Below are 72,089 nucleotides of genomic sequence, written 5' to 3' on the forward strand. Positions count from 1 at the left end.
AGCGCGTGCTCCAGCATGCCGGCGAGGAGGAACTAGCGTGTCATTGTTGTCTCCGCCCGCGCGGAGGAGGCGCGTATGGTGGCTGTCGCGGCGGAAGCCGGTCGCGCGTGCGTCGAGCCCGCAAACCGGGTGCGGACGCGGAATCTACCTTCGAGACCTTGAATGCCACGTGGATCCTGCAATCTGAAGGAGCAATTTGGGTCAGTCGACTCATGTGAGCCGTTTGATGCAACATGGATGGCTAGAAGGGCTTCTTCCACCTCTTCTGCCGTCTTCTTTCTTCGCGCCGTCGAACTTCTTTCACAAATCGACTGGCCCAAATTATACTACTAGTACGAACGTATTAAGTACAGTAGGAACACGAAGATACGAGCAGTAGTACCAACTACAAGAAGAACAGTAGTAAGACATAGTACTAGTAATACTGTATGTACTAAAGAGTTCAAATAACGAGAAAGAACATAAACATAGTTCTGTTGGGCCCTCAGCACAACACACCCTTGAAAATAAACTAAGCAACTAGTCCGCTTGACACTGCAGTAGAACCAGCATGAGCGACGGCACTGCCACCTACTCGGAGTCGGAGTCCACGTCCTCGACTTCGTCCTCGTCCCTCTTCCTCTTCCTCTTCGCCGACGCTTCTTTGCTTGAACCGGACACTGGGCTCTGCTTCTTCATCCAACCCTTGTAGATATTTAAACAAAGGTAGGCATCCATTGCTGCGTACAGGATGTGATCTTCATCTAATGTCTTCGACTCCCATGCATGATGAAACTCGTGATGAGGTTTCTTCAGTTTAGCGTACGAAGGATCAATCATGGCTGCTGCCAGGGTCAGCATTGAAGGTTGAGAGGAGGACACCAGGCTTGCCTTCTGGAGATCGAAGGGCTGGCCTACAACGAGACCTATCCGACGCAGGACATCCCTGTCGTTCTTAAAGCCTACAGTAACGAATTTCACTCTTTTGTCCTTGAGGAAGTTCTTAAAATCCTGGCACTCAACGTCGGCATGGCATATGTGGTAGACCAAGCAAACGTTATGTACGCAAACCTGGATCACGGCGGGCTTCTTCCTCTCTTCGTCCTTTAGATCCTTCTCTCGTCCCAGGACTGTGGTGTACTCAACATCTAGCCCAGCGACCCACTCATCCGTTGAACTGTTGAACATGCGTAGGAAGCGAGCAAGCCATGCTTTCACCGTCTCGGATCCACGTGTGTAGATGATGATGAACTGATCGCCGGTGATGGCTCTAACCTGGTACTCAGCGGCGACCATGGAGATTTGGGAGGCCATGGATTTTGGAGGAGGGTTAGGAGAAGTTGAACTGTTGTACCCCGCAAAAAAACTGGGAGCGAACTAATGTGAAAGGATGGGACGACTGGGAGCGAACTGTTGTAAGGTAAAAGACGGGGAAGAGTAGGGCATGCGAACGGCGTGGGGTTGCTGGCTTGCTCGGTGGATAAACGGCTGCAAGCCCCCAAAGAGTTATCGAGAACTATGCGGGACCCACTAGATGTCATGTCTACTAGACCCATGTCGTAGGCCTAACGGTATAGCTTCTGCCTGTTCGCACGCCATGCCAGCGCGTGGATGTAACTTCACTTAATTCCGTCAAACGTCGTGCCTCCCACGACCTTCACCTCCCTCGCGCGGTCGCGCCCTTTGACACTTCGACCGGCTATAAATGAGCAATTTTTTGCCTTTTTTTAGACAAGCAATTTTTTTTGCCTACTCCGCATGCATGATACTCCCTCTGGTCCTTTTTACTCCCGTCAACCGTTTGCAAAGTGTTTGACCAAATTTATACTTTTTTTGAACACCACCTTATATTAATTAACCAGCCACACCAGTACACTCATTCGATACAATATTCACCACACAGGGCGGTACGTTATTTACAAGAATACCATCTAATCTATTGTCAAAGCTATACTTAGCGATTAAGTGTGCCACCTTATTGGCCGAACGGCTAATCTTTGACAATTGAAGATTGTTGATCAACTTCGAGATGCTCAACGCTTTCATCTTCAGGTCACGCATAGCAGACCTGTCATAGTCCCCCGATGCAAGAGACGCTACCACAAAAGTGCAATCAGTCTCTAAAATTACAGGATTATGAAGAGAAATACCTATGTAGAGACCGGCAATGCAAGCCCTAAGCTCCGCTTCCTCCACGCTTTGACAGGCATCAATGAAATCCCACGACCAAATTTATACTAAAAATATCAATATCTACAATACTGATTATAATGAGTATAAGAGAGAGATGATTATAGTAACATAGGTAGATACCGTAACATAATAAATGTGATGCTACTATGTGTCATGCATGGCAATAAATGAGACCACATATGATACTAATCTATGATACTATGCACTATAGAGGTAGTAACATAGACTAGTAACATATGCATGTTACTAGTCTAAGTTACTCCCCACTATGACCAGCCTTAGAGTACCACTACCTCCCTTCTAGTTTAAAGGGCTCGATTCAAAAAATTTAGCTACTCTTAGCAAGATAGTAGAGGCGGTGGAACAGTTTTTGAAGTCCGCAAAAGTACTCAACTAGTGCTGTTGTTCTTCACAAAAAAACGTGTTTACCAATGCATGCATGAACACTAGTTACTCTAACCCCCCTCTCTTCTTTAATTCTTTGCCACATCAGCATGTTTGCTATTCCCGTGTGCATGATACCAGCTAAGATACAACCATTATGGCCAGCCTTAATCATCGCATGCAATAATTTAGTGCACCTTCAAATATGAACATGTGTGGGGCGTGTATGTTTTTAATGACTTGAGACTATACCTAGCCCGGCATGCAAGATGACTTATTATGCACCGTTCCCCATACCTGCAGGAAGCCCGTTCGTCTCCAAATCTTTTCCTCTCCATGTGTGGAAACAATATGCCTGCCAAACTCTCCTTCTCGCTCCGGCGGTCCCACCACTCCACCCCGTGTGAAAAAATCTGCATGCATGACTCTCCTCCCCCCACGCTCGTCCAATCCGTTGTGACCAGCAATATTTCCACCCCTTCGCTCCCCCGTAATTTACTCCAACAAATATGCCCACGTAGTTGTTACTTAACTGCAGGTGCATTGGGTCACTGACATATGGGCCCAACAGGGGTCTGGCCCACATGTCAGAGACGCAACTGGACCTGCAGTTAAGTCAGTGCAGCTCAGTCCATATCTTACGTAGGTGTGCCATTGCTCGCTATAAATACTGCGCCTCCCACGACATCGCTATCTCCTCCCCCTCACGTTCACGTTCATCGCTATCTCCTCCCCCTCCCTCTCACGTCGACCACCATGGCATCGCCCCTCCCAAGCCCTAGGAGCCCCTCGCTGCACCGTGCGGACGGTCACGCATCGCCGTTCCGTTCCTCGCGGCCACTAGTCGAGGAGGACGCGTTGGTGTTCCGCTCCTCGCCGCTACGCGACGCGTCGCCGTTCCGTTCCTCGCCGCCACTAGTCGAGGAGGACGCGTCGGCGTTCCGCTCCTCGCCGCGACGCGATGCGTCGCCGTTCCGTTCCTCGCCGCCACTAGTCGAGGAGGACGCGTCGGCGTTCCGCTCCTCGCCGTGACGCGTCGAGGTGGACGCGTCGGCGTTCCCCATCTCGCCAGCACGCGCGCCGGAGGACGTGTCGGCTCCCCGCTACGAGGAGAACGCGGCGCCGCCCGCCGAGCCCCCCAGCCTTGAGGAGCTTTGGAAAGAAATGGATGTCGCCTTGTGGGAGGCTTTGCCTCCAGCAGAGCGCGCCAAAATAGAGGCGGAGAAGAAGGCCGAGGAAGAGAAGCGCACCGCGGAACAAACTGCCTGGGAGGCCTATGTCGCGTCCGAGAGAGCCACACAATTGGCTCTTTGGCAGAAGACTCGTGCGAGGGCCGTGAGGGTGGCGGAGGACGCCCGTGCTGACGCCCTGAGTGCAGTCGGGCCCAAGCGCCTCATCTACGCTTGGCGGTACGTGGACCGGGTGCACAATTCCAGCGAGGAGGAGTACCTGTTGGCGCCGGATCACCACACCGGTGAGATCGCGCTCGCCCGCCGGCAAGCCGCCAATCAGCACCTCGCGAGTTGCGAGGCTGAGGAAGAGGCGTTGTGTCGGCGCGCTGGGAAACGGCCGCGCACCAGGGCACTCGTGGCGCGCCGCAAGCGCTCCTGCGAGCGCCGTGGCTTTTAGGAGGAGTATAATTTTTTTTGTAAGGCGATCTCATTAGTTTTGGGACGCAAATGATAAATCCCGAACGTTCAGGAATTTTTAGCGTCCTTAATTAAGTATGTAAAAGGGAAAGTTTGGAAACCTTGTGTATTCGTATGCATTTTGCAAGTACGTGCATATAGCACAAACTTTACTATATACTATCGCACTACACGTCTCTCTCGATATATGCTTGCAGACTGTGCTACTCCCTCCGTCCAGGTCAATAAGTCATCTTTGGTTGTTCACCGTGACCAAGAAGGAGGGAAGACTTATACACCTAGACGGAGGGAGTACTACTATTACTTATGTACGTGCAAATGCACGTCTTAACATTACGATGCGGTTTTTGTAAAAGTAGAAAAACAACACTAGTCAAGCTTGTGAAACGATTCAATGCAAAACAAATGCAAAAATGCTCGTTTGATTTTTTACTTTTAGCTTCCTTCTCTGTGGTTATTTCTCTGTCGTACTTTGTACGGAGTATCTCACTGGTTGGAAAGGCATGCAAATTCCCAAACCGCTTCCTACACCCTGTATCGAATTTTTTGCCTAACAAGTTGTGCCGTGCAATTGGAATTCCAACTTGAGTACTACTACTAGTAGGAGTACCAGCGGCCAGTACTTTTAGGCTTCTAGATTAGTAATCCCATAAGAGCAAGTACAATAGAGCTGAGTCAGCGGGCTATAAGAAATAAACTAGTATATTTCTGCTTAGTTGGAGGAAAGAGAAGAGGAGAGAGAAGGTAAGCGGGCTCTTCGTGAAGAGCCAGCTCTAGCACGTGCTCCTGGGCACTTTGTGAGAATGAGAAGTGGGCCACATAATAAAAAAGTAGTACACTCTTTTGATCTATTATTGTACATGTTGGCTATAAGATGGGCTGTAGATGACATGGCACTGGCTTATAGCCAGCAGCTGGCTATACTATTAACCATGCTCTAACTACTACCTCTGTCCTGGTTTATTGGTCCCCATTGTAATCTGTGTCAAATTTTGATCATAAATTTAACTAATGAAATGTTAGTGCATGTCACATGCACTACTCCATCTGTCTAGGTGAGTAAGTCATCTTAGGCTGTGCACCGTGACCAAGGAGGAGGAGAAAAGGAGAAACGTTAATGTTTATTTGCTAATTAATAGTATTGCATGCAATGAACTAACCACTGCATGTCGTGTTTGATATCTCAAGTCATTAAAAGCATGCACACTCTTTATCTCTTATTGGTTGATATGTCAAGAAACAAGAAACGAGGTAGAAGTTAATGCACCACGCCTAAGTGTTTTGGGATTATTTGATTTTCGTAAGATGACTTACACACCTAGACGGAGGGATTACAATGGTGAGGAATAAACCAGTTAAATCTTTGGTCAAAATTTAGCACAAATTACAATGGTGAGGAATAAACCAGGACGGAGTAGTGTTTAGAAGCCCAAATAAATGAGTGAGGCGCCTTATTGTTACTCTCCACTGTGACTAGTCTTGTGGGAAAAGCTGGGGAAGCCGCCAAAAGAACTGGCCCTAGGAGTAGTAGCTAGGGATCGAGTGTGCGAGATGAACCAGAGAAAGTAAATGCAGAGAGATGAAATGCAAAAAAGACGGAGGGATGTGATGGTTGCTTGTCCGTTTATTTTACCAGGCCACTTATTACTGGGAGTGGTTGGGTTTTGTGATATGACGGCTTTACTGCCGCGCCACGAGTGGGGTGAGAGGTGAGACTCCCGTGCAGCGCCGCCCTCTACACTTGTACTACATCGGTCGTGGTTTATTAGTCCCCCATTGAATTTGACTGAAGATTTAACTGACAAAATGTTAGTGCATGTCAACAAAAACTATATCGTTGGATTCGTATTTGAACATAGTTTTGAATGATATAATTTTAGGTGACATGCATCAGCATTTATCGTACTATATATAATGTTAGTTCAATTTTTGGTCGTACTAATCTATAGTAGTAAGGTGCCCGTGCGTTGCACCGAAGAGTGAAATGCATTGATCGGGGAGTTGTTTATTTTGACAAAGGATGTGGGGGTCATCTCATGTGTAACGGGTATCGATAGGTTTCTTCAGATATTATTTCATCTCTAGAGCTCACAAACATCCGGGTGAAATAGATAAAAAGGTATCTTTTGCAAACAAAAGCGTTCAACTGTTCAACCTGCATCCAAAACTTGTGAAGAAATAACACTTATTGTGCTTTGCAAGAAATGATCTTTAAGAATTAGTTTTTGAGTATCGATTGTTATACATGTTGGCTACCGATGACATGGCACTTTCTTATAGTCAATAGTTGGCTATACTATTAAGTAATATTAACCATGCCCTTATACACCTAGACGGAGGGATTAAATCAGGATGACTTGCAAGCGGGCAGAGGAGATGTAAGAAATGGTTCATCGTAAGTCTTTCACCAGTACTGTAGTAAAAATTCATACATGAAAGATTCTAGACTAAACCATAAACGGATACACTTTTATTCATGCGCGATACTCCAATAGAGCAAGATCCTGCATGGAAGTCTCCACATGCTTAGACAGCGGATTACATTGAGCGAAGACTAATGATCAACATTTAACTTGATAATGCGTACTTCCAGGTGAACCTCCTTGGAGTCCCCGTGCACCGCGTCGGCGGGTCAAGGAGGCCATGGGTTTTCCAAGTCCACATTGGCGGGATAGTCCCAGCTCCCCAGAGTCCACGCGACCCGGAGGGGTAGTAACACTGACCACGCACCCGTACATCGGCCTCGTGTCAGTGTTAGCGTCAGCGGCGTCGCCCCTGACGCACATTACAGAGACAGGGCGGCTACCTGCGCGGGCCTCGCCGGTGCCCACGATCAAGAGGAAGACGCTACCGTCCTCCTCCGAGACTAGCAGGCGGCGGTGATCCTCCAGCGACTCCGGCATGGTGAACGGGTAGCACGTCTCGTACTTGATGTTTTCCGCCAAGGGCCAGCAGTGACCGCTGCACGCATCCGTGAGGTGATACACCATGTCCGCCGGCGAGCCACAAAACGGCATCGGGCACTCATAGCAGTGGACGAAGGGCTCCTTGGAGGCATCGACCAGGCCGTCCATGAAACGGGAGTGGCTGTAGGGGACGTTGCGCCGGTTGAATATATGAGCAAGTTACTACAAGATTTAATCCGAATAAGCACAAAATAAATCATGACGGCTATAACAGAGATGAAACTAATCATGTGGACTAGCATAGTAGTAGGATACAGAGTAGAAACATGAATTCTACCACGATTTCGAATAGGAAGGACAGAAACACATACGGTGCAATGGGAGCAGCACCGTTGGCGTTGAGGTTGTCGCCCATGTCCAAAGACCACGTAGACACGGTCTTTGAGCACGGTTCGTAGTCGTTCCACGCTCGGGCATTGAAGTTTGTAACTATTTTAGATTAGAATATACTACTCCTCCGGTGCTAGTAGTAGAGCAGAGTCCTACTCTACTACTCTACTCAAGCAAGTTAGGGCATAGCACTATAGGGAGTACCAGTACTGTGATCACTCAAGCAAGTTGTCTGGCATCGACATGACCCTAGGCTGCTGGTATGTGTCTCGTAAGTCAAGCGGCATGTTGTAGTCATCATCACCTGTCCACTTCCCGCAGCACATATTCGCTTCTCCATCTTTGTCCGCACATAATCTCGTCCAATCTTCCATCCCCGCTAACAATGGCAGAACCGAGCAGCGTCCGCCGAAAGAGTGGTTGGAATTCGCTCCCCACAGAGGTAATCAAGCTCATTGTTTCGCGTGTGGACAATCTCAGTACCATGCCGCTCGCCGCGTGCTCGTCGGGGCTGTACCGTTTACTCAAAGCCCTCAGGCCGGAGCTTTTTAAGCCAGCTCCTTGCTTGCTGATGCCGCCTGATCTTCAGAAACGGCGTGTCACGCAGCATAACGATCGTAGGGTGGCGAGCATCAACCCCCTTAACTGCGATTCGATCCCCGTCAGCCTCAACTACATTAACGGTATGTACTGGGTCGGCATGAACACGTCTTGGATGGTGCTCGTCGACAGGCGCGGCAGTTGGATGCTCTTGGAGGTCTACACCCGGCGATTGATCCCCCTTCCTTCGATTAACACTGCACTGCTTTGGCACCGCGGCCCAGAATACTCGGAATCTTACAGTAGCCAACATGATACCAAGTTTGATTTGCTCAAGGTTGTAATCTGCCAAGTGCCCACAAGATCTGCGAATTATAAAGACTTCAAGCTAATTGCGTTCTTCAACCGCGGTCTCGCCTACCTGACAGGTCACTGCGGTAAGTGGATAAATCTGCACGTCCATCGCAGGATCATACATCCTCCATGGTTCTCTGATGCCATTGAACACAAGGGCTTCATTTACGCTGTCGACTCCTTCTATGGCTGGACGTATTACTGGCCTACTCCAGTCATCACTACAAACGGCTGTTGCAGCAGTATGTTACTTTCCTATGATATCATGATGGCTTGCTTATATTACTGTCAACATTTGCTGAAAAAATATTCATGCTCATAACATGCTGTTCTTAAGATTGACTAAATCAAGAGCCCTTCCAACTTGATATGATGTTGTAGGCCGCCTGGTGTCCCTACCCTTCCTAATCCCAGAACCTTTCAAAAAAAAGCGGCATGGTAGTTGCAGGTGGTTCCTGGCTCGATCAGACGACGGCGAAAGATTGATGATCGTTCGCACGTACCGAACGTGTTGTTTTGTGGAATACAATCACAGTCACTGCAAGGTCATTGAGCAGGATCCCAGCTTCTCTGGGCCTTCAGGAATTTTTGACTGGAGGCTGGTAAGTAGCCTTGGTACACGCTCTCTGTTTTTTGTACTGAATTATCCAATTAACCAGGAGATAACCGACGGCAAGGATCATGATGGCAGCGCGGTTTCGTTCATCAAGCAAAACTGTGTGTACACAGCGTACCATGCGTCTCTGCATGCACCATACCCTGATATGTGCCGCCACGCTCTGCAGCCCAAAGTAGGAGAGAGGGTCGCAAGTATCAGACTTCGACCTGCTGGCTGGAGTTTCCCCCGTCAGGCACCCATCTGGTTCAAGCCGTCAGCCAATCTCCACAGCTTAATAAATAGTAACGTCTAACTGAGCCAGTTAGTTAGATGCGTACACTTGGTGTAGTAGGATCTTTATTTAGTTTGATGCATACACTCGTTCTTTTTTGGTAGCCCTTTTGTAATGATGGCTGATGTTTGGTTTGGAACAGAGAGCTGCGTCTTCACTCTTCTGGCCTGCTTAGTGCTTCTGTTGCACCCCCAGCCCTGGTTGCTGCTGCTGCTGTTTTCAATGTACAATCAGTAGTATATTTCGTCTGTTCGTTGAATAAATGTGTTATTAGAACGACAAACACAATGTTTTGGAAGTCGTTGCACATTCGATCCTTTAGTTCCCCGTACCGTACGTAGCGCATACTATTTTTCGTACGGAACACATTTTCCACTTGTTGATAACATGCAGCCCACTGATGAAGGCCCAATAGAGAAGCCCATAATTAACTGGAAGGGAGGCTCTCACATGAAACCGGCCTAGGTACATGCTCATGGTCCCCTAAACATAAATAAGTAAATAAATAAATAAAGCTAAATGCTCATGCACCAGTTCTTTGGGAAAATAGGTAGCCCAGTATTTCTTTTTGAAGAATACCCAAGCTAGGCCTATTTGTTTTCTCCGAATTACTAGGCTGCAAATCTTTCAAGACGAGGAGGGATGCATTCCGGCCTGGCTTAAGAGTATGGTCAATGTCTGTTAAAAGTAATATCAAAAGGGGTTGAAAATTCCAAAAAATTTATAGCAAATGGGATATAAGTTTCTTTTTTTGTTTTTGTTCTTCACTAATATCTTATACGTATTTCATTGGATTTAACATGACAAGTACTAATTTGTTTTTAAATTTTTTTTAGTATGGCTATTAATTTTTGGATTAAGAATATTTCATTCCCCAGCAAAAATTTGTGAATTTTCAAAATTTTCCACATATTTAGTTAATTTTTTGACCCTGGTACTGACCAGAAAATGGCCAGCAATTCTAAAAATGGAAAACGGGCTGCAATAAATTCCATATGAATTAGAAATGGATTAAAACGTATAAAAATAATAGCAAATGGGCTATACACGCCACAGATTTCGAGGCTGACTTGTTTACGCAAGGCTTTGTCAGTGAACACACGATTCTAGCAGCAGTGACTGTTGGATGTCCATCCAACGGCCGACGTGCTTCTTCAATCTCTGATCTTCCTGCTCCAGCCACCTAAACTAGCGCCGGCGGGACTGTCTGCTCCCTCCTCTTGTGGCCCGCTGTGATGCCGCGCAGGCTGCCCCGGCCCACCCTACTCCCTCCGCTGGCCTGGCCGCACGCAATCAACTGCCTCCTTATTACGCGAAAAAATGATTCCTCCCACTTACATCTGGGGCGCACCGGTTGGGAGGCTGACCTGTGGGCCTACTAAGTTGAAGCGTACGCAGGGCTTGTCAACTTAGTCAACAAATGATTCTAGCAGCAGTAGCCGTTGGATTTGAATCGAACGGTCCTGCTGCTTCTTCAATCGCTGCTCTTCTTGCACCAGCCGCCCAAACCAGCGCCGGGGAGACCGCCTGCTCCTGCCTCCAGTGGACGGCTGTGCTGCCGTTGAGGCCTCATCGCCCCCTACTACTCCCACCGCTAGCCAGGCCCTGCGGCGACGGCAGCCTCACACCGCAGCCGAACGAGTGAACCCTCGTACTCCTCTCCGCGTGGGCATCCACTGCCGCGTCTTCCCCGGCTCCGCGTCGTCCCCTTCCTAGGCCTCGCCGTCGTCCACCGCCTTGGTGCTCTCGGCGCGGCGTGGTCAACGAGGTCAACGACATTCCATCGGAAGAGTAATGTACGTGGAGAGGCTGACAGCTGGGTCCACGGCCACAGCCCAGTTTTTTTGTGATTTGCCAAGTAAGTCGCCTTGTCAGGCCTGTTGGGCTGCAAATCTTTCAAGACGAGGAGAGCTTTCATTCGGCTGGCCGAGAAAATGGCCTATCAGTAATGAGAAATGGGCTGTACATTTTTAAAACACATCAAACCGGCAATTAGTTTCAAATATCATCTTTTTCATTTCGAGATTTTAAATTACATTAATTTTTATGCGTGGAGAATTTGTTGGATTTTATATTGATATAAATTTATTTTTAAAATAAGTTTGAATGTGAGTCGAAATTTCGGGATTAAAAACAGTTCGGACCGCACCAAAATATGCAAAATTTCGTATAATTTTTTAACTGTGGCCACAATATGGCCTGTAATGCTAACAAAAAGAATATGGGCTCCAAAAAACCTTAATAATTAGCAAATGGGCTGTAAATTATTAGAAATAATGGCAGATGAGCTGTATGCTGTTTTCTACAGATTTGAGGCTTTCCTAAAAAAAAGGTTGGCGCACAAGCACTGACTGTTGGATGTCCATCCAACGGCCGTCGTGCTTCTTCAATCTCTGCTCTTCCTGCTCCAGCCGCTCAAACAAGCGCCGGCGGGACTGCCTGCTCCCTCCTCCCCGCAGCCGGCTCTGCTGGCCAGGCCCTGCGGCGACGGCAGCCTCACACCGCAGCCGAACCAGTGAACCCTCGTACTCCTCTCCGCGCGGGCTTCCACTGCCGCGTCTTCCCTGGCTACCCGTCGTCCCCTTCCTAGGCCTCGCCGTCGTCCACCGCCCTGGTGCTCTCGGCGCGGCGTGGTCAACGTGGTCAAGGAACGACTTCCATCGGACGTGGACTGTACGTGGACAGGCTGACAGCTGGCTCCTGTTCAACCACCCCTCCACGGGCTACTGTTCATCCAGCCCTCCACCGCTACTGTTCATTCTGCCCTCCACGGGGTGGTCCTGTTCATCCTGCCCTCCACGAGGTCCTACTCATCCAGCCCTAACCGGCTCGATCGATCGGGGTCCTGTTCATCCAGAGGCAACACCACGGGGTCCTGTTCATCCACCCCCACCGGGAACTGTTCATCCAAACCCCCCCAGCAACGCTCACTGTTCATCCAGAGGCAGCATCGATCGGCTTCAGTTAGCAGCAGTAGCGAAGGAATCGCTCGATCGGGTTTAGTTAACAGCCATCAATCTATCGCTCGGGTTCAGTAACGCGTAGCCTGCAGTGCAATCGCTTGGGTTCAGTTAGAGCCCAACGCCTCGCACACACGCGCGTACGTGTACGAGAGGAACGCGCATCGCTCGGCCCCCGACCTCCCACCATAACCGGGAACTCCCCGAAATTTTCCTCGCCCTCGCTTCTACCACGGTTTTTTCCGTCATGGACGGCCCAAAGAACGTCATGCAGCTGCGTCTCCAGCCCGCCCAGGACGAAAAGCCCATTTTCTGTCATGATTTTTTGTCATAGAAGTAGGAGCCCACCACATCTATGATGATACCGGGTTTTGTCACAATTATCGTCATGTAAGTGTCATATGTATGACAGAAAAAAATTTCGTTCGGCCCAAAATGTCACGGATGTGTCTTTTTTTTGTAGTGAAGTGCACGGATGCCGTCCTCTTCTTTCTTCCCCCCCCCCCCCCCGCAGGGGATTCATCTTCCTCCTCCTCCTCCTCGTCCTCTTTAGAGGCGGAACGAGCATCAGAGCCTTCGGATATGGTGTCTGAAGTGCCGCGGCGACGAAGGCCGCCCCGGGTCTTTTTGGCCTCCTTCTCGGCCGTCTTCTTCGGCACCTTGTAAGGCGTCGGGACCAGCATCTTCGTCAGAAGTGGGACGGCCGGTTCTTCGGGCAGCGGGGCCGGACAATGGATCCAGCCTGGGAGATCTGTATAAAACATGTTGAGCGCTTCCTTTGGGTTGCGCGGATAAAAAGTTTGATGACTTACCGAACTTGCAGGACGGGACAGTTGGTACCCGCGGTCCTCGGCGGAGTCCAGCCATGATTTGCTGGACTTGAAAAGCACCTTCCAGATATCCTTGTGCGAGGAGCCGAAAAGCTCTCGCAAGGTTTGGTGCTTGGCCGGATCGAATTCCCATAGGTTGCAAGCCCGGTGTTGACAAGGCAGGATCCGGCGAACTAACATCACCTGGACCACATTGACAAGTTCAATGTTCTTGTCTCCCATATCTTTAACGCGCATCTGGAGCACCGACAATTCGTCGGACGAGGACCAGTTCAGGCCCTTCTTGACCCAGGATGTAAGCCGCAGGGGGGCACCGGATCGAAACTCGGGAGTAGCGGCCCATTCCGTGCCGCGCGGCTCGGTGATGTAAAACCACTGCTGTTGCCACTCCTTGATCGAATCGTTAAAGATGCTTGTTGGCCATATGACGTTGGGCATCTTGCTCACCATAGCACCCCCGCACTCGGCGTGCTCGCCGCCCACTACCTTGGGCTTCACATTAAAAATCTTCAGCCATAAGCCGAAATGTGGCGAGATGCGGAGAAAAGCCTCGCACACGACGATGAATGTCGAGATGTTGAGGAAGGAATTGGGGGACAGATCGTGAAGATCGATCCCATAATATGATGCCGCGAACAAATGGGTGGAGGGGAAACCCTAGCCCGCGGACAAAGTGAGGGAGGAATACAACCCTCTCGTGGGGTTCCGGAGTGGGGACGATCTGTCCTGCCGTCGGAAGACGATGGCTGATTCTCTTGGCCAGATACCCGGCTTCCTGAAGCTTTTTGATATCCTTATCCCGGACGGTAGAAACCATCCATTTGCCTCCTGCTCCAGATCCGGACATTTTTGGAAGGCTTTTGTGGGCAGAGAAGATGAACGCTCGGGCGCTGGAGCTTGGGCGGAGGGGAATAGATCGGGAAAGAAGAAAGCGTGGGTACGAAAGGGAGCCCTTACCCCCTTATAAAGGCAGCAGGGATTCTACACCTCCCCACTTGCCTGGTAGAACCGCTTATTCCACAAGCGCCGTAATTGGTGGCGCGGTTGGATTACCCACACCCGTATTGATAAGAATCCCGTGATAAGGGGACACGATCTCTGCTTCGACAAGACGTGCCAAGAAAACCGCCTCGCAATATGTGCAGTAGCTGGTTGAGAAAAACGGTTCGAATAATGACCGGGCCGTAGTGTGATATCATGTTGTAGAATGTGTCAGCAGATTAGATTTGTGGAAATATTATTCTCTCTACGATGGTATGTGGAATTTGTTTTGAAGAGCCGGACACTATCCTTGTCTTCAAAATCTTCTATGGAGTAGTCAGAGGAAGAACCCGCCTTGCAATGCCGAAAACAATCTACGCGCCGGACTCATCATCATTGAAGCCTGGTTCAGGGGCTACTGAGGGAGTCCTGGATTAGGGGGTCCTCGGATAGCCGGACTATATACCTTAGCCGGACTGTGGGACTATGAAGATACAAGATTGAAGACTTCATCCCGTGTCCGGATGGGACTCTCCTTGGCGTGGAAGGCAAGCTTGGCAATACGGATATGTAGATCTCCTCCCTTGTAACCGACTCTGTGTAACCCTAGCCCCCTCCGGTGTCTATATAAACCGGAGGGTTTAGTCCGTAGGACAACAACAATCATACCATAGGCTAGCTTCTAGGGTTTAGCCTCTACGATCTCGTGGTAGATCAACAATTGTAATACTCATATCATCAAGATCAATCAAGCAGCAAGTAGGGTATTACCTCCATCGAGAGGGCCCGAACCTGGGTAAACATCGTGTCCCCCGCCTCCTGTTACCATCCGCCTTAGACGCACAGTTCGGGACCCCTTACCCGAGATCCGCCGTTTTTGACACCGACAATGGGATCCATGCATGAGAACAAAGTGTGGACTTTGGTTGACTTGCCCGATGATCGGCAAGCCATTGAGAATAAATGGATCTTCAAGAAGAAGACTGACGCTGATGGTAATGTTACTGTCTACAAAGCTCGACTTGTTGCAAAAGGTTTTCGACAAGTTCAAGGGGTTGACTACGATGAGACTTTCTCACCCGTAGCGATGCTTAAGTCTGTCCGAATCATGTTAGCAATTGCCGCATTTTATGATTATGAAATTTGGCAAATGGATGTCAAAACTGCATTCCTGAATGGATTTCTTGAAGAAGAGTTGTATATGATGCAACCAGAAGGTTTTGTCGATCCAAAAGGTGCTAACAAGGTGTGCATGCTCCAGCGATCCATTTATGGACTGGTGCAAGCCTGTCGGAGTTGGAATAAACGTTTTGATAGTGTGATCAAAGCATATGGTTTTATACAGACTTTTGGAGAAGCTTGTATTTACAAGAAAGTGAGTGGGAGCTCTGTAGCATTTCTAATATTATATGTGGATGACATATTGTTGATTGGAAATAATATAGAATTTCTGGATAGCATAAAAGGATACTTGAATAAGAATTTTTCAATGAAAGACCTCGGATAAGCTGCTTATATATTGGGCATCAAGATCTATAGAGATAGATCAAGACGCTTAATTGGACTTTCACAAAGCACATACCTTGATAAAGTTTTGAAGAAGTTCAAAATGGATCAAGCAAAGAAAGGGTTCTTGCATGTGTTACAAGGTGTGAAGTTGAGTAAGACTCAATGCCCGACCACTATAGAAGATAGAGAGAAGATGAAAAGTATTCCCTATGCTTCAGCCATAGGCTCTATCATGTATGCAATGATGTGTACCAGACCTGATGTGTGCCTTGCTATTAGTTTAGCAGGGAGGTACCAAAGTAATCCAGGAGTGGATCACTGGACAGCGGTCAAGAATATCCTGAAATACCTGAAAAGGACTAAGGATATGTTTCTCGTTTATGGAGGTGACAAAGAGCTCGCCGTAAATGGTTACGTCGATGCAAGCTTTGACACTGATCCGGACGATTCTAAATCGCAAACCGGATACGTGTTTATATTGAACTGTGGAGCTGTTAGTTGGAGCTGTTCTAAACAAAGCGTCATGGCGGCATCTACGTGTGAAGCGGAGTACATAGCTTCTTCGGAAGCAGCAAATGAAGGAGTCTGGATGAAGGAGTTCATATCCGATCTAGGTGTCATACCTAGTGCATCGGGTCCAATGAAAATCTTTTGTGACAATACTGGTGCAATTGCCTTGGCAAAAGAATCCAGATTTCACAAGAGAACCAAGCACATCAAGAGACACTTCAATTCCATCCGGGATCAAGTCTAGGAGGGAGACATAGAAATTTGCAAGATACATACGGATATGAATGTTGCAGACCCGTTGACTAAGCCTCTTCCACGAGCAAAACATGATCAGCACCAAGACTCCATGAGTGTTAGAATCATTACTGTGTAATCTAGATTACTGACTCTAGTGCAAGTGGGAGACTGAAGGAAATATGCCCTAGAGGCAATAATAAAGTTATTATTTATTTCCTCATATCATGATAAATGTTTATTATTCATGCTAGAATTGTATTAACCGGAAACATAATACATGTGTGAATACATAGACAAACATAGTGTCACTAGTATGCCTCTACTTGACTAGCTCGTTGATCAAAGATGGTTGAGTTTCCTAGCCATAGACATGAGTTGTCATTTGATTAACGGGATCACATCATTAGGGGAATGATGCGATTGACATGACCCATTCCGTTAGCTTAGCACTTGATCGTTTAGTATGTTGCTATTGCTTTCTTCATGACTTATACATGTTCCTTTGACTATGAGATTATGCAACTCCCGAATACCGGAGGAACACTTTGTGTGCTACCAAACGTCACAACGTAACTGGGTGATTATAAAGGTGCTCTACAGGTGTCACCGAAAGTACTTGTTGAGTTGGCATAGATCGAGATTAGGATTTGTCACTCCGATTGTCGGAGAGGTATCTCTGGGCCCTCTCGGTAATGCACATCATAATAAGCCTTGCAAGCAATGCAACTAATGAGTTAGTTGCGGGATGATGTATTACGGAACGAGTAAAGAGACTTGCTGGTAATGAGATTGAACTAGGTGTTGAGATACCGACGATCGAATCTCGGGCAAGTAACATGCCGATGAGAAAGGGAACAACGTATGTTGTTATGCGGTTTGACCGATAAAGATCTTCGGAGAATATGTAGGAACCAATATGAGCATCCAGATTCCGCTATTGGTTATTGACCGGAGATGAGTCTCGGTCATGTCTACATAGTTCTCGAACCCGTAGGGTCCGCACGCTTAAAGTTCTGTGACGATCAGTATTATGAGTTTTTGTGTTTTGATGTACCGAAGGTAGTTCGGAGTCCCGGATGTGATCACGGACATGATGAGGAGTCTCGAAAAGGCTGAGACGTAAAGATCGATATATTGGACGACTATGTGTGGACACCGGAAGTGTTTCGGGAGGTTTCAGACATATACCGGAGTACCGGGGGGTTACCGGAACCCCCCGGAGAGTATATTGCGCCTAATGGGCCCTAGTGGGAGAAGAGGAGGGGCGGCCAAGGCAGCCGCGCGCCCCTCCCCCTCTAGTCCGAATTGGACAAGGGGGGGGCGGCGCCCCAATTTTTCCTTCTCTCCTTCTCTCCCTTCCTTCCCCTCTCCTACTCCTACTTGGAAGGGGGGAGTCCTACTCCCGGTGGGAGTAGGACTCCTCATGGGGCGCGCCATAGGAGGCCGCCCCCCTCCCCCTCATCTACTCCTTTATATACGGGGAGGGAGGCACCCCTTGGAGACACAACAATTGATCATTGATCTTTTAGCCGTGTGCGGTGCCCCCCTCCACCATAATCCACCTCGGTCATATCGTAGCGGTGCTTAGGTGAAGCCCTGCGTCGGTAGCTTCATCAACACCGTCACCACGCCGTTGTGCTGACGAAACTCTTCCCGGAAGCTCTACTGGATTGTGAGTTCACGGGACGTCACCGAGCTGAACGTGTGCTGAACGCGGAGGTGCCTTACGTTCGGTACTGAGGATCGGTCGATCGTGAAGACATATGACTACATCAACCGCGTTGTCATAACGCTTCCGCTTACGGTCTACGAGGGTACGTAGATGACACTCTCCCCTCTCGTTGCTATGCATCACCATGATCTTGCGTGTGCCTAGGAAATTTTTTGAAATTACTACGTTCCCCAACAATAATATACGAAGATGAGACAATTGACTAATCTAGCTGGCTTCAACATTTGAATCCACGATGAACTTTTTTATTTCCGAAAAGAGGGTTGACCCGGCTGGCATCTACATCATCATAATCCACATAGCCATATTATTAAGAAGTACCCACTTTACATTAACTGACCTCACCGTCTCTGCCCACAAAGAAGAAAAATAGGTACGTAGGGACGCCAGGATTTGAAGATTTTTCACCCCACACAAACATGCTAGATGCGGGGTATCGATCCCCGTGCATGCTAAGCGAGCGCTCTTACCATCTGAGCTACCATCTGCTAGAATGAAAAAAATGAATGCGTACCAACCTTTGTTCTCATGAATCGTGATTTCAGGTCATTGCCCTTTATATACACCACCGCATCTTCATTCGAGCAGATTGCAACCTTCGTATTTCAGTTTTATCTCAGTAAGGTGGCGGTAGAAGCCTGTGCCATATGTCTCTCGAGAAAGCTGATTTCAGGTTTTGCCGCCGTGAATGTAATAGAGTCACACATGTATTAGCACAACATGGTTTTGAGGCGCATGTGTCGTTCTCTGTTTGGGCTGAAAATGCCCCTGGCTTTGTTGTTGCTTTGGTGATTAGCGATCGTGCTACCCACCCTGTTTAAGGGGAATACCATATTTCTTAAAAACAAACTACTGTACACATGTTGGATATAGTGTGTGCAAGCTGTCTAGTTATACAAGTTTACAACTTATGTGTTCCTACTTTTGTTTTTGCTGGGAAGCAACTCATGTGTTTCGACTGACGAAATAATTGAATGCTCCCCAACCGTCCCTTATATGGAGGATGCTTTCCTTTGTACATATATAGACCCTCAAACGCTGTCTTTCTATTCATTTCAACATATTCGTAGCACTAGCCTAGTGCACTGGATATGTAGTGATGAAATGATTAAATTGAGGGGAGGACGAGAGGAGAGTTAGAAGACAGATGTTATAACATGTACTACGTGGGAACGAGAGACATCAGGAACAATAACAAAACCAGGAACCTCAGTGACTCAGAGACGAAAGGAGATGCTCAAATATGAAGCTAAAATGGCGTGTCCCTTTTTCAACACCCCGCCGCCGCTAGAGCCCATCGTTGCAGCCGTTGTCTCCATGCAGCTCCCCATGATGCCTGTGCTCTTCCACCGATGGTCCCTTCATCGACCGCAGCTTCGAGCTCCAGCGCTTCTGCTCATTGTGATTGTAATCGCGACGGCCGCCGGGCACGCCTGACATATCTTTGCGCAAGGGTATCCCACGCTACTGTGTACCAGCCACAACTGCACCATTGATTCTCTTCCGTGGCCTCAAGCAGCTCCGCCCGCCATTGTATCTTCCTCCTCGATGAAGACAGAAGCATATCACTTAGTAGCAGGAGTGGAGCTAACACTATATATGGCATTGGGTTCACCTCACCCCCATGGATTTACTAGATAATATCTTTAGTAAACTGACGCTAATCAAAGCGTAAATAGTGCCAATACAATATATATACAAAGATGACCCAATTGACAAATCTAGCTGACTTCAACATTTGAATCCACGATGAACATTTCTTTCTTCCGAAAAGAGGGTTGACCCGGCCGGCATCTACATCATCATAATACACACAACCATATTATTAAGAAGTACCCACTTTACTTTAATTGACCTCGTCCCTGCTGCCCATAAGAAAGAAAAACCAGGTATTTAGCCTAAGGTAGGGATGACAGGATTTGAACACAAACATTTTTCACCCCAAACAAACACGCTACCTAACTGCGCTACATCCCTTTTGAAACTAATGAGCTGTTATACAATATCATTGTATACAATTTTTGTCTTTTTTTACGTATCTTAATTTTCTTCTTCTTTCTCCAACATTCTAAATCATCGACAGAAAGTAAAAACCAAACCACAACCGATCAAAATAAAGGATTACATGTCTCTAACACAAAATCTATTACCAACTCGCCAGCCAAACCAGTTGAATAATGCCCGTATATTCGTCTTCAAATGGCTGCACTCATTCACCATATGCTCCTGAGCATCCACACGCTGAAGATGATCATGTACAGCTAGACGTTGTAGCCTTGAAAATAGGCTGCAATTGTTTTGGATTAGATGATTGGATAAAAAAGCAACCGCTCCGGCAATTCCAAATTTCCCATAAAAGGGCACATGCTTCCACACTGCTATGTTGCTTAAACTTGTGATGAATACCACCGAACCAATTTGCAAACAGATTGTAAATATTCGTTGGTGGAGGCAACGCCAAATCAAAGTAGCAAATAGGCAGGAAAAAAGATGGTGAATTGTTTCCCCTTGATCACAAAAGCAACACCTTTTACATCCCTATCAGTTTGTTTTTGACAGATTATCCTTGTTAAGTATTATCTCCCTCTGTAGAAGCCACATGGAAATTTTAATTTAAATTCTGTAGGAATTCTTGTCTTTCAAATATGTTGCCTATGAAAAATACGCACTGTATTACTCCAAATGGTGAAGGCGCCATTAGCATCTGTGATAGGTTCATCAACATCAACATATACACCAAATGATGCCACACTGTCCACTTATCATCAATCAAAGCCCTACAAAATTAAATATCCAAGGGGATTGTTAAGCAGCGAGGCAACCGAAACCTTCTTTATGTGCACAATATTATATAAAGTTGGGTATTGGAGAGCTACATGGGTGCCCCGACCTGTATCTTCCAATCTAGACTTGTTAATTTTTGGTACTTTGAGACCAATCTAGAATCGGTCGACACTGAAGCAAAAACTGTTTTCATAATTTTACTTACCATACTCCAGCTAAGGTGGTACTCCCTCTGTAAAGCGGAGGGCCTACATCACAACTGGCACAAACCTTATCATCCAGCTAAGGAGGAGAAATAAATGCCTATCAACCTTTATTTTCATGAAGAGTGGCTTCAGGCCATTGCCCTTTATATCTACACCACCATGCTTGGTTCGAGCAACTAACAACCTCCGTGTTTCAGTTTAATCCTACGACGTTGGTAGAAAAACTTTTTCTAAATAATTGGCACCGCTAGGTAGTAGTATCAAATAGGTGACAGTCACACACACACACATGTCGAGTAAAGAGTGAGACATGAAACAATATAAATGTAATACCTGCAAGAACAGAAGACATTGGGAACAGTGGTGAAGCCATTGGTCAGAGAGCTCATATAGAAATATGAGGATTTAGATCTTGACAAGTGTGAAATTTACCGGACGATCATCTCTGTGTTCTAGTTACTACTCAATCATTTCAAGCTGACGAATCCAAAGGTGTTGGGACAAACTCCGAACTACCTCTCTCACACACTCACTCGGACGTAGGTGGAAGGAGAGGGACACAGATATTTCCCGGCGCACAAACGCCTCCGGCCGCATGAACAGCCCCTTGTATTTCCGGCGAGCTCGAACTCTGCCACACACACCACCCCACGGCGAGCACACATACACTCCAACAGGCTACATCTCTCTCTGACTCCTACCATGGCCTCACAGCCGAGTACACATTACATAGCACACTCACGCATCCATGCCAGTGGGCACACACCACCAACTAGCTAACTACATGCACGCACGCACTAAGTCTACTAACGCACAACTCGGCTAGCACACATACATGCAGCTAACAATCATGCATGCAGCCAACAAACAGCCCACGATCCGGCTGCTTCGCCCATGCTCGGCCGCACCATGCGCCAGGCCACACGCCTGAGTCTTTCATGCCAAGATTATCTCTAACAATTTCCCCCTTTAATCTTGACACTGGCTCGTCGTAGACCGTCGTTGTTGCAGCTCTTGTCATTGTCATCGTCACAGACGTGACCCAGCTCACGGACCCGACCCGGCGCATCGACGCCGGTCGCACCGCCACGGACCAGACCTGGCGCACTGACGCCGGTCGCACCGTGCTCCGTCACGACCCCGCCGACATACGCCGAGCTCCTTCTCCGCCAGCGACACACGCCTGGCGTCCCTCGGCGACCCGCACGTCCCGCGCGCACCCGACGCGCCCGACCGCACCAGCGCGTCCCGCACGTCCCGCGCACACCCAACACGCCCGACCGCACCAGTGTGTCCCGCACGTCCCGCGCGCACCCGACGCGCCCGACGAGCCCAACCGCACCAGACGCTCACCGCGCGCCGCCTCCGCGTCCGCCATGGCAGCCGCCAGCGACAAACGCAAGGATGTAGCCGAACTCGATCACGGACTCGAGCACAACGGCGACATACGCCTCCTCCCAACGTCAACCGCACGCTCGTACGCGTGCCCGCTGTACCGACGCACCCGACGCATCCAGTGCGCACCCATAACACGCACCGGTCGCGCCCGTCTCGCCGCCACGGCTTATTGCCATGCACCGCTGCGCAGCACCTCCATGGCGCTGTGTGTCGTTGAAGCCGCCACCACGCAGGTCCTCCGCGGCCTCCTCACCATGCCACCGCAGCCACCGCAGCCTCCTCCCCGCGCCGCGCACCTTCATAGACCGACACACGGCCCGGAGCATCGCGCAGCCGCCGGCGAAATTGTTAGAGATAATCTTGACACTGGCTCGTCGTCGACCGTCGTTGTTGCAGCTCTTGTCATTGTCGTCGTCACAGACGTGACCCAGCCCATGGACCCGACCCGGCGCATCGACGCCGGTCGCACCGCCACGGAACAGACCTGGCGCACTGACGCCGGTCGCACCGTGCTCCGTCACGACCCCGCCGACATACGCCGAGCTCCTTCTCCGCCAGCGACACACGCCTGGCGTCCCTCGGCGACCCGCACGTCCCGCACGCACCCGACGCGCCCGACCGCACCAGTGCGTCCCGCACGTCCCGCGCACACCCAACACGCCCGACCGCACCAGTGTGTCCCGCACGTCCCGCGCGCACCCGACGCACCCAACCGCACCAGTGTGTCCCGCACGTCCCGCGCGCACTCGACGCGCCCGACGAGCCCAACCGCACCAGACGCTCACCGCGCGCCGCCTCCGCGTCCGCCATGGTAGGCGCCAGCGACAAACGCCGGAAGGATGTAGCCGAACTCGAGCACAACGGCGACATACGCCTCCTCCCAACGTCAACCGCACGCTCGTACGCGCGCCCGCTGTACCGACGCGCCCGACGCATCCCGTGCGCACCCATAACACGCACCGGTCGCGCCCGTCTCGCCGCCACGGCTTATTGCCCTGCACCGCTACGCAGCACCTCCATGGCGCTGTGTGTCGTTGAAGCCGCCGCCACGCAAGTCCTCCGCGGCCTCCTCACCATGCCGGCGCAGCCACCGCGGCCTCCTCATCGCGCCGCGCACCTTAATAGACCGACACACGGCCCGGAGCATCGCGCAGCCGCCGGCGAACTCCGCCACCGCCGGCACGCCTCCGGCAAGAAGAACGACGCCCAAGATGAACCAGCTCATGATACCAATTGTTGGTGTCTACCTACTCACAGAACCACGGCGATCACGGGAGACAAGGAAGAAACAAGAGAGAGAGGACACAAGGTTTCCCGGCGCACAAACGCCTCCGGCCGCACGAACAGCCCCTTGTATTTCCGGCGAGCTCGAACTCTGCCACACACACCGCCCCACGGCGAGCACACATACACTCCAAGAGGCTACATCTCTCTCTGGCTCCTTCTACCCTGGCCTCACAGCCGAGTACACATTATATAGCACACTCACGCATCCATGCCAGTGGCCACACACCACCAACTAGCTAACTACATGCACGCACGCACTAAGTCTACTAACGCACAACTCGGCTAGCACACATACATGCAGCTAACAACCATGCATGTAGCCAACAAATAGCCCACGATTCGGCTGCTTCGCCCATGCTCGGCCGCACCATGCGCCAGGCCATACGCCTGAGTCTTTCATGCCAAGATTATCTCTAACAAAAGGTGCCATTTCAAGCTGACTGACCCAAAGGCGCCGGTGGCGATCGATTACGGACGGGGCGCGCTGGAGGGGTGGATTTGGCGGTCCGTGAGCAGGCCGGCCCAGCCGATGAACCGCAGCCACGGCAAAGACATAATGTGGCTCATAGGGGTAGCGTGTGCGTGTGTGCATTCATAGGGGTGAGTGTATGCGCGTGTATATGAGCCCTTGTGTCTGTACTAATGTTCAAAAAAAAGACATAATGGGGCTTCAATGTAATTTTACTTTTTAACAGGTCGTCTTGTGTCTTGTTGTCCTTTGTTTGTACTGTCTGATTTATTTTTAAATATAACGTATGTGATGCTCGTATGCAGGGGCGGAGACAGGACCCAGGCCCCCAAGGCCTGGGCCCGGGGCGTGAGGCCCAACTGCTTTGAGAATTGTACCAACTACCACTAGTGTAGAACAGGCCTTTATCACCAGTTCGTAAGGGCTTTTAGTGCCGGTTCTGCAACCGGCACTATGGAGTGGAGACTAAAGGCCCCCCTTTAGTACCGGTTTGGCATGAACCGGCGCTAACATGCCACCACGTGGCACGAGCCAGGCCCGGGTGCGTGTAGGACATTAGTACCGGTTGGTAACACCAACCGGTACTAAATGTTTGGGTGTGTTTTGGTTTTAATTTTTATTTTTCCTTTAGTTTTGTGTTATCAATTTAATTTAGTGATTGTTTTACATTATAATGAGTTGTTAAATCGTTAGGTGAAAGTACCGCAGATGAGTTTCGACTGGATGCATGTGGATCCTAGCTAAATGATCAAGTATATGCCATATCCATATTACTTGATCACTTAGTGATCTAAGTAATATGGATATGGCATATACTTGATCACTTAGCTAGGATCCATCCAGTTGAAACTAATATGCGGTTTCTTTCATAAATGATATAATAACTCATCATCATCATCATCATCATCATCATATTAATATAAAAACTCTTGCATCATATCATCACCAACAACAGTATATACTAGCTAGCAAAGATATCATCGAGTTCAACATGGTCATGATATTATAAGCGTTGATAACACCACAAAAGCAAATCACTCTTTCAGATTAAGTTCAGGACGAAGAACACGGACACGCATGAGAGGACAACAAGTACTAAGAGCATGATAGCTAGCTAAATCACTCCTGCTGCTCTCTCTCAGGTAAAATAGCATAGAACATGTATAGCTCTCCTGATTCATCATATTGGAGCATGCAGATGAACCTGTCTCCTAATCGTGGGCTGCGCTTCTGATTGCTGCCCCCTAGTACTTCTCTGCGATCGTTAACAATTTTGCTCCAATCTTTCACTATTAAGCATTCATCGCTTTCAGAAATCCTGAATGCACTCATGTTCACTGTAGGATATCTTGGCCGTAAGCTAACAATTGACATGCGACCTTTAGTCTTGATCCACTAAGGCACAACTGTCATCGGGAGTCCCTGTTGAAGAACATCGTATAGTAATTAATATATTTAGCAATGAAAGTTTAGCTTGAAAAATAATGTATGCAAAAGATGCACTGAGGACTAATAGTAAAAATCTTACCATCTTTCTTAAATACATGTGACCGTAGTTCAATACGATCACTATTGGTCGCACGTTTTGAGTACTAAGATTTTCAAATTCAGGAAAATGATTTCTCTTACCAGCATCAAGATCCTCAAGCCATGAAACATAATGACTTATCTCCTTGCAGTTTAGTTCAGCTCCGGGACAGTAGTAGGTCATGTCTACCAAGCGCCGGACATGTTTTCTTGAATGGAAATAAGCTATCAATAGAAATTAGTTGTCAACTATTTTTGAATAAACAATATCAAAGACATAAATATGGTTGAGAAACTCACATAATGGTAGAACTGGAGGCGTCTGCACATCGACCCAGATGTCTCTATTACCTTCAATATCATCTTCCGGACGAATATCAAAGGTGATAACCATATCAGGCTCAAATGCAAAAGCCTTGCATAGTGCTTGCCAAGTTTTGCATTCAAAATAGGTGTAGATGTCTGCATTGTATAATTTGACGTTGAAAGTATAACCAGCATGCTCGGTCTTCAGGTAAACTCTCTTTACCTCCATAGTTTCCATAGCACTGAAACCTATCTTACCCAAGACAAAAATTCTTGCATGGCAGGGGATGCGCTAGTAGAATAGTGAAAATTTAAAGTTATAACTTGAAGCAAATGAAGCATATATAAGTCATGCTTAATTACGAAAAAGGACTTGTCGTTGTGACTTACTGTATCCACTTCGAAGGTCTCATCCAGCTTGATGCTGAAGCGCGTATCATCAACAAGGAAATTTCTGTCTCACAGGCCGCGCTGGTCTTCACAGAATTCGCACTTAATGAAATCTTTTTCGTCGTCAGACGGCATTTCCTATGTTCATATAGGTGAAACATTAAACACTTACTAGTTCTATTAATTCAAATAATTCAACTAATTCAACTACTTCTATTAGTTCAACTAGTTCTATTAATTCAACTAAGCATTTAATAAAAATAAACGTGTTCTATTAATTTTCTTACTAAAATAAAGTAGCTAGTTCCATATAGTAATATTTTAATTAGATCATCAAATCTCAGATATCTAAATTTTCTTACTAAAAATAAAATAGTTCTATTAATTCAACTAATTCAACTAAGAATTTACTAAAAATAAACTAGTTCTATTAATTTTCTTACTAAAATATATAAAGTAGCTATATATATAGTAATATTTTAATTAGATCATCAAATCTCATATACCTAAATTTTCTTACTAAAAATAAACTACTTCTACTAATTCAACTAGTTCAACTAAGCATTTACTAAAAATAAACTAGTTATATTAATTCAACTAGTTTAAATAATCTCATATACCTAAATTTTCTTACTAAAAATAAACTTGTTCTATTAATTTTCATACTAAAAATAAACTAGTTATATTAATTCAACTAGTTCAAATCTCATATATATACGTAATTAATATCTAGCTAATTCATCTAAAATTGACATTAATATTTAACATCTTTTCCATATAATTCATCTAACATTAACATTCTAACATTCTCATCTACGTAATTTATCTAACATTAATCTAAACAACAGAAAACAGAAAATAAGTAAAAAGAATATGTGTGTGTGTGTCTGTGTGTGTATGTGTGTGTACGTGTATGTGTGTGTGTGTACGAGCGGGGGCCGGCGGCATACGGGCGGCGGCGCGAGACGACGATGCGACGGGGACAGCGCGACGACGAGCGGCAGGTCGGGGGCGACGGCGCGATCGAGACGGCGACGTGGTACGGGGCGGCGGCGACGGGCGGCGGCGGCGACGGCAGTGACAGCGACGACGGGCGGTGAGGGCGACGGCGGTGACGGCGACGACGGGTGGTGAGGGTGACGGCGGTGACGGCGACGACGGGCGGGAGGGGCGATGCCGCGCGGCGGGGGCGGCGAGGGCGGCGGTGATGTCGCGCGAAGTAGTTGGAGAAGAAGTGGTGGTCGATGAAACTGAATTTTTCATAAGTGCCATATATATAGGAAGGGCCTTTAGTACCGGTTGGAGCCACCAACCAGTACTAAAGGCCAATTTTCGCCAGGCCAAGGGGCGGGAAACTGCCCCTTTAGTACCGGTTCGTGGCTCCCCTTTGCTGGCGCAGGAGCGGTGCGGGCAAGTTTAGTCCCACCTCGCTAGCCGAGGGGCGCCCGCACCAGTTTAAAAGCCCCGGCGCGGCTGCTGTCTCGAACTCCTCTCTATAGCTGGCTTCTGGGCCTAACTTTGGCGCGCTGCTCGTTGAGCCTTCTAGAACTTCTGGGCCTGTATTTGCAAACCCTAGGGTTGGCAGGCCCAGCGGTCAGCGCCCCAACAATTTTTTATATAATTTTCTTCTATTTATTTCTGAGTAATTTCTTTGCTGTATTTAGTTTCTTTGTGAATATAAAAAAATTATATAGTTTTTTCTTTTCTGCATTATTTATTTTCTGCTATTCATTTTGTAGTGATTTTTAATTTCACCGTCATTTAGCTCTCTAAAGAAATCGGTAAATGACTGAAAAACAGCAAATGATGTCAGAACGTGTTGGAAATTGATGACGTCGCTTTGAATGATGCATACTGAACGCAAAAATAGGCTGAGTTCAAATATGTTTAAAAAACATTGAAGTGCTCGTGTAACAGATGAGTTCTCGTCCGAAACCCTGATACTACGAAAGAGATTGTCCAGTTTGTACACGAGGTGCGTCCAGTTTTCGCCGTGACCCTCTCTACTCTTTTGCACATGCTATGCGGGCGAAATGATGATACCATGCCAAGTTCCAACATTCTCAGAATTCATTTTGTAGTGATTTTCAATTTCACCGTCATTTAGCTCCCTAAACAAATCGGTAAATGACTGAAAACAGCAAATGATGTCAGAACGTGTTGGAAATTGATGACGTCGCTTTGAATGATGCATACTGAATGCAAAAATAGGCTGGAGTTTAAATAAGTTTAAAAAACATTGAAGTGCCCGTGTGACAGATGAGTTCTCGTCTGAAACCCTGATACTCCGAAAGAGATTGTCCAGTTTGTACACGAGGTGCGATCAGTTTTCGCCGTGACCCTCTCTACTCTTTTGCACATGCTATGCGGGCGAAATGATGATACCATGCCAAGTTCCAACATTTTCAGAGTTCATTTTGTAGTGATTTTCAATTTCACCGTCATTTAGCTCCCTAAACAAATCGGTAAATGACTGAAAAACAGCAAATGATGTCAGAACGTGATGGAAATTGATGACGTCATTTTGAATGATGCATACTGAACGCAAAAATAGGCTGGAGTTCAAATAAGTTTAAAAACATTGAAGTGCCCGTGTAACAGATGAGTTCTCGTCCGAAACCCTGATACTACGAAAGAGATTGTCCAGTTTGTACACGAGGTGCGATCAGTTTTCGCCGTGACCCTCTCTACTCTTTTGCACATGCTATGCGGGCGAAATGATGATACCATGCCAAGTTCCAACATTTTCAGAGTTCATTTTGTAGTGATTTTCAATTTCACCGTCATTTAGCTCCCTAAACAAATCGGTAAATGACTGAAAAACAGCAAATGATGTCAGAACGTGATGGAAATTGATGACGTCGCTTTGAATGATGCATACTGAACGCAAAAATAGGCTGGAGTTCAAATAAGTTTAAAAACATTGAAGTGCCCGTGTAACAGATGAGTTCTCGTCCGAAACCCTGATACTACGAAAGAGATTGTCCAGTTTGTACACGAGGTGCATCCAGTTTTCACTGTGACCCTCTCTACTCTTTTGCACATGCTATGCGGGCGAAATGATGATACCATGCCAAGTTCCAACATTTTCAGAGTTCATTTTGTACTGATTTTCTATTTCACCATCATTTAGCTCCCTAAACAAATCGGTAAATGACTGAAAAATAGCAAATGATGTCAGAACGTGTTGGAAATTGATGACGTCGCTTTGAATGATGCATACTGAACGCAAAAATAGGCTGGAGTTCAAATAAGTTTAAAAAACATTGAAGTGCCCGTGTAACAGATGAGTTCTCGTCCGAAACCCTGATACTCCGAAAGAGATTGTCCAGTTTGTACACGAGGTGCGTCCAGTTTTCGTCGTGACCCTCTCTACTCTTTTGCACATGCTATGCGGGCGAAATGATGATACCATGCCAAGTTCCAACATTTTCAGAGTTCATTTTGTAGTGATTTTCAATTTCACCGTCATTTAGCTCCCTAAACAAATCGGTAAATGACTGAAAAACAGCAAATGATGTCAGACGTGTTGGAAATTGATGACGTCGCTTTGAATGATGCATACTGAATGCAAAAATAGGCTGGAGTTCAAATGACTGAAAAACAGCAAATGATGTCAGAACGTGTTGGAAATTGATGATGTCGCTTTGAATGATGCATACTGAATGCAAAAATAGGCTGGAGTTCAAATAAGTTTAAAAAACATTGAAGTGCCCGTGTAACAGATGAGTTCTCGTCCGAAACCCTGATACTCCAAAGAGATTGTCCAGTTTGTACACGAGGTGCGTCCAGTTTTCGCCGTGACCCTCTCTACTCTTTTGCACATGCTATGCGGGCAAAATGATGATACCATGCCAAGTTCCTACATTTTCACATTTCATTTTGTAGTGATTTTTAATTTTACCGTCATTTAGCTCCCTAAACAAATCGGTAAATGACTGAAAAACAGCAAATGATGTCAGAACGTGTTGGAAATTGACGACGTTGCTTTGAATGATGCATACTGAACGCAAAAATAGGCTGGAGTTCAAATAAGTTTAAAAACATTGAAGTGCCCGTGTAACAGATGAGTTCTCGTCCGAAACCCTGATACTCCGAAAGAGATTGTCCAGTTTGTACACGAGGTGCGTCCAGTTTTCGCCGTGACCCTCTATACTCTTTTGCACATGCTATGCGGGCGAAATGATGATACCATGCCAAGTTCCAACATTTTCACTGTTCATTTTGTAGTGATTTTCAATTTCACCGTCATTTAGCTCTCTAAACAAATCGGTAAATGACTGAAAAACAGCAAATGATGTCAGACGTGTTGGAAATTGATGACGTCGCTTTGAATGATGCATACTGAATGCAAAAATAGGCTGGAGTTCAAATGACTGAAAAACAGCAAATGATGTCAGAACGTGTTGCAAATGACGGGGGCTCAGCTGAGCACACGATTGTTGATGAGGATGCGGGAGACCTGGGCGCTGCTGCAGGTGGGATCAACATCGGGTCTGATGATGAGGTCCTAAATGATGAACATGAGGAAGTAGCTGCTCCACTAGTTGTTTTCACAAAGGGCATTGTTCTAAGTTATGATGAAGTATCAAAGTTGGATTTGGTTCTTACCAACAATGATGGGTGCATTGGATGTTCTTTCGTGCACCGTCTCACAGCCACAAACGTTGCAAGCAAGCAGATGGTAAATGTGCTATTTTCAATCTGATTTTTTTTTGTTCGCTCATTTTTTTGTCCTATATATGTCTTTTCTTTGTCTTATGTTTATCTTCTTTTTTATGTAGAAAATTCCAAGGAAGGTGATTGAAGGGTTGAACTTGCTACTAGAAGGTGTTGTTGGTATTTGTTTTGAAGCTGAAGAATACGTGAATGTTGGATACCGCCAAGATCGTGATGGGCGCATGGTTTTCAGCAAGCAATGGGGTGTCTTTGCAACCCAGAACAACCTTCAAGAAGGAGACGGCGTTGTTTTCAATTTCAAACCCAGCAACCAAGGGGGCGTAAACATAACATGTGTTGTGCACAACCTGAGAATGCCAGCATAATGAAGGAAGGGATGCCAAAAGACAGCAAGTTCAGCAGCGCAGTGTTCAGGAACCATCAGCCCTCTAAAGGAACTTTTTATTTTTGCGCTTTTTTATGTGTCAATCAGACCAGCTCCTAAGTAGTATGAGAGATCTAGACTTCTATGTTCCTTTTCTATCTATCTACTAAACGCTATGTGTGGGTTCCAACTCTTTTTTTTTGCAAATGCGACATCCCGTGTGAAATCCATCTTCTTTTTATCCATATTTTCTTTTTAATGTTTTCAATGTCTTTTATTGGGTGACCTTCTATTTTTTTTCTTTTTTCTTGCTTCAGTATTAACACTTTTTTGTAGGAAAAAATACGAAAATGGTGGATGTTTCATCACGTTCTGAAAATGAATGCTCAAATGGAGGAGGGTAGTTTTTTGAAACATGGCTTTTTTTCATTTTTAACATTTTTTCTATACGGATCAAGATGGTACACGCTGGGGTTTAGGTGCAGGTAATGGTCGGCCAAACCTTCCCCCGGAGGTGCGGGCAATCACCCCCTCGGGATGCAACTCCAAGTTTTTGAACGTCAAGTTTTTCAAACTTGAGGGGCAATTGCAAGTTTTTCAACCTCCAACAGCCAAATTTTCCAATGTCAGACACATCTACAACATTTTTCAGACACGACGCGCAACTGCAAGTTTCCGACCCCTCGAGGCGCAACTTCAAGTTCCTACTATATGGACGCAACCGCAAGGTTTTTCAACCTCGAGACGCAATTGCAAGGTTTTTCAACCTCGAGACACAACTTCAAGTTTTCAAACTTGAGGGGCAAGTACAAGGTTTTCAATGCCCGGGCTGATTTGAAAGGTGTTTCAATCTCGAGGCACAACTGCAAGGTTTTCAACCTTGAGGCGCAACTGCAAGTTTTCAAACTCGAGCCGCAACTTCAAGTTTTTCAAACTCAAGGTCGCAACTTAAAGTTTTCCAATGTCAACGTTGCATTTTTTTGCGAGGTTGCAATGTCTAGACGCAACTTTTCAACCTCGGAGGCACTCAGGGTTTCCATTGTCGGGGGTCGCAACTACAAGTTTTCAAACTTGAGCCGCAATCAAACTCGAGGGTGCAACTGCAAGTTTCCAATGTTCGGTCGCAACTTGCAAGTTTTCAAACTTGAGCCGCAACTGCAAGTTCTCCAATGTCGACGTTGCATTTTTTGTGAGGTTGCAATGTCTAGACGAAACTTTTCAACCTCAGAGGCACTCAGGGTTTTCCCTTGTCGGGGGTCACAACTGCAAGTTTTCAAACTTGAGCCGCAATCAAACTCGAGGGTGCAACTGCAAGTTTCCAATGTTTGGTCGCAACTGCAAGTTTTCATTCTCGAGGCGCAACTGTAAGTTTTCAATCTCGAGGCGCAACTGCAAGTTCTCCAATGTCGACGTTGCATTTTTTTGTGAGGTTGCAATGTCTAGACGCAACTTTTCAACCTCGGAGGCACTGAGGGTTTTCCATTTATCGGGGGTCGCAACTGCAAGTTTTCAAACTTGAGCCGCAATCAAACTCGAGGGTGCAACTGCAAGTTTCCAATGTTCGGGCGGAACTGCAAGTTTTCAATCTCGAGGCGCAACTGCAAGTTTTCAAACTCGAGCCGCAACTGCCAGTTCTCCAACGTCGACGTTGCATTTTTTGTGAGGTTGCAATGTCTAGATGCAACTTTTCAACCTCGGAGGCACTCAGGGTTTTCCATTTGTCGGGGGTCGCAACTACAAGTTTTCAAACTTGAGCCGCAATCAAACTCGAGGGTGCAACTGCAAGTTTCCAATGTTCGGCCGCAACGGCAAGTTTCCAATGTTCGGTTGCAACTACAAGTTTTGAAACTCGAGCCGCAACTGCAAGTTTTCAAACTCGAGCCGCAACTGCCAGTTTTCAAACTTGAGCCGCAACTACAAGTTCTCCAATGTCGACGTTGCTTTTTTTTGTGAGGTTGCAATGTCTAGACGCAACTTTTCAACCTTGGAGGCACTCAGGGTTTTCCATTTGTCGGGGGTCGCAACTACAAGTTTTCAAACTTGAGCCGCAATCAAACTCGAGGGTGCAACTGCAAGTTTCCAATGTTCGGTCGCAACTGCAAGTTTTCAAACTCGAGCCGCAACTGCCAGTTTTCAAACTTGAGCCGCAACTGCAAGTTCTCCAATGTCGACGTTGCATTTTTTTGTGAGGTTGCAATGTCTAGACGCAACTTTTCAACCTCGGAGCCACTCAGGGTTTTCCATTTGTCGGGGGTCGCAACTGCAAGTTTTCAAACTTGAGCCGCAATCAAACTCGAGGGTGCAAATGCAAGTTTCCAATGTTCGGGCGCAACTGCAAGTTTCCAATCTCGAGGCGCAACTGCAAGATTTCAAACTCGAGCCGCAACTGCAAGTTTTCAAACTCGAGCCGCAACTGCCAGTTCTCCAATGTCGACGTTGCACATTTTTTGTGAGGTTGCAATGTCTAGACGCAACTTTTCAACCTCGGAGGCACTCAGGGTTTTCCATTTGTCGGGGGTCGCAACTGCAAGTTTTCAAACTTGAGCCGCAATCAAACTCGAGTGTGCAACTACAAGTTTCCAATGTTCGGTCGCAACTGCAAGTTTTCAAACTCGAGCCTACTGCAAGTTTTCAAACTCGAGCCGCAACTGCAAGTTCTCCAATGTTGACGCTGCATTTTTTTTGCGAGGTTGCAATGTCTAGACGTAATTTTTCAACCTCGGAGGCACTCAGGGTTTCCATTGTCGGGGGTCGCAACTGCAAGTTTTCAAACTTGAGCCGCAACTGCAAGTTTTCCAATGTCGCCGTTGCATTTTGCAACGTGGCAATGTCGAGACGCAACTTCTGTCTTTTTTTTTTGCTTCCAAATTCTGTCTCATCAGGGGTTCAAACTGCATTTTTTTCAAGATGGGGTCGCAACTACATGTTTTCCAACAAGGGGAATCGCAACGACATGTTTTAAAGAGGGGATCGCAACTTCAAGTTTTAACGTGGAAGGTACCGGATAATTTTGGGAAATCACTTTTCTCATTGGTTTTTTGTGGTTCTTATTTTTTGTTCTTTTTATTTACTTTTTAGTTTTCTCTTCTTTTTCTTTTTGTTGTTTTCTTTTTTTATTTTTGTTCTGTTTACAGATGAGTGTCTACGAGTGGGAAGTTTGGGAATTCATTTTTTCTCATTGGTTCTTAAATTTTGTTGCTCCTTTTCTACTAATTTATTTAATTATTATTTTCTTATGTGTTCATTTTTTGTGTCTTCATTTTATAATCGATGGCATATTCATTTTTCCCACATTTTTTCGAAAAAATTTAATAAACTAATTTCAAAACATGCCATATTTTTTATGTGTTATTTTTCTCAATTATTAATTTTTGTGCCAAATTATATACATTCATGTCGTACCAAATTTTTTCAATGCACGTTTTTATTTTATTTTTTTCTACTCCCACTGTACTGTGGACCAACCGCTATTCTTTTTTTTTAATTACTTTTCCTTTTTTTTTGCCCAAAGCCGACAGCGCACCTGACTGTTTGAAATGGAGCAGAGAGAGGCCAACACGGCTGTACCCATATCTAAACGGGAAGACGCTCAAGGCGGCAACGGCGACATGGAGAAGCAGGGCGGCGACCCGCCAGGCGGCGCGCTCCCATTGAAGGTAAGGCTCCCACCGCCGGAAGGAGGCCGCCCCTCCCCCCCCTCCCCCAGCTTCCGCTTTCATTTTTGTTGGTCCAGTCATTCTGCGCGCCGGCGTCCATCTCTTTTCGGTGGCGCTACCGCCACGTTGAAATTGGGGGGAAATCTGTGGCTAGGGTTTCTACTTTGTTGGTCCTCCAATCGATAGCGGGAGCAGCTATGGGATGGGTGGCGAGTTACAACCGGTGGATTCGGTAGCAGCGGGAGGGATGATTTTTCGGGTTGATTTGTCGCCATGGAAGGGGGGTGAAGGAGCAATTCACCACGGCGAAGTACGAGTAACCTTTTTTGTCCATTTTTAGGCGTTTAGTGCAGGATTGAGGGTCGAATTGCTGTGGGAAGGGACAGAGGGATAAATGAACCAGCTATTTGATGCTGCCACGGGAAACAACTAGAACGTGCGCTTTGAGAACGAACAGAATGTGAATCAAACCATGGCAGTTAGGTGGAGCTGGAGTTTCTGCGTGTGTTGTTTTCATGTTTTTTGTGTGTGTGTGTGTCCTGAATCTCTCACATGTGTGTTGATATATGTAGTGTAAAGCATTTTGTATCTGTACAATTTTTTGAATCTGTTGAAGCCATGGTGAGTGCAGCTTATCAGTAGCTATCATGATGGCTTTGTTAGGACTTCTTTGATGAGTAAGCATACTTATGCTTGATTGTTGATGTTACTTTTTTTTTTAAACATGCCTGCATGATGATGGTTTTGGTTCTAGGGTGAATGTTTCATTGATTTTTCATTTTTGTGTTAATTACTACATGAAATTGTTGGCGTTCCGGTCCGGCCAGTTGCAGTTTTGTGGCTGCTGTTTTATTAAGTGAAGGTGGTTTGGCATTTGTGTAGGACTGAATCTGAACCTGAGTGAATGTAGTAAAGGAAACTGGACTGAATTGAATTGAATTGTCTTCAGTAAAATGCATGTGATTGCATTGGTTGCTTGCCCGGCCGTTAGAAAGAAAACCATATGGATTTTGGAAATTTGAAGGGGTACAAGCAGTGTATGTCAGGAGAAGCATGTATCTGTCAAAAAACGACTTTCAAGCTCGAACATAGCTTCAAAATGAACACACACACACACATTACATTACAACAAGACATTTTATCTGTTGGTCATTCTAGCTCTTTTTCATTTTTTCAGAACTGAATCTAAAACATGCATGTGTGTTCAAGTCATGTTTTCAGAATTTATAACTGTACTTGTTTTAGTAGGTGTATTTTTAAGCATAGATTACTCTGTTATAAAGAGTTTATAGGGACACTTAAGATAACCCTTTTTTTCTTGTTGTAGGGGCCTGTTACTGTGCTGAGGGCATCGCATGGGGATAAACACACCAGTGACACGTGCTTGGAGCATGATGAAATTAACAAAGCCCAAGAAATATTGTTTGAAGAAAAAAGAGATCCCGAAGATATGGACGATCAACATCTATATGAGGAACAGGGGCAAGAAATAGATGATGATTTAACTGAAACTGAAGTGTCAGATAGTCTACTGTGCGACGGTGTGATAAATTTGGTAACCACTTTTTTTTGGATTTTTGCTTTGATGAATGCATCTCATGTCTTCATTTTTTTCCTCATTGAGCAACCAACAAGTGATAGAGGTGGGTATGTGCTACGACTAATTGAAAATAACGCACCCAACTCAAAGAACTTGTGCTTTCTCCCTACAATAGTTTAATATATATGTTTTTGAAGTGACTCGTAATTCTGGTATATATACAGTTTATGTTGCCAGGTTATCTCATAGACAGTTTTTTTTGTCTCTGATGTTTTGTCTTATGATTTTTTCTTGCAGGTAAGAAAGAGTATTGAAAGAGTATATATACAGTTTTAGTATTTTTTCCATTTTCCCCCTTTTTTATAAGTATGAGTTTTCAACGTCTTTATTTTACTTGGCAACACAATAACAATGTCTGAAGTTTTCTTTGTTCGCTTATTGTAATTTTTTTTAGGTCCGGTGCCTTGATTTTATTGACTTTGGGACCATACAACTAGAGTGTACATTGCCAAGAATTTGTATATGGAAGGGGAACCCAAGACTATCACCCAAGACTATCTCAAAGGCATTTCTTCTTCCACACTGCTAGTGTAAGTTTCATAGTTTTCACATTCGACCACAATATTTATTTATTTTTCCTTTTTCTCCTTGTCTTTTTTACTTTTTCTTTTTTTTTTCCCTCGAGCGGTTGACATTTCTTTGTACTTTTTTTCTCGAAAAAGGAATACTTCCTACAAAAGTGGAAGAATGAAGCATCGAGATTGCAGTTTAGAGATAAATTAATAAAGAGTTTCATAGGAGCTGGAAAAGCAAAGGATCTTCAGCAATGTAACGAAGTATGTCTTGTCCTCCCTCAACCTTTTTTTGGCCATTATTTTTGTACTTTTGTGCTGCTCTTATCCTTTATTGTTCTCTAATTTTTTGCCTCTGCTTTATGATATGAAGTTATTTTTTCCAACGCTACACAAGTCGCACTGGTTCATTTTCCTGGTGGACCTGTGTGCCCATAAATTCATCTTCCTGGATTCAAAGTATGATGGAGATAGCACATACCACAGGACAATAAAGCACATGATGGTAACTTGTCGCAAGAGAACTCTGACTTCATCTACAACTTTTTCATTCATGATATTAATGTTTTTTTAATGCAGATTGAAAATTTCAAACGAGCTTGGAATGATGCTGGTCTAAGGAATATGGGATACAGACACTATGAAACTGCATATCCAAACTTACCGAAGCAGGAAGGATGGTTAGATGAAGATCCTTTCTCTGTAATTTTTGTAGTCCAGTGCATGTTGTGATCGTTTGTCATTTCTGACTTTATTTTTGTGTCAACATTTCTTTTTCCGGAAAATAGCGATGCTTGCGGGATTTTTGTCTTGAATTGGTTAGAGAACTGGCGTTCTAGGAATGCGTTGCAATCAGTCTTCACGCACGATATGGTCCAAGATGCACGTATAAGGTTTGCAGTCGATATTTTGTTCAGTGAACACAACATTCTCGATGAAGGGAAAAGGATTGTAAAGGATTTATGAAATATGAGTTAAGGTACTTCTTAATCTTCTCTGTCTCTGCTACCTTTTTTGTATAATATGTTTTTCAAAGGTTTTCTTCTTTTGTGCTTCTTTTCTGATGTATATACTCTTTTTTCAGAGACACTTTCCAGAAAACTCTCCAGTGGACATAGCAATACAAAGATAAACAATTCAACTATAGTTGCGAAAATGGCAAGACTCCGTCTCTTCAATTGTTTCTCTCACAAACAATGGCGCAGAATTCGAAGTTCATGCGCATGAAGCAAGGAAGCGTGGTGTCAAGTAGATAACAAAACATTTTTACGTGTTTCAGAATTTTTTTGTTTCGTTTGTACACTCTGTGGCCATGTATAAAGTACTACGAGGAAGAGAATGAATGCAAATGAGTATGCAAATATATTCGAAGTACTATGAGGAAGAGATTTGAATGCAAATGAGTATGCAAATATATTCAAAGTTTTTTTGTATAGGTTTTTGGGTTCATTGGAGCAGTTTTCCATATTTATAACAAATAGAAAGTGCTTCGTGTACTGGATACAACAATTGCGTTTTTTGTGAATCTTTCTTCTCTTTTTCTTTTTTTTGCAAATTTTTATTTTTGGTGCTGATTTTCCTTCTGTTTTCTCCATGTTTTTATAAATAAATATCGGTCATGAAAGTTGATACAAGATCATATCAATGACTTACACAGGTACGGCCTCATGAGTTTTTTATTTTTGGTGCTGATTTTCCTTCTGTTTTCTCCACATTTTTATAAATAAATATCAGGCGTGAAAGTTGATACAAGATCATATCAATGACTTACACAGGTACGCCCTCATGAGTTTTTCTAATCACATTGATTTTGGTACTGTTTTTTGAGATACCTTTTTAAATGTATGGATAACAATTTCGGACACTCTTTCTAAAATTTTTGTAGGTTGTTTCCAAAAACACACATTTTTTTGACAGAATTCATACATCAAGCGGGGAAACAACATCAGATGCAGCAACATGAGCTAAACAAAGTACAGTTACAATGTTTTTTCTTATCTTGCCATGCGTTTTTTTGCATCCCAAAATATATGAAAATGCTATATTTATTACAATAATTTTTTCAAATAGTCTAGTCAGTCTTTGTCTCCTGTTGTTGTTGTGCTTTGTGTCTTGCTCTTCTTCGTCCGCCCACCTGATGGTTTATTGGTTTTTGCTGCTTTCATCGAACCTGCTACGAACACAATAAGCAAACATTCTTAGAATTGCAAGTGGGCAACAGAGAAACAAAAATCATAAATTTAACAAAACAGAGAAAAAATCTAGGGGACCTGAAGCACGTTTTTGAGTGCTTTTTTGTCGCTGTGCCTTGGCAACATTATCAGCAATTATTGTGCAAGTAGATATGTTGTGGGTTTCAGAACCACATCGGCTACAGTGAATTTTTTGTTTGGCACGCAAAGTTTCCATGAAGGTTTTGTATCGCCCTGATTGTGGACGTCCTTTCGAGATAGCAACATCGGGATTTTGCAGGTTGTCCCCATAACCATCTGGATGCGGGTCTATGAGTGGAACTTCTGAAATTCTTTTGTCCAACACTTGTTTTCTCAGCTTCAGCAGCTTCATCTTCTTTAGTCATCTCATCCAATCTCTGCTGCACCCTCTCACTCTCCCCAACAACATATAGATATTTTCTATTTGTTGATGCGCCATCAGAGGCCATATCGTTGAGCCTGTTGGACAGAAGTGTGTACCTCAAGTGTTGACTCCCAGCAGTTAGCTCAGCAGGCACATTGAACCGCCTGTGTCGTATGTCTTTTGTATCCTTTGGCCTCCATCTGTCGATGTAGTACTTTTCAGGAAGTCTTGACATGTTCAGATGAGAAAGAACCCTCAAGACATGACTGCACACAATTCCATCTTTCAAGAATTTACCACATATGCAACTGAATTCCTGATTTTGGATGTTCACATCGACAACAAATCTCCTTTGCCTGAAATCCTTTGCAGCCAGCATTTCTGTTTTGTATACTTCATATCTCACATTCCTCACAACTTCTTCAACATGCAAATTGACAACAAATTGCAGCTGCTTTTGGAACCTATAGAAGATCTTTCAGTTGTACATAGATGCTGCCTGATACTCAAGTTCACTATGAGACCAGAAAGTTGGCTTTGTTGTTCTAGTTATGGAGTCTTGTTCTCTCTCATTATCTTGAATATTGTGAGATATCCTCTCATATTCTTCCAGGAAGCATATCACACTATGTGTTGAAGTTATGTTGTCCTTGAAAATAGCATTTGTCCCTTAGTAGAATGAATGAATGGGAAGAAATTCTTCTTGAAGTAGACAGGAACAAACCTCCTTCTCTTCTTCCACATAATGTTGAAATAGCTGATTTTTTGTATACCATATCTCTGTATCATATCTGGCCACAACATTTCAAACTCACCTTCTGTCAGCGAGTTGTGTATGATGTCACTGAAATCAGCATGTAGGTTTTCATGTGCTGCAAATGTTCTGGGACATTTTTCCTCAGCTTTCTTTTTTATATGGAACAGACAACGCCTGTGAACACAGTTGGGAAAAACCATCGGGATTGCCGATTTCATGCCCGCATCTTCATCTGTTATAATCGTCACTGGACTTTTGCCTCCCATGCAGTGAAGAAAAGTCTCAAACAACAACTTAAAAGTGTCAGTTGATTCATTTTGAATGATAGAACAAGCAAACAAGCAGTTCTGACTATGACCTGTGATCCCAACGAATGGAGCAAACGGGAGGTTGTATCTGTTTGTCTTGAACGTTGTGTCAAAGCTGAGACAGTCACCATACAAGTCGTACATTTTTCTTGCGTAGTCATCAGCCCAGAAAATGCATAACAGTTTGCTTGCCTCATCAGAAACTTTAACTGTCTTAAATGCATAATAGAACCTTGGATCTTCCGCCTGCCTTTTCCTGAAGTAAGTCAGTACTTGCATCATATCATTCTGGTTAGTTTCTTTGCCAATTGCTGTCCTCACATTGCTGACATGTTTTTTAGTGTAAGGAGTGTTGCCACCTCTCAAGAAACTCAGGATGGTCATTATTTTCCTTGTTGGTAGCTTCACAGCATTGAATGTACGGATAAGGATCTTCTCCTCTTCTGTCATGTAGTTATATGAACAGAGGTACTTTGACTCTGTATGAGGGCTCAACTCATGGTTATGCTCGAGGTTGATTGTTGTAACAACCCACTTGTCTACCTTCTTTGTGATAATAAGCTGAGCCTTACAACCAGTTATCTCAATGGTGTTTGTTTTCTTTTTCCTGGGGTTCTCACGCGGGACCTGGCCTGTTTTTGCCTGTCTAGTTTCTCGTTGTTTTTTCAACCTTGCTTCCTTTTCTTCCTCTCCAATTGCACGTCTAGATCGGTTACACTTCAAAGTGATTCTTGTTGGTGCATTGCCACCTTCCTTTTTTGCACAAAAGGATGCTGCCCTCTTTACAGAGAAACCACATATGCTTGCATACTCGTTGTAGAAGCTATAAGCTGCTTCTTGGTTGTCAAAAACCATGTCAATAGTTGGCACATGATGGCTACGAACTTCCTGGCTGCAAGTCTGAGCATTTTTTATGCTTTCATTTTCAAGAAATATGAGGATGTCATCTTGTGAAAGTTGTTCAACTTCAACTCCCGTCTCATTGTTATGTTGTTGTTCCACAATATCAACATCCATATCACCTTATCTTTGATGCTGTCCAAGGTTATGATCTGATTCACTATCACTGTCAAGTTCATTGTCTGAAGGCTGCTTCTGTGCACAATCAGGTTCATCAGTTTCCCAGATCAAATCATGCAGTCCTTGTATATTTGTGTTGTCAACAAACAGGAAAGGCTCCTGATTTTGTTCAACCAAAACTCGCCCTGTGTTATCATGAGTTGGTTGCCTTGGTTCTTCTGATGTTCCTCTTCCATAGCAGCCAGTTATCATGAACATGTCATTCTGAATGCAATTCACAATAACAGAATTTTTCATCAGCGACGACATAATAGTATACAAGTTTGATACAAATTTTTTCATTTTTCTTTTTACATAAGTTCATGTACAAAACAAACCTCAGTACGAACTAGGCGTTCTTCCTGTGATTGAGACGAGAAATATTTTGCCCCCTGCCAGAGAATGTAGATGATCATTTTTTTGTTCTGACTAATTAGTAGTTGGTTTGTGGTTTCAACAGAGGAAAGAAAGGTCAAACCTCTTGTTCAGCAGCAAGCAGCAGTTGCATGTATGACATAGGTGCATCGCCGGATACATTCATGAAGCTCACCCCCTGTTAAAAAAATTCAAAAAAGCATGTTTTTAATGATGATCATGTAACATTTTTTTCTTTTTCTGTTGACACTTTCTTTTGATGTGTTTTTGGCACTCACAGTTTGCTGCATTTTAGTTGTTTCTGTAGGATGGGTTCTTGAGGCTTCAGCATTTGGACTCCTCTGCAGAAACAACTGCAAAAATCTGGAAGAGTTAAGCTAAGGTACAATATAAACACAGCCCTACAAAATCTACTGTATTTTAGTTTGTTTTTACCTCGGGCATAGTCCTGTTGGTCATGTTAATCATAGGAGAGTTTGTATGTGTGTTGTTCATTTCATTGTAGTTATAGACAAGAGGACCAACTTCTTGCGACACCCATTGTTGCAACGACTTCCCAGGCATCGTGCTCGACTGACCACATTCCAAATCAAATTGGCGCTCATGATACATAGATAACTGCAAAAAACATCTTGTCATCAACTTTTTCTGAAGGGATACAAATGCACATTTTTAGGCAAACAAAAAACAAGCTCTTTTCTTAGTTTGCTTTTTTCTAAATAGGGGGGGGGGGGGGGGGGGGGGGAACCAAATCAATTTTGATACTGAGTCTCCTTTATTTTTCTCAGCAGGCCTTCTTCCCAGGGAACTGACCTGATTGGCAAGCAGGTAGTCTCCATACTCCTCTGCAGTAGCTGCAGTGTGAGTAACAAATATAAAGATCAGACAAGCGTTCCAGTTTTCTAATACTCTGACCAAGAGAGGAGTAAGAAATCAAGCTTGCAATCAAAAAACCTGACAGATTTTCTCTTTTTTGCAGGTTACAACTGATTGAACAAGGACTCAAAGAACAAAAAATAGGCAAAGCAAAGAGGCAATAAAAAACATACCATGGTGAGTCATGTGCGCCCCTTTACCAGCACCCGCATCCATCTTTTTTTTTTCAAAACTGATTCCCCTTCCTCTGCTCTATGGAGAAGTCTGAAACTCTGAATTTTGCTACAGCAAGTTCACTTTTTGCCTCTCCATTGTTGGTTGATTCAAGGGGATAGATCTAGGGTTCTGGGGTTTGCTAGCGGCGGGGTTATGGGGTGGGGAGTTGTGGATGCCAGGAGGAAGAACAGAGGATGGGGAGAAGGGCGTCAAACATTTGGGGGCGTTGGATTCTTTTTCCCTGGGGGCACGTGACCTCAGGTGCCCTGGAGGCAAAACCATCAACAGAGAAAACCATCAACACACCTGGAACAACCAACCGGGATAACAACTTGGGCCTCCAGGCTTTTTCAAGTCAAAAAAAGAAAACGGGACGACAAAACAACAAAACGGGCTTCCGCCACACGTAGAAAAAGAAAACGGGCTGAGACAACTACACAATGACATCAGCTGACATCAGGTGATTGAGACCATACTATAACTCAGCTCCCAACAAAAAAACCAAGGAGGAGCAACTCAGCACACAATGGGTCATTTGATGTTAGTGTGCCAAAACAATACTTGATTAGAATATCATGTAAAAATATTATGCTCCACTGGTTGTGATGTCATAAAAATAAAATGTTTTTCAACTTATCTTATCTTAGGAAAACTACCAATAATGATATCATATATCATGTAAAAAAAGTATTATAATTTTCCAAGTGATATTCTTCCAAGCAAAAAGTTTCTGGTATTCTACAAACTAAGACTACCGTGTCCCCGCAAGATAAAGAAAAAACCAAGTCTATTGTGCAGTTAGGAAGGCAGAGCAATCTTATGAGAGGTTCATTCTTTTTTTATGCCACAAGGTGGTGGCCGCTGCTCTTCAACTCTTCGTCATGGACGCAGGTGGCGCCCAGTGTGTGCAGTGGCATTCGGCCCAGACACTGTTGCACGTGGCGTCGATGGCAGCCGACGACTAGCGTGCGCAGCATCGACTCGACCTCACAACCGATGACCGGTCTTTTCTCGCTACACTCATTGTGGTAGCACACACCGTGGCTGTCCGCCAGCTTTGACGAGTCTCTCGACCAAGAAGGCCATTGTCATTGATCGTAAAAGTCAAATGACTGGTCAACATGTCCAGTTAGCAACCTTTAGTCAAAACCACCTGAAATCCTCCCCAAAACCACTCAAGGGCAATTAAACCGATTTTGGACTTTTGGGGGAGATTTGATCCAATTAAAATAATCTTAGAACCAAAGAGATGTTTGAACTTTGAACAATGGAAAAAGGGAGGGGACAACAATATGGATGGAGCCAAGTATTTTCCTTCTGTTTTACGAATTCTAGCCCGAAGCTACAACTTGATCTCAAAACAAGCAGACTCATGGAATTTCACAACATTGATTTGCACAAGCACTCGCCGGATTGACTATTTCCCAAAACTCATTTAAAAGATGAAGCATATGAATGCACTGATCCTTTTGTGGGGGAAATGAATGCCATGTGCATTAATTAGCCGATTCAGAATCGAAGGAGAATCTTAATTTCCCCTCCCTTTTCTATGTAATCGGGCAGCATGCATGTCCTGTTCTAACAAATGCACTGTTGAGCGAATGACACGAGACTGGTCGTGTTTGTCTTGTATACCTAGTGGACTTAGAGGTTAGAAGTGAGAAAATCACTTCAACAAGATAATACCCTTTTTTGCGGAGTCGGGTTAACAAAGATTGTGAAAGTAGAGAGCAAAGTGGTTGAAGCAAGGGATTTTCCCAGCCGAACCGTCACCTTTTTGCTATGCTGCCTTAAGTCATGTATAAGAGCGCCCTGAACCACGCGATATAACTAACTTGGACTGTGGATTAATCAACAAATATCTTGTAAATTTTTACACATGCCTCGTGTGTGAGATGTGAGCACCAAAATTTGAAATCTAGTGGGTAGAGACATTACTCAATCACCCTAACACCCACGGTAGGTGGTAAGTTGTTTCTCTACTCATAGTCACTTATGCTGGTCTCATGCATTTATCCTTGCAAACCACATGCTTGAAAGTAGAAATTTCCAATAGGAATTCAAGATGAAATGTTGTGTTGCATGTTAATGCGACCCCTCTTCAAAACTAAGCAGTACAATGCTCTTACGAAGGATCTTCGATAAATAAGTTTGATCCATATGATTTATAAAAAAAGTAGGAAAATGAAAACGCAAGGTTATAACACATACTAAACAATAGGAGTCTTTTTCTTGCAAGCCAGCCTAACATTGTAATCGACGAGCGAGTAGGTGGGTTAGGTGCACCTATTGCGCAATGGTAAGTCATCATGCTAGCCACCGGAATCAATAAGTAGTGGGGCCTCCACCTACCCTTGTATATGCCTTTATTTAGGGTCGGCGCATTTGTAAGATGGCACTCTAGTGAATGGACTCTGAGGTAGATTCTTCTATGTAGTCCGTAGGTCGGTTGCTGCAGAGCTACGGGGAAGTGCAACACCCTTCTTGGCACCATTCTTAGACCTAACACCATACATGTGTGTCGGGCATGAGTGAAGAGCAGATAAAACTCTTCTCTGTTTTGTTGCTCCCACGACAAAAAGACTTAAATCTTAGTTATCCCAGACTAGATAAATATGCGGAGATCTTAGTGGAAACAAGGAGGAAATCCCAGTCGATCTTTTCCAGGATCCAAACTAATGCCACACTTTAAGATTTCACTATGTATTTAAGGGCTTGGCTCTCTGAAAAAATTACTAGCATCATGCCTCTAGAAAAAGCGTACTCTGCACTTTCATGGGGTGATACATATTAGAATTTGGAGCTTATTGATGAAAGCCTTACCGACAACGCCACCAACTAATGTATCTTTAAAGGGCTTAGATTCTAAGGTAGGGAGTGTCAATCATCAAAGCCTTTTTGGTACTTTTGTAAGGCGAGCAACTCTTAACCAAAATGAAAGGCATGACCAGCCCTCCTTCCCTCAGCAGATGTTCTTGTAAAGAACAAAGAAGGTTCGTGGCAGCTATGGGTTCATAGGAAAAATCGATACCTCATGTGATTCATATCAAATGATTGAATTTGCATCAAATTATAGCTTGTTGGTCATATCATAGGAAAAATAAAAAATTATTTAAAGAGATAATACTCGCTAAAAATGTAGTGTGCATAAATCCTTAAAAATAACTCTATAGAACTCAATATATAAACTAACAACCCATATAGCAAAAATCCCTGATGATTCCAACCTTGCAAATTTCTTATGAGGACCTTTTGAACCGCAAAGGTAATAAATAAATAGGTAGTATTGTTAGCGCTTATGCATAAATTGTCTCATCTCCTTGTGGAATTTTTGAACTCTCCATTATTGTTCGTGGTTTTTATAGTATTTTGAGAACTTGAGTTTTTCCAACGGGAAACATGAAAATTATGAAGCTATTCAATTCCATACAATCATAGATTATCTATGAACATACTCTTAAAAAAAAGGAAATATTATCAAATCAAATTAACATTTGAAATTACTATATTTAGCCTTTATGTGGATGTATGAGTGACTCTCGTGTATGAGCAAAATCGTTTTCTTCTGTTTTACACTTGTGATTTCCCTTCTTTGCCTTTTTTGGCATTCCTAGTTACTTTTTACCCTTTTTCGCAAAACCGGCATGGAAGTCTCTCATTGCTTTAATTATATATGTATTGAAAGTGTGGTATATGAACGGGGTATGTTAGGAAGCGATAAACTTCACAAGATGATTTTCTATTTATTTTTTGCCCCTCTTCTTACCAATCTTTCCACTTTAGCGAACCATCATCTAATTATCCGAAATAAGCAACCATAATGGTTTGAAAATCAAAAGGTATATATGCCACGTATATGTACAACTTGTTTGGTTTGGTGCTTACATACCAAATCTAGACCCAATCGAATGGTGTTCGCATAATTCTAGTTACTATCACAACTAGTGCAATCCATGCCATTCAGCTTATGGGAAAACAGTGAATGCCTACCAACCTTTGTTTTCGCAAATAGTGATCCTTTGGTAATTCCCCTTTATATACACCATCGCAACTTCATTTGAGGATATTACAACCTTCCTATTTCCATTTAATGTCAAGATGTTGGTAGCTATATTTTTTTGCGGGTGAAGATGTTGGTAGATTTTTCTTATTAATATTGGTAACACTATATTAGTACATATAATAGGGGATAGTCACATATACACGTCGAGTAGAGGATCATAGAAAAAAAAATACAAATATTAGAACCCGTGGGAATAGAAGACATCGGGAATACTAGTGGTGCTAGAGGCCAAGGAGTTCCAAGAGAAACTTGGCATCTTTGTGGAAGTGTCATTCTAATCCCGACCTCAAATGCTCCTGTTATTTACAATAAAATCCAACAATATAGTTTTCCACAGTAAACAATGCTTAGTTTTGTCCCTACATGCATATTTTCGTGATGAAATCATATGCGCAGATGTCTGGGCAAAATAACAAAATCATCACTCCTAAGTGCTTTCAAAAAGAGTAGTTTTGGAGCTTTTTTCTTGCAAAGAACATTAGGAATGTTCTTTCCTCGCGGATATTTGTGCATATGTGGAACATTCAACAATGTGCGTTGCCAAGAAATTTGAGAAAATATTGACATTTTACTATTTTTTTATTCTTCTATTCACGAGGGTGCATTTAATTTCGAGAGCATAAACTCCATGTCCGAGATTTTGGATCTTCACCGGGGTGATATGTTATGGTGCCTTGTCTCTTGTTTTATCTACTAGCCAATGATATAAGGGAATCGTTTGGCAACGGCGCACCGGCCGAAGCTTCGGCCGGCTCGCACGCCACGCTGGCCAACGCGCAGTACACAGTGGCCCCGTGCGACCCGCCTCCTTCCATATACGCTCCATCCCCTACCTCCAGCCTTCACGGACGCGGATCTCCTCCCTCCTCCTCCTCCCGGGCTGCATCTGGGCCACCACGACCTCCATCGCGGGCGGCCAGGCTCCCCTCGCCGGCCGCCGTGGCTGCCTGCCGAGATGGCCAGATCCATCCCTTAGCTACAGCCTTCACGCGGGCGCATCCCCTCCCCCTCCCCCCGGGCTGCAACTGGGCGACCACGACCTCCATCGCCGGCAGCTAGGCGCTCCCTCACCGGCCGCCATGGCTGCCTGCCGCCATGGCTGGATGCACCTGCGTATACTAGTGTTGCAACCGTCACTTAGAACAGCTTCAACATCTGTTGAAAAAAGCTTCAACCATAGACAGAAAAGCTTCAATGGAACTGCACAGCAAGGGAAAGTTGCAACCGTAGTTGGATTTTGTTACTACTGGCGAAGTTTTTTGCCACATCCATCAGGCGGAGCTGCGACCTTGCGACGATGACAACGACGATGTTGCTGCAACCATAGTATAATTTTGCTACTACCGCTGAAGTTTTTGCTACATCCATGTAAGGTGGAGTTGCGACCTCGCGAAGATGGCGACGGTATTTGATTTTTGCTGCACCCGTAGTTTATTTTTGCTACTACCGGTGAATTTTTTGCTACATCCATTCGAAATGGCGTTGATTGACTGGCGGCCGCCGTCGACATAATTTCCTGCAGCGAGCATCAATGGCGAGGGGCGGCAGCCGAGCTGCAACCGTTGCCGTCAAGAGCTGCAACTCAGGTGGAGTTGTTGCATGGGGACCGGCGGCGAGAACGGCCGGCGCGGGCAGGGTCCAGCGGGCGACGAGGAAGACCCGCGAGGGTGGGGATTGACGACGAGGACGGCCACCGGAGGGGACAGGAGGCGCGGCGCCGCGGTCCCCGAGCGGGACATGTGGATCCAGCCCGAACTGCCCCAAGGATGTAGAAGCTAGGGGCGATCTGATCTTTTTTTTTTGCCTGAATCCAACTATTGCGCGGCTCACATCCAACGGCCTGGGCTAGACCGGCCGAAACTTTCGGCCGGTGCACCGGCGCCTATAAGCACCCATGATGTAAGTACTGTTTTGTGTCTGCAGCCCTGCCATCATTACCAGATTATTCTTTTTTGTGACGAGAATTTGATTGATTCTAAGCGTGGCAATAATCGAGAAGAAACAGAATGGGTCCTTTTTCGTCCTCATTCCTTTGTTTGTGCAGAAGAAAAAACAGATTTGAAAACAGAGCCGTTATTATTTTGCTCCAATCCATGCAGAAGAAGAACAACAGCGAAGTGTGCAAAAAGCCTGCCATCATTACCAGATTATTCTTTTTTGTGCCGAGAATTTGATTGATTCTAAGCGTGGCAATAATCGAGAAGAAACAGAATGGGTCCTTTTTCATTCTCATTCCTTTGTTTGTGCAGAAGAAAAAATAGATTTCATCATTACCAGATTATTCTTTTTTGTGACGAGAATTTGATTGATTCTAAGCGTGGCAATAATCGAGAAGAAACATAATGGGTCCTTTTTCGTCCTCATTCTTTTGTTTATGCAGAAGACAAAACAGATTTGAAAACAGAGCCATTATTATTTTGCTCCAATCCATGCAGAAGAAGAACAACAGCAAAGTGTGCAAAGAGGTCTGACAGAACAGTTGGAGATGCAGGGTATCCATGCTAAGCGAGCGCTCTACCATCTTACCTACATCCCCATTGTTGTGTGCGGTTAAAACGTAAACATTATTAATTATACCAGAATCAATTCAAGACTCGCTCTGTTCTCTGGTCTGAAGAACAAACTGCACAAGAGGACCAAAGCGGGGCAGCTACAGTCTACAAGCAGATATCGCAGTCCAACGTGGCCCAGCGATACCTTTGGAAAGCCTATCCAACAAATTTGAGGCCCAAACCAGAATTCCGTCCAGCGCCGCGCCCCACACTCTCTCCTCCCTACCAAACAGAACAAACTCTAAACGTCCCGTCCCACCATTAAATTTGGGGGACAACTTTTTTTTGCGGGAAAAGGGATTTCATTCATCAGGAAATGTAATTACAATCAGCGGCAACAATGCTCGCAATCTCGTCCGGGGGAGAACGCAACCAGCAAGCAGTACGCTGTTGTGTACGTCCCATATGAGCGAGAGTGTGACTAGCTACATTAACATTCCGCTTGATCTTCATAATTTGAATCCTTCTTTCTTGAGACAGTATTGATCTGATCTCCATTACTTTGTGAGTGTGTGCTGAACGGTCTTTTCCGGCTACCGAAATTAGTTGCACCGCATCAGCGCTGTCAGTCTCCACAAGGATATCTAGTTCAGTCCAATTAAGAGACAGAGTAATTCCTTCATGGATTGCTGCCAACTCGGCTTCCAGGGCGTCCGCACAATTCCCAAGCCCTCTATCGCTGCCAGCATTACAGCCCCCAGGTGGTCACGTAGGATCATCCCCGCTCCAGCCGTGCCGTCAGTTGGCTGGAAGGAACCGTCGACATTGAGTTTCACACAGCCAGCCAGCCACCGGAGGTGTCCAATGTTCCACATGACATATGGGGTTCTGCTTCCGCGCAGGCTCGCCGAAGTAGTCGACCACCTGTTTACCTTTGATGGGGTCTGCGTCTGGGTGCTGTTGTAGCGACAACAGGGACATGGCATAGCTAGCGAGGAACCGTCGAGAGACCTCGATTGGAACCGCCGGTTTCTCGTGTGTAACTTCATTTCTCACATGCCACGCTCGCCAGAGAATCATCAAAACCATCATTCGCTGTGTCTCGTTCAGTTTCTCAAGGAGACGAAAGATCCACTCCGACTCCGTATCATGCATTTCTTCCTCGCCTGGAATGTCCCAGATTTCTCTCATGGAGTTCCATAGTCCAGCAGCATGGGGGCAGCGGACAAGGGCGTGATGGGCGTCCTCTGTAACATGTCCACAGATGGTGCATGCTTGCTCATTCTGCATGTGTTTAGATTTTTTGGTCGCTTCAGTAGCCAGGGCTTCATGTGCCAATTTCCATGCAAAGATGTGTACCTTAGGTGGAGCTGGATTCCTCCAGATTAAATCCCACGCAGGTCGTCGGCCATCCGGACGGACAGTGGAGGCACCAAGGCCACTTGCACTTATTTTCTCCTGTAAGGCAAGGGAGTACGCGCTCTTCACAGAAAAAGAGCCACGTTTGTCCGGGAACCATGCCACACAGTCTGAGACGAGCCGCTGCGACGGTTTGATTTTCACAATTTCCTCCATGTCAGCTTGGTGAAAAAATTGTTGTAGTAGTCCCAATTTCCATGTTCCGTCAGTATGTAGCAATTCGGCAACCCATCTGAGGCGGCACCGACCTCTAGGAGTGATGAGTCGACAGGAAGGACCACGGGGAATCCATGGGTCTCTCCATATCCGGACATTTGCTCCATTGCCAATGCGCCAAATAATCCCTTTCTTGAGCAGTTCGAGACCATACTCAATGGCTTTCCAGGTTGACGAAGCGTTGCCTGTGAATACCGTGTCTACCAACAGCCCATTAGGATAGTATTTAGCCTTGAGTACTTAGGCACAAAGGCTATCGGGGTATTCAATTAACCTCCATGCCTGCTTAGCAAGCAAAGCTTCATTGAAAAGTTGTAAGTCTCGGAATCCCATTCCCCCATAGTTTTTTGGTCTGATCATGCAATCCCATGAGATCCAGTGTGTGCGTCGCTGATTCTTGCTAGCACCCCACCAAAACTCTCTTATCATTTTCATAAGATCTTCACACAACCCATCAGGAAGTTTGAAAACCCCCATCAGAAAACTTGGCAAGGATTGTGTTACTGCCTTAATAAGGATTTCCTCTCCCCACTGAACCATTCTCTTCAATAGCTTCTCTTGGATACTTTGGAATTTTCCTCTAGTCATACGACCCTCTGGGGTAGGGAGACCCAAATATTTGGGCTCAAACTCTACTTGTGAGATCTGTAGCATAGCTTTTACTTCCTCTTGTACCTCAGCTGGGCAAGACTTGACAAACATCAAAGAGCATTTATCAACATTGACCAGTTGGCCTGTACCTTGTGTGTATGTATTAATCACATGCTGCACCCTTCGAGCTTGCTTAGTCTCTGCTTTGAAAAATAGCATGGTGTCGTCCGCAAATAACATGTGGGAAATACCAGGGGCTCGACGACATATCCTCAGGGGCTCAATCTATTTGTTGTTGATCTCCTTTTGAAGCAAAGCTGAAAGGCCATCTGCAACAAACAAAAATAGGAATGGCGACAAGGGGTCGCCTTGACGGAGACCACGGGACGGAGTAAACGAATCCAGCAAGGTTCCATTTAATTATACAGAATAGCTCACCGTGGTCACACATGACATGATCCAGCTGATCCACCGGTGAGAGAAACCCAAGCCTTTCATCGCATTCTCAAGAAAACCCTAGTCCACACAGTCATATGCCTTTGACAGATCAATTTTGTACGCACAGAAATTCTTCCCCGGATTTGTATTATGCTCAATAAAATGAAAGCATTCGAAGGCCACGAATGCATTATCAGTGATAAGTCTCCTAGGGACAAACGCGCTTTGGTTTACTAAGATTATATCACTCAGGAAGGGCCTTAATCTATTTGCTAAACATTTTGCAATCACCTTGTAGAGCACTGTGCACAAGCTAATAGGCCGGAACTCTCGCAGATTTGATGGTTGATCCACTTTAGGAATGAGGACAATTGCAGTATGATTGATATTAGCTGGCATGTTACCCGTAGCAAAAAATAACTTGACACCTGCAATGACTTCCTCCTTTATTGTTCCCCAGTTCCTCTGATAAAACCTAGCCGGGAACCCATCCGTACCCGGAGCCTTCAACGGCCCAATTTGGAATAGGGCATCCGATATTTCCATGTCAGAAAACTCTTTGCACAGGGTTTCATTCATATCCTCAGAGACCTTTTTCTCAAACAAATCGACGATGTCACTTGGGTTCAAGCTAGGATCCCGCGTGAAGAGGTTCTGAAAGAATTGTGTGGACATCAATTCCAGCCCGGTCTGTGAGGATTCCCAACTCCCATCGGCCTTTTGAAGTTTGGTAATTTTGTTCTTTTTTGCACGCCACACAGCTTTTCGATGGAAAAACTTTGTATTTCGATCCCCCTCTTTCAGCCAACTAAATCTAGAACGTTGCAACCATAGCATTTCCTCCTTATATAGGAGCTCATTCAATTTGTCTGAAACTTGTCGTACCTCCTTACTGTCCGCCCCATGCAACAGCAGATTATTTAGTTCAGACCGGACAGCTTCGAGTTTCCGAAGAATGTTTCCAAACTTGCGGCAGCTCCAAGCTTGCAATGACTTCATCACACTACCTAAGCAGCCCTGGATAGCGCCCAGATCGCTCTTGTCACCCGCTGCTGCCCATGCATGTTCAATAATTTCGGGCAGATCAGACGCCCTTTCCCAGAACAGCTCGTACTGTCTGCATCTCCTTTTGTTTTGGACTAATTGCTCAGCTTGGAGACGAACAAGCAGCACACAGTGGTCCGAGCATGAGGACACTATGTGCTCAATTGATGCCTCTGCAAAAATATCCCTCCAGTTATTGTCCGCCACAACGCGATCAAGTCTGACCTTTACATTCTTTCTCCCTCCCCTTTTATTGTCATAAGTAAAAGGGCAGTGATCTGCGCCGGCGCACCGGCCCAATCGTTGGGCCGGTCAAGGCCCAGCCGTCCGATCCGCGAGCTCGAGCCGTCAGATCTGTTCCTCGAGCCCCTTCCCCCGCGTTGACTTCTCCCCTTCTTCTTCACCGCGTGCGCGCCCTAGCGCTCTCTGTCGCCGGCGACTAGCCCCCTCACCTGGACCTCCTCCCCTCCCCCCCAGTCCCACGCTGCTGGATGCGCTCTCCGTCCCCGTCGCCGCCGGCCGCCGTCCCCGTCCCCGTCGCAGCATCCATACTCGCCCCCCGGTCCAGCAGAAAGCCCATAGCCCCCTCGTAGCAAAAACTGGCGCCGTCTAGAAGCACACAGGCACCCCCTTGTCGTCGCAGCACCTAGCAGCCGCCATCGTCGCTGCACTGTCGTGTCGCCGACGCAGCTCTCAACGTCGCTGCTCGCTGCCATTGGCGAGTCAGGTTGAAGCTTTTTATCTCATCGGTTGAAGCTTTTCTCTATGCCTGTTGAAGCTTTTCTCGCGGATTGAAGCTTTCCACCGTGCCAATTGAAGCCTTTTTCACCTGAGCTTGAAGCTTTTTTCACAAAGGGTTGCAGCTTTTTACTCTGCGGTTGCAACAAAAACACAGAGAGACGCCATGGTCGTCGTCGAGGAGGATTTTCTCAATCTCTGTTTGAAGCTTTTTCATCTACGGGTTGAAGCTTTTTGTCAAAACGGTTGTAACTTTTCCTGTATTTTGTTGTCTGGTTGAAGCTTTTTTATCTACTGGATGTAGCAAAAACCTCCAACGATAGTAGCAAAAGCCTGCTACGGTTGCAGCAAAAAAGTCATTGTCGTCCTCGCGAGGTCGTAGCTCTGCCTGATGGATGTAGCAAAAAGCTTTGCCGGTAGTAGCAAAATCCAACAACGGTTGCAGCTTTCCCTTGTTGTGCAGTGCCATTGAAGCTTTCTATGTCTATGGTTGAAGCTTTTTTCAACGGCTTTTGAAGCTTTTCTAGGTGACGGTTGCAACACTTGTATACACGGGAGGATCCGGGCATGGCTGCAGGCAGCCATGGCGGCCGGCGAGGGAGCGCTTCACCACCGACGATGCGCGTGCGTGAAGACTGTAGGTACGGGGTGGACGTGTCGTGCGCGTGGGGAAATCGCCGGCCGTGCAGTGGACGGGCGGCCTCGCCGGCGAGATTGGGCTGCCGCGGGTAGAGGGTCGATGCGGGGGGTAGACGGCGGCCTTGCCGGCGAGATTGGGCTGCAACGGGGTAGGGGCGCGATGCGGGGGTGGACGGCAGCCTCGCCTGTGAGATTGGGTTGCAGCAGATAGGGTCGCCGCGCGCAGATCTCATCGACACAGGGAGCACGAGGTAGCGGGCGACCGGCCGAAAGCTTCGGCCGGCGCACCGTCTCCAAACATTTCCCTAAGTAAAAGGTACGCCTCTGAAGCCTAGGTCGACCAAATCACAGCTATCCAATGCATCTCTGAATGCCTCCATTTGCCATTCCGTGCGACGGGAAAACGAGAAGTGTTCGAACTGCCACAAGGCTTCATTGAAATCCCTCATAACTGTCCACGGAAGAGCAGATTTAGCTTTCAGTTGACGGAGAGTGTCCCACATGAGGTGTCTATTTTCCACCTTTGGCTCACCATATACACAGGTCAATCTCCATGAAACAGTACCCGGAGCAAAGCCAACATGCACATCAATATAACGTTCATTGAGATCTTGTATTTCGACATGCAACTTGTCATCCCAGAAGAGTGCTAGCCCTCCCCTGAGGCCTTCACTGCTAACTCCGGCATAGCCTCTCAGGCCTAGCCGGCTACATAAACGTCTGACTCTCTCTTTTCTTTGTCTCGTTTCACACAAGAATATGAACTGAGGATGATGCACTTGATTGAGTGATACAAGATCACGGACTGTCCTGGATCCCCCAATCCCCCTACAGTTCCACACCAAACAAGCCAATGCTTCTGATGTTGCAGTATTGTGCACTAGTTGCGGTGTCGTAGTGTTAGGATTTCTGGCAGAGCCGCCTGGATCGAACTGTGTGCCTGCTGGATCAAGATTGCTCCTACGATCCCCTGCCAAAGTTGTTCCTTTTGCATAGCCGCCTCCATCTGATTGGGGTTCCGTTCTCCTGCACACATCAGATTCCTGGGAAGGTCTTCTCAGACTCCCAGACATGGCGGACGAGGCCGCACGGGCGGACGGAGCCGCAAGATGACCGCCCCGGGGATGGGTTCCCCGAGCGGCGCTGGTGCCGTCCTCGCCGACGGAGGACGTGTACGGTGGCGGCGGCTGGGCATCGCCCTTTTTTCGCCAAACCCTAGCAGGGGCCATCCCGCGAGTACCAAATTTGGGGGACAATTGATTGGACAGGGCAGGAGGACATGTCCTCCCGAATTTTCCAAGCCATCCTAATGTGAGAAACATTTAAAGGAAAAGCAGTGAAACTGCTGCTCCAAGGAGAGAGCAAGAAAGCTTGAACGCCTCCATTTTTATTTTTTATTTTTTTGCGGGGAAGAAAGCTTGGACAACTGACTTAAATTCTCCTTGGACCTCCGACCGCTTGCACCATGTAGCAACTACGTAACTAGCAAACCAAGTTGAGGTAGCCACAAAATCATGCATTGCAATGCGACGCACAGTTTGTATATTTCGTCCATACCACACATTGTTCCAGTACCCCTCGGCCAATGCGACCCATGCTAGCAGCTTCGGGTGGCTAACAGACGATGCTTGTAAAATGGCAAGCATGCAGTGGGAGGCCGTCAGCTCTCCTTGCAGAAATTTAGGGTAGCGGTCAGCTCGTGGGCTATAAATTGGACATGCAGGGATCCGTCCATTGCATCACGCACAAAGCAACGCCGCAAATACTCCAAAAGCTCTTCAAGAGGGCTAAGAGCATCTTCGATAATGATGATGATGTACTCCCTCCGTCCGGAAAATACTTGTCGGAGAAATAGATAAAAATGGATGTATCTAGAACTAAAATACGTATAGATACATCCATTTCTTCGACAAGTATTTCTGGACGGAGGGAGTAGATGTAGAAGTAACAGATTTTTACATCAACGGGGGTCAAAAATGATACCCAATAGATCATGTAGATTTAAAAAAAATACTCAGAGGACAGGGCACGATGTGTAATAGGCCACCGAGTGCTGCAAATTTGAATCACTTGGGCCGCTCGAGCAAAAGTTGAGCAGTCACATGCGCAACCCGAACTGCTGCGCGGAACCTTTCCCGCCTCGCGCCACCGGACCCCATGGACGCCTCGTCCGACCCCGTGGCCGCCAACGCCGCTCTAACGCACCTCGCCATGGCTACCTTTGCATCTGCCGCTGGTCCCGCCACCACCGCCGCCATGCCTCCTTCAAATCAGCACGGTGGATTTGCGGCCCCACATCCCGCGGGCGCCGCCGGATTGGAACCGCCGGCGAGGAAGAAGGCTCCCACAGGCAAATCACATGGTGGTGGCTCGAAGAGGCCGTCGTGCGACCTCACTAGGGCTTCTTCCTGAGCGAAAAAGACGAAGGCGGCCGCGGCTATTGTTGATGCTTCATCGCCGTCGTCGCCCGCGGCTAGTGATGCTGCTGATGGCGTGCCTCCTCCCCCACCAACTCCCGCGCTATCGCCGGCTATGGAGGAGGAGCCATTGACGCCTGCCTCCACTGTCTTCAACTTGGTCTACAAAATGTTGCCATCACCTATTCCAGCATAAGTGCCTTATTTTGGATCATCTATTGGAGTTGGAGGGTTTCGGTGATGTAAAAAAGCACTTTTAGGTGATACAAATTTTACTCGAACCACAATTAGGTGCGTGATTATACATCATCTATTGGAGATGCTCTTAGAAAATCTATAGTTGGGCTCCTCAAACACCCACTATAAGTTCGGGAGGACGGCTCGGTCAGTGACCGATAAAAAAATCGCGACCCAACCGGACCTATACATCCGGCCTGGCCGACACCCCTCATATTCTGCCCATATATCTGGGGTGGATATGTGAGGTCCGGACGCGCATGGGCACGTCTGCCATGCCGTTATAGACATACTAGACCCACCTTAAATTCCACCAAATCGCATCCTACCTAGACATGCCCTTTTCTCCTGCTCTCTTCTCCCTTGTTCGCCCCACCCCTCATTAGCTCCGCCGCCGACCCGGCCTTACAACGGTTCCACCACGATCACAAAACTCCTCCCCGCCATTCTTGCCGCACTAGCCGCCGTCGCGGTGTGTCCCGCTTTTCCTTTCATACACCTTGCCTTGTATGTGTTCGAAAAATGTTCGAGCAAGTTTTTTTTGGATTCATTTTTAGGCAAAATGATGGATTCATCAAGTTTCAGATGAGCGGTATCAAGACAAGGAGCTTGATGAATTCATTCAAAAAGAGTTCTTCGATTCGTCCGATTTGGACAACGAAGATGCTGGCTTGATGATGATGATCAGTTTCCAGGAGGAAATGGAGAAGGAAGTGGAGCACATTGTGAAATTCCAAGGTTCGTTCAAAGGGAGGAGATTTCTAAACCGGGATAGGGTCACTGGTGCACGGTTGCTCTACAAGGACTAGTTCTAGCCCGGACCAACATTGCCTGGTACATTTTTTATCAACGCTCCATGTGCGCAAACCCTTGTTCTTGCAGGTGGACGGAGCAGAGGCACATCATTCCCTACTTTAGGCTCAAGAGGGATTGTGGCGGACAACTTTCGTTCTCTCCTTTGCAGAAATGCAAGGCTGCTTTAGGATGCTTGCATTAGGTACCGTCGTTGATGTTGTTGGTGAGATGGTCTAGATGGGGGAGAGCACATACCTTGATAGCACTTCAAGATTTGCATGTGTAGTGGTGAACGTGTTTGGAGCAGGGTGTCTGAGAGAACCAACTATGCAAGATGCACAAATGTTGATGGCTATTGGAGCATGAGAGGTTTTTCAGGTATGCTCGGTTCAATCGATTGCATGCATTGGCAATGGAAGAACTACCACAAAAGGTTGCGAGGGGTGTACCAATGCCACGCCAGAAATGCCACCATATACTAGAAGCAATGGCATCAAGAGACCTGTGGTTTTGGCATGCATTTTTTGGTATGCCTATGAGAACGAAACTACAAATTTAGAACCTATGAGAATAAAAATAGAGAAAGAGGGTATATTTATTTCTTTTGTTTTATTTCCTTGATGGGTACAACGTGTATGTGACATGGCCCATATTGTAGTTACCCAGGTGTACTTTGGACCAAGATAACGATTAAAGGCTTCTGAGCAGAAAACATAGGGATGATACAAAGGACACATATACCTTTATAGGGGCAAAACTGAGCACCCTCGGAAACAAGCGGCAAAACTGTTTAGGGTGGCTCAAATAAGGGCATATGAATGTAATTATCCCCTTTAGTTACTATCACAGCCAGTGCAACCAGTGGCAAAGCTAGCCCAATGGGTCAGGGTGGTCCAACAATGAAATTATTTATATGCATCGATTTACTTTTATCTATGCCCTTGAGTGCAACACATGCCATTCAGCTCATGAGAAAACAATGAATGACTACCAACCGTTGTTTCAATCAATAGCGAATTTTTGGTCATTGCCCTTTATATACAACACCGCAACTTCATTCGAGGAGATTACAACCTTCCTATCTCCATTTGATCTCAAGACGTTGGCATATTTTTCTTCTTAATATTGGCAACAAGAGCTTAGTACATCAAATAGGTGATAGTCACATATACACATCGAGTAGAGGATGAGAGAAGAAACAGTGCAAAGGTTAGAACCTATATGATAATGGGAGACATCAGGAATAGCCGTGGTGCAGCATTTCCGCCTCAAAGAGCCCTAACAGAAATATAAGATTTTAGATTTTCGTGAGAGGGAAATGCTACATTGCCCCTGTTCTCTCCGTTTTATTTACTAGCCAAATGGCTAATGATGTGCAGTAGTAATGTATGTGACCGTGGCGCCGTGCTGACTTACCGTCACTGACTCACTCTCCTGGAATGATTCTGGTGTGTGGTAATCAGGAAAACAAATAAAGGGTGCATCTTTTTTTTTCATCTCCTGTTTTTCTTTCCTTTTTGATATAGAAGAAAAAAAGTTTATTTTTAGAACAGAGCAGGTGAAACAGCCGATGATTCAAACTCGTGGCTGGCTATATTAGTTTCGTTTGGTTTTTTTCATTTTCGTGTTGCATGCTTTGCTGTGTCTAGTTCCTTCTGCGCCGGGCCCAAGCCATGCCGCCGGACGTCGTTACTTCAACCACCGCCCGGCACCCCGTTCATCGTCGAAACAGACATTGCGATGTTAAAACAGAAAGAAAAAAGATGTAAAAGATGGATAAAATGACTATTATTGGAGATGCGGGGTATCGATCCCCATGCCTCTCGCATGCTAAGCGAGCGCTCTACCATCTGAGCTACATCCCCGTTGGTGTGTGCGCTCAAAAAAGCATCCCACGTCCCACGGCCGCTACCGGAATGGAACCGCCAGCGAGGAAGAAGGCTCCCACAAGCAAATCACATGGTGGTGGCTTGAAGAGGCCGCCGTGCGACCTCGCCAGGGCTTCATCCCGAGCGAAGAAGACGAAGGCGGCCCCGACTGTTGTTGATGCTTCATCGCCGTCATTGCCCGCGGGCGGTGCTGCTGTTGATGGTGTGCCTCCTCCCCCACCAACTCCCGCCCTGTCGCCAGCTGTGGAGGAGGAGCCATTGACGCCTGCCTCCACTATCTCCAACTTAGTCTACGAAATGTTGCCATCACGTATTCCAACATTAGTGCCCTATTTTACATCATCTATTGGAGTCGGAGGTTTTCGGTCATGTAAAAAAACACTTTTAGGTGATATAAATTTTACTCGAACCATAATTGGGTGCACGATTATACATCATCTACTGGAGATGCTCTTAGAAAATCTATAGTTGGGCTCCTCAAACACACACTATAAGTTCAGGGAATCGCGACCCAACTGGACCTATACATCCGGCCTAACCGACACCCCTCATATTCTCCCCATATATCTGGGGTGGATATGTGAGCCCCGGACGCGCATGGGCACATCTGCCATGCCGTTATAGACAGATCAGACCCACCTTAAATTCCACCAAATTGCCTCCTACCTAGCCGAACCTGCCCTTTTCTCCTGCTCTCTTCTCCCTTGTTCAGCCCACCCCTCATTAGCTCCGCCGCTTACCCGGCCTCACAGTGCTGCCGCCACCATCACAAACTCCTCCCCGCCATTCTCGCCGCACTGGCCACCGCCGCGGTGTGTCCCGCTTTTCCCGTCATACACCTTGCCTTCTATGTGTTCTAAAAATGTTCGAGCAAGTTTTTTTGGATTCTTTTGTAGGCAAAATTATGGATTCATCAAGTTTCAGATGATGAGTATCAAGACAAGGAGCTTCATGAATTCATTCAAATAGAGTTCTTCGATTCGTCCGATTTGGACAACGAAGATGCTGACTTGATGATGATGATCAGTTTCCAGGGGGAAATGGAGAAGGAAGTGGAGCACATTAGAGGAGCACATTGTGAACTTCAAGGGTTCGGTCAAAGGGAGGAGAGATCTAAACCGGGATAGGGTCACTAGCGCACGGTAGCTCTACAGGGACAAGTTCTAGCCTGGACTAACATTGCCTGATACATTTTTTATCGATACTCCATATGCGCAAACCCTTGTTCTTGCGGGTGGAGGGAGTAGAGGCACATCATTCCCTACTTTAGGCTCAAGAGGGATTGTTGCGGACAACTTTTGTTCTCTCCTTTGAAGAAATGAAAGGCTTCTTTAGGATGCTTGAATTAGGTACCGTCGTCGATGTCGTCGGTGAGATGGTCTGGATGGGGGAGAGCACATACCTTGATACCACTTCGAGATTTGCCTGTTGATACGTCTCCAACGTATCTATAGTTTATGAAGTATTCATGCTATTATATTATCCATCTTGGATGTTTAATGGGCTTTACTATGCACTTTTATATTATTTTTGGGACTAACTTATTAACCCAGAGCCCAGTGCCAGTTTCTGTTTTTTCCCTTGTTTCAGTGTTTCACAGAAAAGGAATATCAAACGGAGTCCAAACGGAATGAAACCTTCGGGAAAGTTATTTTTGGAACGGAAGCAATCCAGGGGACTTGGAGTGCACGTCAGGGAATCAACAAGGAAGGCACGAGGCAGGGGGGCGCGCCCACCCCCCTGGGCGCGCCCTCCACCCTCGTGGGCCCCTCGTGGCTCCCCTGACGTATTTCTTCCTCCTATATATACCAATATACCCTAAAACCTTCGGGGAACAGAATAGATCGGGAGTTCTGCCGCCGCAAGCCTCTGTAGCCACCAAAAACCAATCGGGACCCTGTTCCGGCACCCTGCCGGAGGGGGGGAACCCTCACCGGTGGCCATCTTCATCATCCCGGTCCATGACGAGGAGGGAGTAGTTCACCCTCGGGGCTGAGGGTATGTACCAGTAGCTATGTGTTTGATCTCTCTCTCTCTCTCTCTCTCTCTCTCTCGTGTTCTCGATTTGGCATGATCTTGATGTATCGCGAGCTTTGCTATTATAGTTGGATCTTATGATGTTTCTCCCCCTCTACTCTCTTGTAATGGATTGAGTTTCCCCTTTGAAGTTATCTTATCGGATTGAGTCTTTTAATGATTTGAGAACACTTGATGTATGTCTTGCGTGGGATACCCGTGATGACAATGGGGTATTCTATTGATCCACTGGATGTATGTTTTGGTGATCAACTTGCGGGTTCCGCCCATGAACCTATGCATAGGGGTTGGCACACGTTTTCGTCTCGACTCTCCGGTAGAAACTTTGGGGCACTCTTTGAGGTTCTATGTGTTGGTTGAATAGATGAATTTGAGATTGTGTGATGCATATTGTATAATCATACCCACGGATACTTGAGGTGACATTGGAGTATCTAGGTGACATTAGGGTTTTGGTTGATGTGTGTCTTAAGCTGTTATTTTACTACGAACTCTAGGGCTGTTTGTGACACTTATAGGAATAGCCCAATGGATTGATCAGAAAGAATAACTTTGAGGTGGTTTCGTACCCTACAATAATCTCTTCGTTTGTTCACCGCTATTAGTGACTTTGGAGTGACTCTTTGTTGCATGTTGAGGGATTATTATATGATCCAGTTATGTTATTATTGTTGAGCGAACTTGCACTAGTGAAAGTATGAACCCTAGGCCTTGTTTCCTAGCATTGCAATACCGTTTACACTCATTTTTATCATTAGTTACCTTGCTGTTTATATATTTTCAGATTACAAAAACCTATATCTACCATCCATATTGCACTTGTATCACCATCTCTTCGCCGAACTAGTGCACCTATACAATTTACCATTGTATTGGGTGTGTTGGGGACACAAGAGACTCTTTGTTATTTGGTTGCAGGGTTGTTTGAGAGAGACCATCTTCATCCTACGCCTCCCACGGATTGATAAATCTTAGGTCATCCACTTGAGGGAAATTTGCTACTGTCCTACAAACCTCTGCAATTGGAGGCCCAACAACGTCTACAAGAAGAAGGTTGCGTAGTAGACATCAAGCTCTCTTCTGGCGCCATTGCCGGGGAGGCTAGGTAAGCGGCACTCACACCCCGTCAACTAAGCTCTTTTCTAGCGCCGTTGCCGGGGAGGTGAGTGCTTGAAGGTATATCTTTAGATCTTGCAATCGAATCTTTTTGTTTCTTGTTTCAGCACTAGTTTAGTTTATAAAAGAAAACTATAAAAAAATGGAATTAAGTTTGTCTCATACGCTTCATCTTTTTAATATCTTTCGTGAGTATGATGGAAAGGAAATTGTGCCAAAGTGTTAGAAGAAGAATGCATTAAAATGTTTGGCACTGAATCTTTGAATGATGAGCATGATTGCAATGTTGTTAGTATGAACTCCTTGAATATCTATAGTACTAATGATGATTGCACTAGTCATGATGAAAATGTCTCTTATAAGCATGTCGATTTTTGTGGAGTGTATTGGGTTTGCAAGTACACACGAAATAGGGAAGATAGATATTGCAAGAGGCATAAGCATTTAGAAACTAAATTGTTGCAAGAAAGGCTAGATGTTTGTGCTGAAAATTTAAATTTTCTTAGCCGTACTTGTGAACTTTGCAATGAACATGGTCATTTAACTATCCAATGCAAATTGTTTCATGATCTAATCGTGTCCAAAAATTGTGATGACTTGATTTCCCTTGCACATTATAATGAACTTAGTATGCTTATGGGTTACGAAGAAATGAAACGTATAACTAAGCATCTTCCAGAATTTGCCCATTATAAACTTCTTAATTTTGATCTAGAGGAAATTTATATGTATTGTGCCGTGAATTGCATTGAAAATCCTTATATTGCCAACTACATAAAGAAAAGAAAACAAATAGAAGATGAAGAAAATACTAATGAAAGGGAAGAGACTTCCCAATATCCTCCTATTATTTCTTATGATGAATCAGGTAACGAGGAGGAGCCTTCTATTCAACCAATCTCATTAATAAGGAGCTCCAAAAAGAGGATTGAACCCACACATGATGTGGTGAAGAAGAAGAAAAGAAAAAGAAAGAGAGGTAAAAAGATATCTCTCCCAAATAATGTTGCTCCTATTATTGTTGTGCCTCATGAAAATGAATCAAAAATAATTGTGGAAGATGATGCACTTGATGATGATCTCGTTATGCCTATTACTTGTTGTGATGATTATGATTGGGAAGATAATGATACTTCTTATGATCTTGAAAATCTTTTTGGCACTTGCTTGGAAGAATATGATAATTGCTATACTATTGGTGCTATCCATACTATTAATGATGAGAGTGATTATGCTTATGATATGAAAAGGCCCAAGCTTGGGGAAGCTATGTTTGATGAGAATGACATATTTGAGAATATATTTGTTTGTCCCAAGCTTGGGGATGCTACATTTAATGAAGATGATATTTTTAGCCTCCCAAGTTTTGATATGCAAAGTTGTTATGATGATAGCATGCCATCTACCTATGATGATTATATTGATGAAAGTGGGTTTGGAAGAGTGTCAACTTTAGGAAGTAATGATCCCACTATTTTGGAGGATGTTGAATCTTATAATATTTATGAAAGTGGATTTGGAGAAGTCATGACTTTATTTAGTGATGAATCCATTATTTCGGAAGAGGTTTCAATTGGTTATGATGAGAACAAAGTTGCTACTTATGATGATTATTGTGATGAAACTTATGCTATAAAGAGTAGTGATGATTATATTATAAAACTTGTCATGATTATGATTACCCTTTTTCTGAACATTACTCATTTAATGTGGAAACAATTTATAGTATTCGAGTCTCTTATGATACTTCCACTATTCCGAATGAGAAGAATTTTTCTTATGTGGAGAGTAGTAAATTTTCTATGCTTGTAGATCATGAAAAGAATGCTTTATGTGACGGTTATATTGTTGAATTCATTCATGATGCTACTGAAAATTATTATGAGAGACGAACATATGCTTCTACATATTGCAATAATATCAAGTTTCCTCTCTATGTGTTGAAAGTCTTGAAGATTTGCTTGTTTTACCTTCCTATGCTAGTTGATTATTGTTCCCATAAGTTGTTTGCTCACAAAATCCCTATGCATAGGAAGTGGGTTAGACTTAAATGTTCTAGTCATATTCTTCATGATGCTCTCTTTATGTTTCAATTCTTATCTTTTATGCGAGCATCATTGAAATCGTCATGCCTAGCTAGGGGCGTTAAACGTTAGCGCTTGTTGGGAGGCAACCCAATTTTTATTTTTGTTCTTTCTTTTTGGTTCTGTTTAGTAATAAATATTTGATCTAGCCTCTGGTTAGATGTGGTTTTATGTTTTAATTAGTGTTTGTGCCAAGTAAGACCTATAGGATCTTCTTGGATGATAGTTATTCGATCTTGCTGAAAATTCCAGAAACTTTATGTTCACGAAAACAATTGTTTAAAATCACCAGAACGTGCTAAATTACTGATTCCAATTGCAGAAGATCAATAATCAAATTATCTAGGTCTTCCTATTTTGGTAGAATTTTTTGAGTTCATAAGTTTGCGTTATTTACATATTACTACAGACTGTTCTGTTTTTGACAGATTCTGTTTTTCGTGTGTTGTTTGCTTATTTTGATGAATCTATGGCTAGTAAAATAGTTTATAAAGCATAGAGAAGTTGGAATACAGTAGATTTAACACCAATACAAATAAAGAATGAGTTCATTACAGTACCTTGAAGTGGTGTTTTCTTTTCTTTCGCTAACGGAGCTCACGAGATCTTCTGTTAAGTTTTGTGTTGTGAAGTTTTCAAGTTTTGGGTAAAGATTCGATGGACTATGGAATAAGGAGTGGCAAGAGCCTAAGCTTGGGAACGCCCAAGGCACCCCAAGGTAATATTCAAGGACAACCAAGAGCCTAAGCTTGGGGATGCCCCGGATGGCATCCCCTCTTTCGTCTTCGTTCATCGGTAACTTTACTTGGAGCTATATTTTTATTCACCACATGATATGTGTTTTGCTTGGAGAGTCATTTTATTTCTTTTGTTTTGCTTGCTGTACGAATAAAACACCAAGATCAGAAATTCTTAAATGAGAGAGAGTCCTCACATAGCTACATAATTATTTAACTACTCATTGATCTTCACTTATATCTTTTTGGAGTAGTTTGTCATTTACTCGTGTGCTTCACTTATATCCTATGAGTAAATGGTTGAATGATTTGAATGTCATAAATCTGAAATTATATATGCTTCATATGCCTTTCCCATGGGGAGTAATGACTTCAGATATAAGAAGTAGAGGTGGTAAATTTATTGAAGGTTAGTAAACATTGTATTGGTCACTTGAACAATTCATTAAAGAATATTGAAGGAAGAGAGATTTCACATATAAATATACTATCTTGGACATCTTCTATGATTGTGATCCCCATTAATTATTTTCAAACTTGATCAAATTGAAGACAACATAATGAGTTATGCTTGGGTATATTTGTATAGAAGTTATATTGTTATGGATCCTCTAACATGTGGTGCTTGCTATTTAGAATCCTTTGCTAGCCAAAATATCTGTACTAAGCGGGAATACTGCTTGTGCATCCAATTCCTTGAACCAAGTTTCTTCCATGAGTGTCCACCATATCTACCTATATGCGGTATTTACCTGCCGTTCCAAGTAAATTTGCATGTGCCAAACTCTAAACCTTCAAATAATAATCTGTTTTGTATGCCCGAATCGCTCATGTAGCGACTAGGGTTAGCAGTATCTTCCATGCTAGGTGGGTTATTCTCACGATGAGTGGACTCCGCTCATCATTCACGAGAAAATGGCTGGTAACTGGGATGCCCAGTCCTATGATCAAAATATCAAAAACAAATTCGCAAATAATTTAAACAAAACTCCCCCAGGGTTGTTGAAAGTTGGACGGCACCCGTTGTTTCGGACAAGCCGTGGAGTGTGATTGTTGGTGGAGGGGGAGTAAAATCTTTACCTTTCTGCGTGGGAACCGCCTATGATGTATCTAGTATGAAAGATATTGGGAATTCTTGGTCGTTATGTTGACAATGAAAGCATACCTCTCAAAATTATTTTCATCTCTGTTTTTGCTTCGAGCTCTAGCACCTCTGCAAATCCCTACTTCCCTTTGCGAAGGGCCTGTCTTTTACTTTTATGCAAGAGTCAGTAGTATTCCTTCTCATTCCAACCTACTCTTTAGTTGGCAAGCATCATGTGATGGAAAGATCTAGGCATATATGGCCATTCAAATACATTTGAGCATGAATTATTACTATTGACATTACCCTTGAGGTAAAAGGTTGGGAGGCCAAACATGAAGCCCCTATCTTTCTCTGTGTTCGCTGAATACTATTTGTTCTAAAAATATGCTTTGAGTGGTAGCAATCATGGAAGACTATATGATAGTTGAGTATGTGGGATTTGCTAAATCAAAGCTCTGACATAGACTCTTCCTGAAAATAAGATGAATTGTAATTGTTTGATGACAAATAACACGGTTTGTTAGTTTTCAAGAAAGTTTATGATCTATACTTTAACATGTGAATAGTTTGTTACTTGATCATGCAAAGTTTTATGATATGAGCTACTGTTATGACATATAATGATGCTATAAAAGGTGATTGAAATTATCATCAATCAAACTTGTGCACCTGCTAGCATTCACACTTCATAAATTCTTTCTTTTATCATTTACCTACTCGAGGACGAGCAGGAATTAAGCTTGGGGATGCTGATACGTCTCCAACGTATCTATAATTTATGAAGTATTCATGCTATTATATTATCCATCTTGGATGTTTAATGGGCTTTACTATGCACTTTTATATTATTTTTGGGACTAACTTATTAACCCAGAGCCCAGTGCCAGTTTCTATTTTCCCTTGTTTCAGTGTTTCGCAGAAAAGGAATATCAAACGGAGTCCAAACGGAATGAAACCTTCGGGAAAGTTATTTTTGGAACGGAAGCAATCCAGGGGACTTGGAGTGCACGTCAGGGAATCAACGAGGAAGGCACGAGGCACGGGGCGCGCCCACCCCCTGGGCGCGCCCTCCACCCTCATGGGCCCCTCGTGGCTCCGCTGACGTATTCCTTCCTCCTATATATACCAATATACCCTAAAACATTCGGGGAACAGAATAGATCGGGAGTTCCGCCGCCGCAAGCCTCTGTAGCCACCAAAAACCAATCGGGACCCTGTTCCGGCACCCTGCTGGAGGGGGGGGGGGAACCCTCACCGATGGCCATCTTCATCATCCCGGTGCTCTCCATGACAAGGAGGGAGTAGTTCACCCTCGGGGCTGAGGGTATGTACCAGTAGCTATGTGCTTGATCTCTCTCTCTCTCTCTCTCTCTCTCTCTCTCTCTCTCGTGTTCTTGATTCGGCACGATCTTGATGTATCGCGAGCTTTGCTATTATAGTTGGATCTTATGATGTTTCTCCCCCTCTACTCTCTTGTAATGGATTGAGTTTCCCCTTTGAAGTTATCTTATCGGATTGAGTCTTTTAATGATTTGAGAACACTTGATGTATGTCTTGCGTGGGATACCCGTGATGACAATGGGGTATTCTATTGATCCACTGGATGTATGTTTTGGTGATCAACTTGCGGGTTCCGCCCATGAACCTATGCATAGGGGTTGGCACACGTTTTCGTCTTGACTCTCCGGTAGAAACTTTGGGGCACTCTTTGAGGTTCTATGTGTTGGTTGAATAGATGAATTTGAGATTGTGTGATGCATATTGTATAATCATACCCACGGATACTTGAGGTGACATTGGAGTATCTAGGTGACATTAGGGTTTTGGTTGATGTGTGTCTTAAGCTGTTATTTTACTACGAACTCTAGGGCTGTTTGTGACACTTATAGGAATAGCCCAATGGATTGATCAGAAAGAATAACTTTGAGGTGGTTTCGTACCCTACAATAATCTCTTCGTTTGTTCACCGCTATTAGTGACTTTGGAGTGACTCTTTGTTGCATGTTGAGGGATTATTATATGATCCAGTTATGTTATTATTGTTGAGCGAACTTGCACTAGTGAAAGTATGAACCCTAGGCCTTGTTTCCTAGCATTGCAATACCGTTTACGCTCACTTTTATCATTAGTTACCTTGCTGTTTTATATTTTCAGATTACAAAAACCTATATCTACCATCCATATTGCACTTGTATCACCATCTCTTCGCCGAACTAGTGCACCTATACAATTTACCATTGTATTGGGTGTGTTGGGGACACAAGAGACTCTTTGTTATTTGGTTGCAGGGTTGTTTGAGAGAGACCATCTTCATCCTACGCCTCCCACGGATTGATAAATCTTAGGTCATCCACTTGAGGGAAATTTGCTACTGTCCTACAAACCTCTGCAATTGGAGGCCCAACAACGTCTACAAGAAGAAGGTTGCGTAGTAGACATCACCTGTGTAGTGGTGAAGGTGTTTGGAGCAAGGTGTATGAGAGAACCAACTATGCAAGATACAGGAATGTTGATCAACTATGCAAGATACAGGAATGTTGATGGCTATTGGAGCATGAGAGGATTTTCAGGTATGCTCGATTCAGTCGATTGCATGCATTGGCAATGGAATAACTACTCCAAAGGGTTGGGAGGGGTGTACCAATGCTATTGGGGATATGACTATTGGGTATGACCCGCCCAGGAGGGGCCGGGTTATACCAATGGCAGTTTATCAAGACAAAGCCCATGAAGATGTTGAAGATGGTGGTTCACGAAGCAGACTTGCTAAGGGCCCGAAGCCCAAAGGCGACTTAAGCCCCATAAGTGTAAACCGCAATGTATGTATGACTTGTATTGTAAGGCAAGTGTAATTAGTCACCAAGCCGGACACGTTGTTTATGAGCCGGCCGGGACTCCGTGAGCCGCTGGGCGTCAACCTGTGTATATAAAGGGATGACCCGGCGGCGGCTTAGGGCAAGAAACAACAGGTTGAAAGCTAGGTCAGGCGTATTCGCTCCCCGGTAATCAAAACATAAGCAATACCACCTCAAATTGGATTAGGCCTTTACCTTCACCGCAAGGGGCCGAACCAGTATAAACTCCGTGTGCCCTTTGTCCCGTTTAACCCCTTTAAGCTAACCTTGTCGCGATGGCTCCACGACTAAGTCCTTCTGCTAGGACAACTGCCATGACAATTCCACGACAGTTGGCGCCCACCGTGGGGCCAGCGCACGGTGGTTTTGAGTTCTTGAGGGATCAAGGGATACGCTGTGGGCCGGATGACCAAGAGTCATCGCGGCAAGCTTTACATCGATGATGCAGGCTGGGGCCCCGAGGCCGGCTCAATCGAGTACGGGTACCGGGTCCCCTTCGGCGGAATCCATGTCTTCATCGGCAAGGTCGGCGAACCGGGCCCCGAGCCGGACATCTGCACCGACATCATCGAGACGGCTCAGCGTGCATGATTTGCCCGAGTTCAGCCCGCCATGAAACGCGCCTTCGTTGGGTTCATCCATGGGGCGGAATTTGAGGATAGATCTGTGTCTGGCAGTGAGATGGTCATCTACTCTAATGGTGAGTCATCCACCGGTGAGACTGAGTCGTTGTTTCAATTGCAAGATGGCCGGCTTGGGGGCTATTCCGATGGCGACAGTATTCCGGACCCCTATGAGCCGCCGAATAGGGTCACGATTTTCATGGTCGGTACACAGCCAGGGCAGAATTCTACGACTGCAGCAGCAATGATCTCCGGGTCAGCAACGACAACGGTTGCCGGGGCAGAAGGCCCTGTGCGCCCGCCGGCTCAGGTCTTGTCCGACTTGTTGGACACTCTGGCAACATTGTTAACGGCAGAGGTTAACCCAGTAAATCAAGCTCAGCATAACGCGGAGGTTGCAAAATTGCGTGACGAGATAGCACAGGTCAAGGAGGAGCTAAACGCAGAGAACGCCAGGATGGCCACGGAGCAGGCTGCTCTGGATGCTCAGGCGCAATGAATTCAGGCAGAGTCTTTTCAGCTCACGATAGATCAGAATGCTTCAAACGAGGTCATGAGAAGGAGGCACCAGAGTCGTTTGCTCCCGGTTTATGATGCAAGGAACCTCTTCAACACGCCTGGAGCAGGGACCAGTAACCCGTCGGAGATAAACCGGGTTGAAGCGCCTGGGGCTGGAGCGCCGGCTCAGCCACGCACGACGGAGCCACCCCATTTGAATGCTACTCCGCCTCAGTATGTACTGACACCGCCGGGTCATTATTCTAACCCTTTGGATAATATGATTGCTGCGGCGACGCAGCTGGCCTGCTCTACCGGTTGAAGGCGAATCGCCAGCAGCAATGGAAATACGACGAGCCGGAGAACTGCTCCAGACGGCTGTGGCCCAACAGGCGGCTTATTCATACAGTCGGGATCGTATCCACTCAACACCACGTCCAAGCAGGAGTTATAGCAGGCATATTGATGAGCCGGCCGTATCAAGCAGTGGACGATATCGCAATCAGCCTCGTATACCTAACCTGCCGCGCGCTGGTAATGATATCCAGGCTTTGGTAGACCAGGGCAGAGCACGTCGGGAGGCTGAGCTGGCGACTCAACAAGCGGCTCATCACCATTCTCCGATTTATTCGACAACATCGGTGGAGACAGGCGTGACCTCAGGAACCTTGGGTGTACCATGT

The 72,089-nt window shown here is 45.3% G+C and overlaps 1 protein-coding gene, 1 long non-coding RNA gene, 1 other non-coding gene and 1 pseudogene across 6 annotated transcripts; 1 reads left to right on the forward strand and 3 right to left on the reverse strand.

The window, feature by feature from the left end:
- Window positions 1-34,993: 34,993 nt before the first annotated feature.
- Window positions 34,994-38,658, forward strand: LOC123125645 (uncharacterized). 3 transcript variants are annotated; one of them, XR_006461464.1, is made up of 8 exons: window positions 34,994-35,111; window positions 36,439-37,017; window positions 37,106-37,241; window positions 37,374-37,487; window positions 37,597-37,728; window positions 37,803-37,903; window positions 38,012-38,202; window positions 38,308-38,658. It is a non-coding gene; the product is annotated as an uncharacterized lncRNA (long non-coding RNA). The 3 variants fall into 3 exon arrangements; XR_006461465.1 differs by having other exon boundaries at window positions 36,439-36,666; XR_006461462.1 differs by having other exon boundaries at window positions 36,439-37,241.
- A 544-nt stretch (window positions 38,659-39,202) lies between these two features.
- On the reverse strand, window positions 39,203-40,278 carry LOC123123072 (protein FAR1-RELATED SEQUENCE 5-like; annotated as a pseudogene).
- LOC123123071 (protein FAR1-RELATED SEQUENCE 5) lies at window positions 39,203-43,709 on the reverse strand. 2 transcript variants are annotated; one of them, XM_044543500.1, is made up of 8 exons: window positions 43,349-43,709; window positions 43,113-43,153; window positions 42,735-42,917; window positions 42,578-42,652; window positions 42,403-42,477; window positions 42,263-42,316; window positions 39,494-42,149; window positions 39,203-39,393 (listed from the first exon to the last, which is right to left on the reverse strand). In XM_044543500.1, exons 1-7 carry the CDS (start codon window positions 43,389-43,391, stop codon window positions 41,889-41,891), a joined length of 732 nt encoding a protein of 243 aa, XP_044399435.1. In that variant the 5' UTR covers window positions 43,392-43,709; the 3' UTR covers window positions 39,203-39,393; window positions 39,494-41,888. The 2 variants fall into 2 exon arrangements, with proteins under 2 accessions (XP_044399435.1, XP_044399434.1); XM_044543499.1 differs by lacking the exons at window positions 42,263-42,316; window positions 42,403-42,477; window positions 42,578-42,652; ... (1 more) ...; window positions 43,113-43,153; window positions 43,349-43,709 and having other exon boundaries at window positions 39,494-41,890.
- Window positions 43,710-60,272: 16,563 nt separating this feature from the next.
- On the reverse strand, window positions 60,273-60,345 carry TRNAA-AGC (transfer RNA alanine (anticodon AGC)). The gene has a single exon. It is a non-coding gene; the product is annotated as a tRNA-Ala (tRNA).
- Window positions 60,346-72,089: the final 11,744 nt, after the last annotated feature.

Source organism: Triticum aestivum, chromosome 5D, assembly GCF_018294505.1.
Source record: "Triticum aestivum cultivar Chinese Spring chromosome 5D, IWGSC CS RefSeq v2.1, whole genome shotgun sequence".
Classification (NCBI taxonomy): Eukaryota; Viridiplantae; Streptophyta; class Magnoliopsida; order Poales; family Poaceae; genus Triticum; species Triticum aestivum.

Excerpts from the sequence above, each read along its gene's own strand:
- LOC123123071 (XM_044543499.1), bottom strand. The coding sequence starts at position 41,882 with ATGGATGTTGATATTGTGGAACAACAACATAACAATGAGACGGGAGTT.